The 68503-nt window shown below is 38.2% G+C and overlaps 3 protein-coding genes across 4 annotated transcripts in view; all 3 read right to left on the bottom strand.

Moving 5' to 3' along the window:
- The window catches only part of LOC311090887 (uncharacterized protein), a 17240-nt gene extending 14838 nt beyond the window's left edge, over nucleotides 1-2402 (bottom strand). For both annotated transcript variants that reach the window (XM_084126511.1, XM_084126510.1), the window contains exon 1: nucleotides 2298-2402. The gene's annotated coding sequence lies outside the window, so the exon portion shown is untranslated. The remainder of the gene's footprint in view (nucleotides 1-2297) is intronic.
- Nucleotides 2403-7832: 5430 nt separating this feature from the next.
- LOC311090385 (uncharacterized protein) lies at nucleotides 7833-20826 on the bottom strand (the record flags this gene model as incomplete). The annotated part of the gene is made up of 14 exons (XM_084125642.1): nucleotides 20364-20826; nucleotides 17763-18147; nucleotides 17393-17676; nucleotides 17154-17283; nucleotides 17008-17049; nucleotides 16853-16879; nucleotides 16705-16767; nucleotides 15566-15622; nucleotides 15407-15425; nucleotides 15237-15291; nucleotides 8534-8842; nucleotides 8338-8373; nucleotides 8097-8276; nucleotides 7833-7945 (listed from the first exon to the last, which is right to left on the bottom strand). Exons 1-14 carry the CDS (start codon nucleotides 20398-20400, stop codon nucleotides 7833-7835), a joined length of 1737 nt encoding a protein of 578 aa, XP_083981768.1. The 5' UTR covers nucleotides 20401-20826.
- A 138-nt stretch (nucleotides 20827-20964) lies between these two features.
- LOC311090989 (uncharacterized protein) lies at nucleotides 20965-40758 on the bottom strand. The gene is made up of 21 exons (XM_084126671.1): nucleotides 40585-40758; nucleotides 31759-31809; nucleotides 30886-31266; nucleotides 29444-29731; nucleotides 29073-29366; nucleotides 27282-27662; nucleotides 26607-26894; nucleotides 26215-26508; nucleotides 25082-25117; nucleotides 24624-24965; nucleotides 24230-24526; nucleotides 23954-24071; nucleotides 22990-23037; nucleotides 22863-22889; nucleotides 22717-22779; nucleotides 22602-22646; nucleotides 22455-22481; nucleotides 22315-22359; nucleotides 22020-22088; nucleotides 21532-21550; nucleotides 20965-21423 (listed from the first exon to the last, which is right to left on the bottom strand). The coding sequence occupies exons 2-21, from the start codon at nucleotides 31793-31795 to the stop codon at nucleotides 21409-21411; spliced, it is 3114 nt and encodes a 1037-aa protein (XP_083982797.1). The 5' UTR covers nucleotides 31796-31809; nucleotides 40585-40758; the 3' UTR covers nucleotides 20965-21408.
- Nucleotides 40759-68503: the final 27745 nt, after the last annotated feature.

Here is a 68503-nt window from a genome sequence, read left to right as displayed (position 1 = left end):
TGAGAGCTACTGCACATTTGCTGAGGGATATCAGTGTTGGATCCCACCCACCCATATAGGCTGCTGTCACTTTAAGACCTCATGCATGGATCCAATATCAACATTCATTTGATTTCTTTCTCAACTATTTACGTTCACTTACAGGAAGAGTAGGCACTTTAAGAGGATGGCAATAGCACATTAGCTTTGAAAATATAGATCCCACCCTCCCTTCAGAACGATTTCCAAAGCCATGCCTCCTACAAATCAGATGAACGCATCACATACAGCCAGAGTTTGCAAACCCTCACAAGAGATGGCGTCAATATACCCAATATTGGGTATTGCATTTCAAATCACATAATATTATAATAATGAACGTAATCAACTCAAAGAGCTCTGACTTACTACCTCACTGCTGCAGTTTATTTTTGGCATTGATAGTGTTGCTGAAACAGCTCCAGGTAGAACGTCATAGGTTTGCGATCTCTTAATTATGGCAATTTTCCATGTTTAGCTGCATAACTATGACACATTTGTGTGTTTTTTTCAAGGGCAATGTTTTCATTAGCTATGCTAATGTGTGCAGTTGCATTCAGCTGCACACAGCGTCAGAGCACGTCTTGTCTTTTCCATTTCAACAGCTTTTTCACTTATCAATAGAGTACAAGGATTATGTCAGTGATATATCACATGATGATTTAAAGATGCTGTACGTAACTTTTTTACTCTACTAAAGCATAAAAATGCCATAATACGTCTGCAGATATTTAGGAAACATGCTAAGTTCACATACTCGTGTCTCTGAAAAACACTTCTACAACCAGTTATTTTCTTATTATTTTACACTTTCTGTGTTGTCAGTCGGGTTTTGTTCTGTGTGACCTCGCCCACTGCCAGTTCACCCAATAGTATTTTGATACCCCGGGATGCCAGTTGGCAGGAAACACAGCGTATTGCATCCTTGGAAACAAGCACACAAACTGGGTCAGAGATTGCAGATTCCACACAAGTAAAAAGCCTCGATATCCATCAAAAAATCTCAATGAATAAGAGCATGTTCTTTCAAGGTCGCCTGGCAAGACCGGTCTCCACGAGAACACAAGTCCGTTCTTTGTGTTATTGGACTTGAGAAACAGCTAGAGTGTGGTTGGACTTGCACAGATGTCATGCCAACGCATGTCAAAAAAAAAAAAAAAAAAAAAAAAAACTCTCGAGTCAGCGAAGTGACTGTGCAGAATTGTGCAGTCAGGTGCTGTTGCTCTTCCCTGACTGCGCTGATCAAAAGCACAATAGGAAACAATGCTGACGACGACACAGCTTAATGCTTATTGGTTTAAACAACCGATGGTGTATGGTTCTCTTTTAAAATGTTTGATTTTAAAAACTCTGATATCATGTTTTTATGTGTATTAATGTGTGAATATTCCCAAACTCTCTGACAGTTCAATCTCTTTATAGGTTATGTGATTGTTGCCATTCTATAAATATATATATAAACATTAAAAAGATAAACACATCTTTTGAATGGAATTAAATAACAAGTACTTTGGGTGTCTTGTTCATCATATTTATTTTCACAAAAAAGCAACAGAACTTAAACCTCATGTTTATTTGCTGCACTTTTTTCACACCTCTTTTCACTGCAACCGCGAGGCAAGCCGCATCCGCAACTCTAACAAGCCTGAAATGTGTTGCAACACATATGATATAGGGACCGTCAACAAAGTGCGTGAAAGAGGGTAAACGGTCAATGGTTCCCCATCTGATTGTTTTTCAAAGTTAAAGGTACACTATAAAATAATATAAAATATAATAAAATATAAACACTATAGGCTTACAATAGTGAATCAGGGTAAGACAAAAACACGTTCTGGAAGAAAGATTGATGATATATTGACTGATTGATGATTATTTGTACTTTTGTAATGTACTTTTATAGTGTACCTTGAAACAAACAGACACACATAACGCTTATTCATGTAACAAATATTGTTAAAAATAGTAAAAGTAGTTGTTATTATATGGTTTTATTACTATTAATAAAATGTTTTAATAAATAAAACAATTAAAAAAAATCCTAAATTCAAAGTAGGCTATATAAAATTGGTCTATTTCAGGTCCTTATGTCCTGTTTCTGGTTCCAAGAAAAACATTTAGATGTCCGTTTTATTCACAGAATCATAACACAACACATGCTATTAAAAGATAGTTGGCAGATTCTGAGAAATGAACTGATTTAACGTTAATCACTTTGCCTTCTCAGGAAACTTCGAGACGTACAGTGATAAAAAAAAAGAAAGAAAGAGTGCGCTTACCAATCTTTGCTTATCTGCTTGGATAATGCTGTCCTCGTGTTTTTAATTTCCCTTTTTTCTTTTTTGGTTCTGCACACAATACTTTCCCTCCTACAGTATATCCATTTGGTCATGTGACTGTGTCTGTGACAGACTTCAGAGTGATGTCAGAGGATGAGCGGTTGATATCACTTGATATAATAAAATTCTTGTTTACTCATTTAAAAATGCTGAACAGAATTTTTTTTTTTTAAAGCTCATTCTAAAAAAAAGGCTTTTGATTATTCATAATTTTTTATTTTTTTTAAATGGCAAACAAGAGAGCAGACGCATTATTAAATATATAGCATTATTAAATATATAGCATTATTAAAAACCAGTATGTGTAGATGAGGATAGTCAATTAAAAATATGCAGAAATATGTGTGAAATTTTTAGGGGAAAAGCTGTATTCTGATGATCTTTTATGAAATGTGAACATTGATTATGGCCAAGCATGCGCCCTTAAAATAGCATATGAATACTAACATGCGCAACGCACCACTGACTTTAGACTAGGTTTTTCCTGGTCAGTGGCGGAATTGTTTTCTAAACCTGCAAAATAACACCAGGGAACGTTTGCGCCGGAACACGCCTCCTCTTTGCACTGAACCGCCCCCGGGAGAGCAAGTTCATTCCCTAATTTACCGACGTGCGTCTGTGGAGGGAAAAGTCCGCTGTGCGCGGGTGCAAAATAGGAATGATACATGCGTCGGTGTACAAAGTCAATTGCGCTGGGTGCAAGATAGGGCCCTCTATCTTGTAAATTCATTTTCCTAACATTAAGAAAGCAGTGTTGGTTTCTGTAGAGGACTTTTTCTGACTGAAAGTTAGCAGCTATGAAAAGATAATGACATCATCCATTATAACCTTCAGTCTCTTAATGCCTGGAACAAATGCAAATTAGTTATAAATGATATACATCAAGTGATGCGTATATATAATATAATATAATATAATATAATAATAAAATGTAACTCCCCCTGAAAATGTATACAAATAAATCATCAAGGTGCTGATTGTTTTAAATGCTATATTTATTTATGGTTATGTTCTCACACGTACATGCTGGAAAGCATTGATAAATGAGACAGAGAGTAGAGCAGAGACAACAACATTAACAAAATATAGCTAAAAATTTACAATCTGTTATATGCTTTTATTTTGAGCAGTTTAAAAATAAATAAAAAAAATAGAATAAACAGTGTTGAACAGTCTTTTGTCCAATACATGTTGACTTAATCCATATTGTTGTAAGCAGCCTCATTATCATCACCCTTAATGGAATGTTTGGAATGGAAAGGTCAGTTAATAAAATATTTCAGGGTAGCATTTGAAATCATTTAATCAAATCATTGAAATGTTTTCCACAGTTTAATAATGTAATGGTAGAAATTAATAGTATACTCACTGAGTATGGTTTTTGCTCACTGAGGTGCATGGTGAGAAAAAAAATAATTTAAAAAAATCACATAATGTTTGCATTGATCATTGCAACCATTAGCTAAAGTTCAGAATTCTTGAAGCGGTATTGCTAATTTTAACTCTCTGCTCATATACAGACTTTAGGCCTTGAGGGACTCAAATGTGGTTGAAAATCCTAATACATAATTGGTAATGCCATACAGGTTTGAATTAAGTCTTGATTCCTGACACTGTATGTATTGGTTCTGTGAAGAGATAAGTTTAATTTAATACATAGTTTACTTTATTACTGCAGAGAAAATATGTATAATGTTTTTATGATGTATGTGTGCATATGTTTTAATGTTAAAACACTAGTTTCAACAGTTCAATAAACAAAAAGCTAACCTGTAACCTGTGAATGAATCTGTGTTTCAAACGACTCAGTTGAAATAACGAATTACTGACTCGCTCATAAAAACAGTTACTTGTCGCCACCTACTGGTGTAACTATTTAATACCAACTCCAATAAAAGTTTTTATTTATTTTTTAAGTTCCCTATCACTGTCAGAACTGAACTGACGAATGGGGATTTCGCCTGAGAGCTCAATCACCTTCGCGTGGTAACAGAACAAGCCAATGGACATTGATCATGAACCACTCTAATGCCACAGGAATACAAGGACGCATGCAGCACTCACTAATTAAGATTCTGCTGTGCAGAATCTCTCTGTAAAGAGAACCAGGAAGAAGTTCAGCACAAGTGTTGGTGTGACGGTGCGTCCGCGGTGGTCGTCTTCCTCTGAGAACTTGGTCGCTGTGCAGTCTTCTAAACGAGTATTTTCTGTACAGTCGACCTTTACCATAGCACATCATCACTAGAAGAGCATCTTTCCCTAAAAGAGTAAACACAGGTGTGATGTTGCATCTTTTTAAAAATGTTATTCCACCCGTGTGTTTTTCTATGTGGTCGTTACCTGGCCCCGGCTGACAGTCGTATATTACATTACAGTCTTGCATGTCTGGGCTGTAAAGATGCTGAGACAGCATTCGTAGATGAGTCATGTACCCACTGCGGGAAGATGACCATTGAGGTGCTAAGATCAAGACTTGAGTACCTCGAAAGAGGTGTAGTCCCCTCTGCTATCCACCAATCTAGTACTTCTTCCCAGCAGAAAGCTACTTTGGTTGATACACGGGGTTATCTGAGGGTTACAGTGGGGGCTCTTCCACTGGATCAGCATCCATGATTGTGGCGATTTTCTTAGGTTCGTATAACTCATGTTATAACTCATGTAACATAGTAGAAGGAATGGGTGTATCATGCAAAGGCTGAAGCATGGCCTTGCCATGTAATTGTTGAGTCCTGGTTGAGAAACATTTGTTTTATGCTCAACTTTAAAGGGGTCATATAATGGTACATGCACTTTTACAAGTTGATTGTACTGAAATGTGTGTTGGCAGTGCCTGTACACAACCATCATAAAATGATAAAAATCCATCCAGTGTTTTTTTTTTAATCTTCTTATATGTTTTCCCCCATCTCAAATCATGCTGTTCGACCGTGTGACGTCACACGGTCGGACGCCCCTCCCACGATTGTCGATTGTCAATCATAGTCCGCGTGGACCAGCGCAGTCATTGTTGATACGCTGGAGCACTGTCTATGAGCAGAATGGTGTCTAAGCGATTGTTGTGTTCTGTTCTTGGGTGTAATAAGGAACACAGCAGTTATTTTGATGTTCCTAAATCCGAACCGCTGAAGACGCAGTGGCTGAGTTTGTTTTCGAAGTGAATATTCCCCACGATCAACATCAATGCTTTCATGTTTGCACGAATCATTTCACACACCAGACTGCTTTACAAACGAGGGTCAGTAACGTTATAAAGCTGGTTTTGCTAAGAAGCTGCTCCTGAAAAAAGGATCGGTACCAACTATTCATATTCCTGCTGCACCTCCAGAATAACTGAAGTGAGTGTAACGTTTTATTAACCTTTATATTAATATTTATTTTAATCTTTGCAAATCGCTTGCTGCACGCTTCACGATGAATGTGGCTATTTTTACACTCAGGTACATTACAGCATGTTTTCTATGTACAACGTTCTCAATATAATTCATAATCCCACGTTTATAATGAACAACGCGTTATGGTTATTGTGTTATTGTGTTACAAACGGTGTACGCACAGAACAGAGGGGCGGGGTGAGCAAAGCTCATTATCATTTAAAGACACATGCACTTAAACGGCGTGCTGAAAACAGAGCTGTTTTTGACCAGGTAAAATGAGTTTTCTTACAATACTAATGAGAATTTTTAATTAAAGTATATTACAGACTTTTAATTTAGACCTTAAAGAATCATATTAGCTTGTCCAAAAATGGCATTATATGACCCCCTTTAAAGTAAGTGAGGTTATGTATGTCTAACTTGTTTTTTTGTGTGTGTGTGTGTGTGTGTGTGTGTGTGTGTGTTTTGGAAGTGTTTAAACTATATTATTTGGACTGTTATGTCGGACTGTAGTATGGTTTGTTTTGATTGTTGTAGAAGAACTTGTTTTTTTTTCTGGAGGATTATGGTCCGTGAGAAGAAGAATATGTGAGGAAGTTTTATAAGTTCCTTGATACACGAAGCTCTTCAACTCATCATATGACAATCACCTTTATTGTCCATGGACTCTGCTATTGAGACAGCAAGCATTTGGATTAAGACTGATTGTTTTCTGGAGAATACTGGACATTATGGGACTTTGAGAAATTCAGATAAGACTTTATTTTCTCTATTATTCTTACTTACATCATCCATGGACATTGATTGGTCTTGAACTCTATATACATTTTTTGGTGTTGTGGTTTGGGGTGAATAACTGTGATGGAAGGTTGAACTGAATTGATTGGCGTGAATGTTTTTTTTTTTTGCTACTAAATATAAACTACTAAGATTTTGCATTCAATGAAAGTCTTTGGTTTGTATTTATGCTTTGTTAAATGGACTATGTTATTGCAGTAGGTTTCCTTTATAAAAAAAAGTTGTATTACTGGTTTTGGGTTTAGTTAAATCTAGAAAGGTTATAACGTGAATGACTGATAGGGAACGTCTAGGTTACTAATGTAACCAACCCCCGTACCCTGAAGGAGGGAACGGAGATGTTACATCCCATTGCCACAATCCCTGTGTCCACCGCTGAGGGAGTGGGCACTGGCTTGGCTCCTCAACAAAAAATTATTGAGTGCTGCACGCTTCCTTATACCCGTGGCACGGGAAATGATTCGCAATGCAAATCTCACCCGCCAATGTCCATTGGCTTGTTCTGTTACCACTCAAAGGTGATTGGGCTCTCAGGCGAGATTCCATATTGTCAGTTCAGTTCTGATGTAACGTCTCTGTTCCCTCCTTCAGGGAACGGGGGTTACATTAGTAACCTAGAAGTTCCTGAACTCATTTATCTTTCCCCTGTTAGTAGAATCTAGTCTTCTTTTTGACCTTAAGAATACCTAGTCTCTGAAGATATAAAGATAATTAAATAAAGAACATTTCAACCTTGAAATGTTGTACCAAACTGATCTACATACGAGCATAAGATTAATATTGCTATATTTGAGCTTTTAAGATTAATTTATCACTGATAGTTAATGCAAGAAGTGAATGTGCCATACATACCTCTGTTCAGATCGTTGCATATCAACAGGCTGTCTACAATCAACAATGACAATGTGGGAAACTAAAATGCTTACTAGGCCACGTACACACTCATTCAGTTTCAGTTCAGTAATTTAGGTGAGTGACAACCGCATTCTACAAACAAATTGGCAATTTCTCAAGAGACTGCTCTTGGAAAGCAGACTTAAACTGAGAGCACACTGCATGATTTACAATAGTCCTTTACGATTGTTGCTTGTCAGACTGTACGGACATGATCCCTACCATTAAGCCATCTCAGTAGGATCTCAGTTGCCTTTAATGTCGGACTGAAGGTGAATGATTCAATGAATTAAGGTCCACCCACCCCAAACACTATGAGGTGTAAGCAGATTGGTACGAATAGCCACCAATTCGACAAAACCTAAAATAGTATCAAATTGCCATGGGATTGTGTTGAACATGCACAGGGTTACCTGTGTCGTCTCTTGTATATGATGACTCCAGAAAGTATGCAAGCGAGGAGAAACACAAGAGAGGGCAGGAGGTAATAAAGCCCAATAGTCTTCAGTCCAATAATCGCATCTAGATTCATATAAAATAATTAGTCATTATTATTTCTGGACAACTGAAAACATCATAAACAAATGATCCAAAAGTCCCATGAGTGCAAAAATGTATTTAATAACACCTACAACAATAGCAAGCATTTCATATATATGCACAGAATACTCACTTTCTGCACTTTTGTCATTTGTAGCTGTCACTGTTATGCCACCATGATATATTACAGAACACTCAATATCTGAGCTTTCTGCCTTTATGACACTTTTGCGTGTCAGAGTGATTTTCCACAAGCCGTCTTCGATATGCTCATTGTCTAATTGATCAGTTCCTTCAGAATGATGTCTGTTTGCTGTATGGACACGTGTGGAAAGCCGAATGTATTACTGTGATGGTGTCACCCATCCTTTCACCTCCATAAATATTGATGCTGGGCTGTTGTGGACTTGCTACAAATAGCAGAAATGTCATAATTAGGCAACAGACTCATATCAGGAGTTAAGAAAATTTGAAGTACAAAGTATTTACATACCATCAACTAGAATTGTGGAGGTGACATCATAAAATGCAAAGGTGCGCCATCCAACATTTTTAGGTTCAATAGCCTACATGCATACAATTTCTCTCCATGGTGGGACTGTTCCAGGCTCTTGATCAGCAGACTGCAATCCCAAGTTGAGTTTCCATATAAATCAGTTTTTCCTCTAAACTTATCAATGACATCATCTTCATGCAAATGATTGTAAACTAAAGGATAACCTTTAGAGACCCACTGATACCACACAACTCTACGTGGGTCTTTGGGTGGATACGATGTGTAAGAGAAAGAACATGGTATAACCAGACAGGAACCTTGGAGGCCACGAATGTCTTTCGGCATTTTCACTTCCCATGCTAAAGTATCAAACAGCAGAACACCTGTGGGACAAAAGGTGGAGAATTTAATATCACTAACTATATTATTTTCTGTAGATTTGTCTCTTTAAATGAACAGATAAATAGTATGATACTTTTGGTGGTAATGCATTGCCTAATAGATAATTAATACTGCATACATACTTTACTTCTGGCATAGTTGTTGTGTTTTGCCTTTCTGGGGCAGACACAGACACTGCAATAAATTATACATCATGTACTGTAGCTATTAAATTGAGTACACAATTACATCTTATATGACACAAACAGATACAAATCTTAGCAGATTCATTGAATTTCAGATGCAGTCTTGCTATGTTGCCGCTAATAGTTAAAGCCCTATGTGGCCCCCGAGCAAAAAACTTGTGTCTTTCAAAATGTAGATGAAGTTGAGGATATTATAGTATCTGTTTATACATTTTCTCCCTAACATAAATGTGTTTGTGTGCAAAGGTTTCCCTATGTGTGTAAGAATTTGCAAATCTGGTATTTTATTATGGGCTTTATGTAAATGTAGCGTACATGTATATGTTCCTGTGTGTCCAATTTAAAAATTAACTGGAAAAGAAAAGTTGGTAACACTTTAGTTTAGGGTCCAATTCTCACTATTAACTACTTATTAGCATGCATATTACTTATTACATATTACATACTAGGATATTGGCTGTATTAGTACTTCTAAAGCACTTATTAATGCCTTATATTAATAAGCCATATAGCTAAAAATCATAGTTAATAGTTACTATATGGCTTATTAATAGTTAATAGTGAGAATTGGACACTAATCAAAAGTGTGACCGAAAAGTGTATTAAAGATACAGAATTGCACTTAAAAAAAAAAAAAAAAAAAAAAAAACATGCTTAAAAAAAAAAAGAAAGAAAAAAGGGAGGAAAACAGACACTGTACCTTGGAAAAGTAAATTAAGATACAGTGGTCCTTTCATGTTCCTGGATCATTACAAAAACAACAATTCAAATTAACTGTAATTGTTAAAAAAAAAAATAATAATTTATTGCATTTCAGGGGTTAAGTTCAGCATTGAATAACAATGGACATGTCCCTTTACACTCTTAATAATGAACCCTCAGTAACACTTTCTATGAGCTTATAATGAATTATAGCCCCATTTATTCTTATTTATAAGTAGCCTATAAATAAATATATTTATAAAGACTCATTAAGACCTATACTGGATTATAAGAGCAGTTATAGTTACATTTATATTATTTTTATAATTATAAGTCATGCATTTGCTTTTTCAATGCGCATCGTCATAATCCAAATACACTGATTTATAAATCTGCACTGGTCTAATGAAAAAGGCCACGGTTCATACAGATGTCTTTCGCTGTGTAGGCCTATTTGTCTCACTTTTTTTTTTCCTTTTCAGCAGACACCGTGAAAACTACAAGAAATAAAAATATATAATATTCAAAATATGCATTACTGAGTCCTTTACAAGTCTCTCGTGCCAATGCAATGTCCGCCAATTTGCAAGTGGACGTCGCAACCGAAATACTACAAATCCAATTAACATCATTAATAAAACATCACGTCGTGCACATGTGATATAAAACAATATTATAAACATTATGAAATATAAAGGCAAATTATCGTGTACGACTCTCAGATCATGCGCAGATAAAGTGAATCTTTTTCAGACTACACGTCGTTTCTCAGCATCCATGTTCGTTCTGACCCGCAATGACGCAGATTCGCTCCAAACTCAACTGGGTCATGGTTTTCTAAGTAAATCTTACTTAAAGAACCCCTAATTTTAAACATTTTCAAATGACATACATTATAAAAATCAGCTGCTGAAATTCACTTTTTTTATCGAATATGAACTCAAATTGACATGAATTTATAACAAAAAACATAAATAGGCCTACACATCTCAATAAAAAACATGTCCTTTGACAGTTACATAAATGATCAAATATAAAATAGTTCTAGAGACACTGCTGTACCAATTAGCTATCAATTATGTCTTTAATGGCTAATGTTTGCATTAGAGGTCATGAATAGTCATTTTGATTTGTTAAAATATATCTCCTCAGCCATATGCATATTATAGCAGTTTGGAATTACTTAAAAAAAAATATTGTTGCAGTGTTTTGCTATATGTAACATGAACTATTTGCATCAATGATTTAATGATTTCACTTTACTTAAAGCAATCAAAGATGCATTTATAGAGGTTAGTTACTGTATTATCACTCAGAATAAGAATTTATAAAAATTCAACATATTAATAACAATATATTCACTTATTTGACAGAAATAAACCTGAATTTACTAAAAAGTCATTGCAACTATTATATAATAACATTATAGCAATGCAGGTTGCATCTTTATAAATACATTCATGGAACCAATGGCTAATTAATACTTATAAATAAGTGTATAATGGATTATGAGTATGCGCATTGAAAAAGAAAATGCATTACTTATAACTATAAAAATAATATAAATGTAACTATAACTGTTCTTATAATGCAGTATAGGTCTTAATTAGTCTTTATAAATATATTTATAAAATGGCAATACTTACTTATAAATAAATGGAGCTATAATTCATAATGAGCCTTCATAGAAAGTGTTACTGAGGGTTCTTTATTGGTATATGGTTCCATTAAGAACCTTTAACATCCAAACTTTCCATTGCACAAAAGGTTCTTTATAGAGGAAAAAAGTTCTGTAGATTACTAAAATGTTCTTCCCACTGAAAAAAAATGGTTCTTTTAAGAACTGTTTATTGCTAAGTTCTTAACAAAACTTAAGAACTCAGAATGGTCCTTCTATTGCATTCACTTCAAAACCCACTCAATTATATTTAATTTCTATTTTTGTGTTTCTTGAGCCCTTTGACCACCAGAAGAAATAAAGTGTAAAACAATTTCTCCTAAAGCACTGCAACATACTATTTTTAATTCTTACCTTCTCAGTGGTCCTCTGTGCAAACAAGAGAAGTGGATTTTAACGTATAACTAACTAGAGCTAAATAAATATCTGTTTACACCTATATCAAATATGTGTTTCCTGATAAGGGGCGAGCAGGATTTCCTCTGAGTCTACACACAGAAAAATGACCAAGATGTGTACTCTTAAGCCTTGTTCATACTGTCAATCCAAATTAATTTTTTGTGCATATCTGGAGTGTGATAATATTTCGGAAGTGTGAATGCAAAAAAATAAAAATAAAAAAAATAATTATTATTATTTTTTACAAATCCGTTTCAAGCTAAATATTCAAGTCACATTTATGGAAATCCATTCTGTTCTCCTTTCTTTTCTTTTTTTTTTTATTTCTGCCTGTTACTTATTACACCACATAAACCTTAAACCTGTCAGACATTGTTGAAAGAAACATACTGAAAGTCATTGAACGAGGTTGTTTTGAACAAGAAGCAAGGTTGTGTTGTTGCCAAGTGCAGATCAAGCAGAAATTTACAATATACTTTTAGTCAGCCTGGTTCACCAACAGTTGACGCATGCTAACTTCTTACGTTTTTACCGCTGCCTTATAAGACGTAGTACTGGGGCTACACATTAGCCTTGTTCAGACTGTCAGTCCAAATCCAATTTTCGCACATAAAAAAAAAAAAAAAAGACATGAAATCTGATTTTTACAAATTCGCTTTAAACTACATTTACATGTGGTTTGAAATCCTATTCAAATCTCATTTCTTGAAATCCATTTCACTCGGAACGCTCTGATCAGATTTTGTGTAGCTTATGTTACTTTCTCACACCATGTAAAACGTAACACGTCATAGCAGAAAGTTACATGTCCTGATGGGTAAGAAAGGTCGTAGGGCAGGCTGTTACAAATCATCTTGAATGTGTTGACACGCATTCTGATGTTAGACAGCTTTTCTTCAAAATTGGGAACCAACTTTGCATACCACATCATTACTATAAAAACCAATGCAAATATTCAGGAAAATGAAAGAGTATCACAGTACACACAAATTGCATCTTAACAGTTGGCATACACAGTGTGGACGATCAGATTCCAATCGCATACACAAATAGTTAAATACACAAAAAGTTAGCACCTATAGGATGTTGAAGTCAATAACACTGACTAAGAGCTATGTACTTTTACCTATTAATATCTGGAACAAATGCTAATTAGTTATTCAAAGAACATATCAGACAACTTTGTTGATGATTTATTGGATGATACACAATGATGCTCATCTAGTCTAATCAAATGCTTATGTAGAATAAGACATTTTTTTTAAAAAAATAAAAAGATCAACATCATGCAGTAGAGGCAGATCTTGTGACTGCTAAACATTTATTGTAAAGATACATTGTATAGTTGTGATGTTGGAAGGTATATGTCGATTTGATCTTGTGATGGATTTTTTAATGAATAAAATAGTAAACTGTATATCAAACTAATCATAATTCTAACATCTAACCTTACTTCTCCTTTAGGCCTAACATTCTAACACTTGAACAAAATTTACTCTGAAGATTGTGTCGAAACCAGTGGAAAATTCTGAGATGCTGGCTAGACAATATCAAAAATATAACAGTCTAGAATAGTCTCATGACATATTGAGTAACCAAACTGAACTTCTAACCTTTTCCATTTTTCTAATGATTTGAGATCTAAGTTTGCTTCTACCTAGTAACAAAAGGGTTTGCATATGAAGAACCAATCAAATTGTAGGGAAATTATGTAATGTATCATGTCATTTTTGCCATGCTCTTATTAAAACTGCTGTATTTTGCTGGCAGGATTTTCTCTGAAATTGGTCTGAGATCCTCTGGCCGTGATTAAAGCATATTCGAAGGCATTTTCTGGAGTCTGTTTAGTTATTGCTGCGCAGCAGGTTAGTGGAGCACTAGAGATCTTACTTCTATTCTCAAGTGATAGTGTGAAGCAGGTAAGTGGAACACTAGAGACCTTATTACCAAGTGATAGTGTTCAAAAGGGACGAGACGTTGTCCAACTCAAAGCCAGTTGTCGACTGTAGACGCAGTGCTAGAGTATAAAGATTAAGTGTCGACTGTAGACGTTGGGGGTCGATTGGAGACGCCCCAGATAATTTTGAGTCAGTTGCGAAAGAAAATCTACCACAATCTATATTATATATGTTGTTGTAGTAGGCCTTTCTATATAGACCCTATCTATTTATAATCTATATATAAGAAACTGTCAGGAACAGAAAGACTGAGAGAGTTGTCAGAAGCTTAGTGATGGTGACATTGAAGAGATGCGACCGCTGTATAACTCGCTTAAAGCCTACGTTTAGGTTTTTACTTCTGCTGATTGTATAAAGGCTTCAAAATTCTTAACAGTGGTGTTCTTATGTGAAGATTATCATGATATCATTTTTGTGAGAACCAGGGTGATGCTAAGTTTTGGGTTGGCCTGCAAAAATACTGTCATCATTGCAGTGCTCTAAAGCAGAGGTCTTCAACCCTGCTCCTGGAGACCACTGTCCTGCAAAGTTTCATTTTCAACCTGCTTCAGCATGCCTGCCTGTGACTTTCAAGCCATCCTGAAGAGCTTGATTAGTTGGTTCAGGTGTGTTTGATGGGTCCCCAGGAGCAGGGTTGAAGACCTCTGTAGTATACATGTCTTGAGCATTAGTGGCATTTTCTGTCTGGGTATTGTAGTTTTTGCTGGGAATGCATTTTAGTTTGGAGTCCTTTGACACCACCACTACCTTGAACCCATATCTCTTAACTCTAACTACTGTATATTCAACATTGGTATCCTCGAAAGGTCCAGCAAGGTTTTGAACGTGGTAACAATATGAACTGCACAAATTGTGGTCGATGTGCCAGCTCGTTCGATAAACTCAAGAACACCACTTTAAAAATCAGTTATAGATCTATCGCCTACTCCTTAGTTACTTTATTTCCACTTTTCGATAATTTTCTTCTTTATTTATAATAAACACCTCTCTGAGTTGTTTTGGGGTAGGAATAGTTGGCCTACAAATTCTACCAATAGCCAGACCCCCTGACAGTCCTTGACGTTGAAAACCCCCTTGTGTAGTCAATTAAAAGTATGCAGAAATATGTTGGGGGGAAATTTTTTGGGGAAAAATTGTATTACGATGATCTTTTGAGACATGTGATAAAAGGACTTAGGCTATTATATGATAGAGTTGGTGTTTGTTCTCTATCTTGCAAATTCTTCTAGCAACCAGAGTTGGTTTCTGTAGAGGACTGTCTCTGACTGACTTGCTGATGATTTATTTCGGATGATATATAACAAGTGATCTAGTTTCTAATGCTATATTTATTTATGGATATATTCTCAATAATACATGAACAGAGTGTGACTATATTTCAAAAAGTATACTATCTGCTGTATTTTTTGTTGTTGTTGCTGTGTGTATGAACAAAAACTTGTTCGTTATCATCAGATGTTTCCATACATGCTGAGTTCATCCATGTTAGTGTATTCAGCATCATAATCCTTCATGTATTTAAGGGGGGGAAAAACAGGGATAAAAAGGTCAGCAAATAATATGTTTCAAGAGAGCATTTGTTTTCCACAGTTTAATAATGGTAGAAATAAATGATATACTCACTGAGTAGGATTTTGGCTCACTGAGGTGCATGGTGAAAAAGAATGAAAAAAGAAACACATAAATATCTGCATTCATCCTGGCACCTGTTAAGTTAAAGGAATCTTGATGTAGCATGGTAACACTCAGACTGAATACAAAGGTGGTTCAAATGCACTTTACCTCTTTGGTGATGGCATACGAGGTTTGGAGAAAAGCTTGTTTCCACATGTGTTGGTTCTGTAAAGTGAAAAGTTTTCTTTAAGTAATGCCACTTCAAGAGGCCTTATCATAAGACTCCAGCAATGTGTTAATAATTTTCGGGATTGCAGTATTACTGCTTTGATACAACACTTATAGGCCTACACAATATTGTTTAAACAACAATAAACCAAAAGTAAATATTGAGTAACTTACTTTTAAGACACAGTTTTTAATTTCACTATTTTTGCCCCTCTAAGAAGTGCCTGTTGCACATAAACTGGCGTTATGAATAAATCACTGTTTTTAACGAATCGGTTGGACTATGACTCACAAAAAATGTTGTTTTTGAATGAATAAATAATTGAATAAATGATTCACTCATAAAGACAATTGCTCAATTTGGAACCACAAAGCACACTACTCTTACTACTTTTACAGTGGCTGCATCCGAAATCACATGCTTTCCTATGCTATATAGTAGGCAAAAAACAACAAAAGAAGTATGTCCGAATTCACAGTACAGTGAAAGAGTTGGCAAAAAGTATCCGGATGACATATTACTCCCGGCGAGATTCTGAAGTGTGCATACAATGACAATTTACTATCCCATAAGGCCAAGGATTTGTGAATGGCAGTGAAGCGACACAACTGATGCTGGTAGGCCACATGATAATGACATAGGGTGAATGTATACATCCAGATTACATTTATTCTACACACATCCATACTATGTAGAACATACTTTTTTTACTCAAGAGAGTATGCGATTTTTCTATGAAAGAAATAGTAAAAGTAGTATGCTAGTATGCATTTCCGAATTCAGTGAATCACTTGTTTGGTTCTCGAATTAATGGATTCTTTGAGCAAATCACCCAATTGAATGATTTAGTGAATCACCCATAGAGACAGTTACTTGTCGCCACCTACTAGTGTAACAGTGTCATCTGCAGAAAGATTTACTAAAAAATCAAAACTACTAAAACATAAACTGCCAGTCTGTCCAGTACCTACTGTAGATGGCACTAGTTAGTGCATTAGAGATATTTGAACAAGTAACATACAGTAAACCAGCGTTCAGTAAATCAAACTTATGTTTTACCCATTTATGTTGTACTTGCCTGATATCACTCCTGTGTTCACTGTTAGTCTGAACTGCACTTCTTTCAGACATACTCGGTTGTCTGGGGGAGACATTTTAAATTTAGTCTCAGGACCAAATACAAAGATACTTAAAAATGAATTCAATTCAGTTAAGAAAATTCTAACCTTGAAAATCTGTTCCAACGTGATCTCCTACATTAGAGAATAAGATAATGTAAGAGATAATGAATAAGATAAATGTAAAGATTGTCACCTATAGCATGAATAAATAGGTTTTCAAGAAAATGGATGAATAAAATAATTGAATATGTAATACTTACCTCTGTTCAAATTGTGTTATTGATCCTTGTGTACGAGGCTGTCTACAATCAATGGTGACACTATGAGAACCTAAACATGTTCCCTGAAGAGAAATACATATATACACTGGTCTAAAACTTTTAGAAACACACACACACTAAAATACCTGTTTCGTCTCTTGTATATGATGACTCCAGCAAGTATGCATGCGAGGAGAAGCACAAGTGAGGGCACTAGGTATTGAAGCCAAATAGTCTTCAGTTCAACAGTTTTGTCTGCCTCATAATGGAAAGTGGCTAAAATGATTAAATTAATCCTTAATTAATGCACATCATCATAAAGTATCATAACTATGATTCAAAACGCCCATTAGTGCAAACATGCATTTAAACATAGATCACTTACACTGTCCACTTTTACTTTTTGTAGCTGTCACTGTTATGCCACCATGATGTATTACAGAACACTCAATAGTGGAGCTTTCTGCCTTTACGACACCTGTGCGTGTCAGAGTGATTTTCCACAGGCCGTCTTTAAGATGATCGTTGTCTAATTGATCAGTTCCTTCAGTACCGTTCAGAATGATGTCTGGTTTGCTGTATGGACACGTGTGGAAAGTTGAACATGTTATTGTAATAGTCTCACCCATCCTTTCACCTCCATAAATATTGATGCTGGGCGGCTCTGGACTTGCTACAAATAGCAGAAATATAACAATTAGGCGACATACTCTCATATCCAGATCAGGAGTGAAAATATAAAGACATTATAGTACTTGCCATCAACTACAATTGTGGAGGTGACATCATAAAATGCAAATGTGCGCCATCCAACATTTTCAGGGTCAATCCATGCATACAATTTCTCTCCATGGTGGGACTGTTCCAGGCTCTTGATCAGCAGACTGCAATCCCAACTCGATTTTCCATATAAATCAGTTTTTCCTCTAAACTTCCCAATGACATCATCTGCATGCAACGGATCATAAACTAAAGGATATCCTTTAGAGACCCACTGATACCACACAACTCTACGTGGGTCTTTGGGTGGATACGATGTGTAAGAGAAAGAACATGGTATAACCAGACAGGAACCTTGGAGGCCACGAATGTCTTTCGGCATTTTCACTTCCCATGCTAAAGTATCAAACAGCAGAACAGCTGTGGGACAAAAGTTGGAGTCATTAATGAGTGTTTAAGTAGTCATTGTTTTTATTCTCAACAGGCATATTATTATTATTACTACTACTACTACTACTACTACTACTATTACTACTACTACCATTAGGGTGACCAGACGTCCCGAAAAATTCGGGACAGTCCCGAAATCTAAGCTGTTGTCCCGAATCCCGAATCCGGCCCTAATTGTCCCGAAAATTATACTAAAGCAAATTCTTGAGTAGTTATTGTCTGATAAAACATTAAAAACTGTCCGTGGAGGTTGAGTCGTCCTGCAGCCAGCCCCCGCCGTCTGCTCATTGGCTGCAGCATCTTTTTTTTTTGTTTGTCTTTTTTTGAAGTTCTACAAAGATACCGTAGGCGCGAATTATAATGCATTGATAAGCGAGCGCGAGTTGTCGCAGCCGCGAGTACAGTGAATGTGCAGGCAGCCAGTAAAGGAGTGATTGATTGGTCGCGGCACTGTGTGCAAAAAAAAAAACTTCGGCCTAATGTCTGATGTTGGGTTACACAAAGCAAATCATATAGCCTACACAATTATTTAGTTTTCTTATTTAATGACCGACAGTTTCGCCATAATAATAATTTTGGCATAAGGCTTATTAGACTATAGCCTGAAATGTCTGATTTACGCACTGTTACAACAGTCTTTTTTTTTTTTTTTGGTCATAATGACATTTGAGTTCATGATTTTAATGTTGTTTTTTTGTGGCAGACTAAATATTAATGACAGACTGTTGATCTTTGAATAAAAATATGTTTGGTTCAGGTGTGAAAATTCATTTTATTATAGGCTATGTAGTCTAATATCATAGTAAGACTACCCCAAAACCTCCCCAAACAACACTCCCCCCCCCCCCCCCCCGTCCGTCCGTCCGTCCAAAACCTCCCCAAACAACACTCCCCCCCCCCCGTCCGTCCGTCCGTCCAAAACCTCCCCAAACAACACCCCCCCCCCCCCGTCCGTCCGTCCAAAACCTCCCCAAACAACCCCGTCCGTCCGTCCGTCCCGAATTTCAGCCAATCTCATCTGGTCACCCTAACTACCATATACTACAATATAAGAAAACTAGATTAAAAAGTTCGTTGAGACAAACTTTAAGTTGGCTTGGGAAAGTTTGGACCAGAAAGTTTGAAGAAGTTTAAAGTAGTTTGAAGTATTACATTATTACTTGATTTTGTCTTTCTTGATCATTTTATAACAATAAAATATTGTGTTGCCGTCACATGCAAAACGATCAGTTCAATTATCAATTAATTGTTCTGGGTGGTTGCCATTGTGTTCTGGGTGGTTTTCATGAGATGGATAGATGGATAGATGGACAGACAGACAGACAGACAGACAGACAGAAAGAAAGAAAGAAAGAAAGAAAGAAAGAAAGAAAGAAAGAAAGAAAGAAAGAAAGAAAGAAAGAAAGAAAGAAAAAGAATGAAAGTAAGTTTGTTAGTATCAAAGTTTGAATTAGTTTTAAAAGCTTGAAGTTTGAAGGTGTTCAGTTTGGAATAGTTTAAGTTTTAGTTTAGTAGTTTTAAAAGTTTGAAGGGTTTCAGTTTAGAAATATTAGATAGAATGGAAAATGAGTCTCGATGGAGTCTAATGGGCCTCTCCAACTGAATTTGAATTTAGTTTGGAGTTAGAAAGAAAGAAAGAAAGAAAGAAAGAAAGAAAGAAAGAAAGAAAGAAAGAAAGAAAGAAAGAAAGAGAAAGGGAAGAAAGAAAGAAAGAATTAGATAGATAGATAGATAGATAGATAGATAGATAGATAGATAGATAGATAGATAGATAGATAGATAGATAGATAGATAGATAGATAGATAGATAGATTAGAAGCTTAAATGAGTCTTGATTGATTAGAAATAGTAATTGTAATTGTAGTAATGATTCCGTAATATAAGAAAATTAGCCTAATGTAAAAATTTGGGTCAGTAATCAGTAGACTTGCCAGCATTGGTATTTGTGACTGAAGGGTGCAATTATTATACCTAATTCCTAATTCTGTTTAACAGTCATTTAAACAGCATATTGTTTTTTGAACTGTTATTTTCTTTCTTGCTCAGTTGTTTTTGGCAATTTTTTAACTTTTGCAATACTTTTATGCGTGTAGCATTTATCATTCTTAAGTCACTTAATGATTATTTAATTTGATGGATAAATGTACAGTAGCAGAAATTTAAATGTTAAAGAAAACACACTGTACCTTGGACAAGTAAATGAAGTAACAAAGGTCCTGTCATACTCCCACGTCAAAACGATTGTTGTTTTATACAAAATAGATGAAATGTTTATAGCAGGAAATACAGTGTTCTGTCGAGCACGTCTTAATTACAGAAATGCCTCTTTTTGGGACTTTCACTGGTGTGCAAGTTAAATAGCAGGGGTTTTGTTTTCAGCTGTGACCTGTAACCACAAACTGAGAAGTGAAAGTGGCTTCAAAATAGATGATTACTCATCTGTTTTTTGCTTAAATGTAACAAATCATTTCCTTTTTATAATGGTTTTAGTCCCCCGCTCAAACAAGTGGATTGGGTAAGAATCTATAGTATCAAAAAAAGCTAAATATAATATTCATGAAGTAAATGAAGGCTTAAGGTTGGGGTCAGAAAGAGGAGGGGAGCTACGTTGTAATTGCTTGGATGTCTACACTTGAAAACCTTGAAATGACAAAAAATACTTAAAAAGCAAAAATACTTTAAATATATATATATATATATATATATATATATATATATATATATATATATTTAGTTATCAAAGCAAGCAACTTTATGCAAACAAACAAAACACTGTGAACACTGAAGCCAAACGTATATTTCTTTATTTTAAAGACAGGTAATACAAGCATAAGTTTCACGCAAAAAAACAAAAACAAAAAAATGGTTGTGATAAAAAATATATTTTGTGTTCCAGAATTTTTTTTTTTTTCGTAATAAAAACTACATTACGACTACAGACTCAAAAAAAGACTTTGTATTTATGTACTTGCGTTTCTAAAGTTGAACACTCTGAAGCATAAGATCATAATATATATATATATATATATATATATATATATATATATATATATATATATATATATATATATATATTTTTTTTTTTTAATCCAGTTTGCGTTGTCATTTATAATACAATGTTGAACAGAGGGACAGGACAGGGAAATGATGTGATCAGGACTCGAACTCCAAACAGCCCTGATAATGTTTTATTTTCATCAGACATTTCCATATAGGTTGGTGCAAGCAGCATTATAAATCATAACCCTTAAAGGAAAATTTAAAGAGACAGAGAGGTCTTTTATTTGAAATCACATCAAATGGAATGTTTTCAATGCTTTAAGAGAGGAAATGAAGTGATAAATGTATACTCACACGGTAGGATTTTGGCTCACTGAGATGCATGAAAAAAAAAAAAAGATTTAAAAAACAAATCACAGAAATGTTTGCATTCATCATAACAACTGTTAACCTAATGATAAAAACTAACTATAATTGACTGTTTGTTTGTTTGTTTGTTCATTATTTATTTAAATCATCTGTCATATGACAAAGGAGAGGGACACATACAGTGCTTCTGAAATATAATACGTTGCTATTGAAAGAAATATTCACAATAAAACAGCAGCTATCACAAATTCTACAATTCGTTTTTTCATTATAACAAACAATGTTAAAGAACCAAACTCAGGAATCTTGAAGTGGCATGGGGACTTTTGACACTTTTATTATAACTTTAATAATGACATTTCATAGTATTCAATCATGCTCAATCATGCATTCAACAGTATTATTTTATGTGTATGGTGAATATAATGAATTTAGACCTTGAGGGACTGATATGTGGTTCAAGTGCACTGTACCTCTTTGGTGATGGAATATGAGGTTTGGAGAAAGGCTTGTTTCCTGACACAGTACATGTGTTGTTTGCCCTGTGAAGAGAGAAGGTTCATCAGTGATGCTGCTTTGGTTATTTGTATAGAGAGTGAATTGTATTAAAATAATTCAAATTTTTGTTAAAATATTTTTTCATATAAATACATTTTAATATGAATTGCTCTTTTTAATATACAAATACATGTTTGGGGTTTTTATTTAAATGTATACTTTAAAATCTAAAATGTATAGAAACTTTTTTTTTAAGAATAAAAAACTAACTTATATTCTGCTCTCAGATTTGCATTGTTTCTGGGTGATTGGTGTCTAAAACAGAAAACAAAGTTATCAAATTGGAAGGTTTTATTATTTAAAAATGAAAGCATGATACAAAATGAACAGAAAATGTAAATATTGATTACCTAGAAAATCGGCTCCAGATGCTCCGTCTGTTGAGAGATGTGACATTTAAATAGTCAAGTGATGTTTAAATAGTATGATTACAAACATAATTTGTGCATAGTTTATGCTTAATTACTTGTAATATTATAATTATATTTTCAACCTGCCTTTGTTCAGGCTTCGGTGGTCTTTCAGGAGCATTTCCAGTGTGCCTGTAGATTGCACAAGTTTAGTGCATTGGACACAAATAACTTTTTTTTAACCTTTTTATGTTGTACTTGCCTGATATCACCCCTGTTTCCCCTGTTAGTCCAAGCTGCTCTACCATCATGCATATTGAAACGACTGAAAAAAAATAATTAGTCTCAGGAACAAATACAAAAACACAAATGTAAAATATCACAACCATCAATAAAGAAAACTCCAACCTTGAGAATCTGTTCCAAACTGATCTCCTGCATCAGAGAATATGGTTAGAATAATCACTTTAATTATCCAATTAAAGGTTTTAACATGAGTCAGTGAAATTTGATGAAATAAACATGTCACACATACCTATGTTCAGACTGCGTTTGTAACCCTTGCATATCTTGACAAGGTTGTCTACAATCAATAATGACAATGTAAAATGAGACATTGACAACGCTGACTGATAAAAACAGATTTATTATTTAAATTTACTAAGCATGTCCTAATGAATCCAAAGACACATTTTTTTGTTATTAAAGAGTTTTATGATTTTAGGCCCAGTTTTCAAACGTTTTAAGTGAAAAAAGCAATTCTTAAAGTCCCCCCGTAGTCAATAATTGTAGCCTATCCCTTAAAAAAAAAAAAAAAATCTTTGATCACCAAAATTACATATTTAAACTTTTTCATATTTACATATTAAAAAAAATTATTCATACCTTAAAATAGCTTGAATGTAACTCTACACCCTTGCCTCATTTAGTATATCGCGATCTATGAATATGCAAATTAGCCCCACCTCCACTCACTCACACAAGCTCAGAGATCCACGTTGACGATCACACATTGACATTATTGGTTACAAAGTAGTTTGTGACGTCAGAAACAACAGCGATTTCAAAGTGCGACTGTCTTTGGTTCACTGGAGTTTTAAGGAGAAAATACTCAGCAATGTTGTTGACTTATGAATTTACACATGGTTTGTCTTAAAGCATATAAAAAAAAAAAAAACACTGCGTAGACACATAAACAACATTACAAGCTTGATTTTCACCACAGGAAGACTTTAAGGTTTATTGACCAGTAGGCGGTGCTGTGTCCATACTGCTTAAAGTAGCTTCAAGGATGGTGATGACATACCAAGTGCACTTAGGACGTGTCCGAATCCATTTTTGCTAGTTTAACGACTGTAAAAATGTTTTTTTATTTATTTTATTTTATTATTTTTTTTAAAGATTTTTAAGATACAGCCTCACTTTCTGTTTGGCATCTAGTTTGAGTTAGAGACATCAAATGTAAATACAGAAATTCTGAAGGATGAGAAAACAGTTACCTGTGCCGTCTCTTGTAAATGCACACTCCAGCAAGTACACAAATGAGGAGGAACACCAGTGATGGAGCAATGGCATAAAGCCCGAAAGTCTCCCATTTATTCTCTTTAACTTCAATTTCTAAAAGGAAAGTCACATCTCTCACACATCATGAAGTAGTTTCTTTTTGAAAAGTGATATTCAAATATTGACCAATGCATAAGCCGATCTCATTAACATGTATACAATCAGAGATCCTCCAAAATATCTTGGATGTAACTGTATCAGTCGATACTCACTCTTAACACTCAGGATGGCAGTATGACTCTGTGTTTTACCACCCCAAAAGCTGGCACTGCAGACAATTTCATCTTTCTCTTCATATCCAGTTGGAATGAAGGTCACATCGGACACTGTTTCCCAGACGCCTCCACCCATGTGATTGTGGCTGATAGTTTCTCGGGCTGTTGGGACGCTCCAGCTGATTTTGGGAGGGTGAGAGGGGCATGTGTGGTTGACTGAGCATTTGACGGTGACGCGTGTCCCGGGATCGATGTCTTCAGGGAGGGATGACATCACAGGTTTGTCAGGAGAAGCTTTTTAACAAGAAACACAAATATGTTATATTATTAGATGTGATGCATCTTTAAAAGCATTTTTATAACCAGTAAATGAGTGGTTATATTTCCTCACCCCGCATTATAATGAACACACAGCTGTTGTTGAAACCATATTTCTCATTTTCTTTTTCTGCTCTGAAGCAGAATGGCCCATTGTCATGAGTTTGTACTTTATCCATCTCCACAGTACAGTTCTGTTCATCCGGATTTCCCAGGAGCCTTGTGCGGCCTTTGAAGTTGTCTAAGACGTCATGTGAGTCAGTGTGGAACATATAGCCCCCTTTTTTGGTGACCCAAAGACCGCGAAGTCGAGTGACATATTCTTCTTCCATCTTGAAACTGCACGGTATTACCACACAGGAACGAGTCAACGCTGTGATCTTGGGCATCACATCTGCCTCATATTGGAAATGAGCTTAAATGACATATGATACCATATAATAGATTAATCAGTATTATTAGAAAACCAAAATATGATGCAGTGCAATACTATAAATAGGAGAGTAGCTACATAAGGGGAAAAACACATACTTTCATTCAGGATTGGATCCACTGGTTTCTGATACTCTGTAAGAGAATCAAGGGTAAACAATTATGTTTGGTTTTAGCGTTAGTGAAGTTTCACATTTGAGCCTTAGGATTGAAATCTAATTTACGCAATTATGTGAATTGCAGTAACAAGGCTCAATATTAACGTTGTTGGGTAATTTAAATAGTTTGACAAGTGTCTTTAAGAGAAGACCATTTGCAGTTCATTAGAATGAAATGCATACTTGCATTGCATTTTGATTTGCAGTCATACACATTTCAAAATGAAATGCACCACAAATGTGATTTTACACATTTTTCCATGTTCACATTACCAATTACCAGTTAAGTTAACAATTCAGTAAACCAATAAATGCAAGAAAGAAGATTAACCAAAATTTAATATGCAGACATCAGATTTTGAATGGTGAATGCTTTCATTCAGTTAGGCAGTGGAGTTTGAGGAGATTGAGGAGATCGAGGAGAAGTTTATGTGGGAGGAGACTGGCCAGCAAGGAGTTTCAGGTGCGGGTGGCTAGCTATATGACCAAGAAAGCATAAATAGTTGTTGCAGCAACAGATAGTGAGATGGCATGTTTCTGAAGTTGTGCTTGACGCTCAGCCTCTTTACCCTTGTCCTTTCATACAGGTATGTGGAGTTATTAGCTGTGTGGTTTGTTTTAGAAGGTTGGCACTGTAATGGTGATTAAAGGTTACTTCTTGTTTGCAGTGTATTCTGTGTTTGCAGTGTATTCTGTGGGGTTTTTCTTTTGCTTTCTTCTTCTGTCTCTTACAGGTGGTACATAAGATCAGGCCCGACCCTTCTTTCAGTCTTGAGGAGAGCTATTACCTACTTCTGTGGATTTTATTACTGACACATGTTTTAATGAGTGTTTTAATCTTTGATGTATGTGAACATTGTGATATTTGACAAACTAAGTTTACTGCTTAGAATCAAGTATTGTGATTTGTAGAGGGCTCCTCCTGCCTGAAATAAGGAGGTGGTGTAGTCAGCTCATATTTCTTAACACTACATTTTCAAACAAAAATAGAAATTTATTGAAAAATTCTAACCAAAATAGATGGGATTCCACTAAAATAAGGAGACACATAGAGGAGACTAACATATTACTCACGTTGTACACGTAAAACAACATAGGCTTCAGTGTTTCCTCCAGAAAATTTTGCAGTGCAAATCAGTTTCTTCCCATGGTCTTCTTTTGCACCCAGAAAGGTTATGTTGGAATAGGTGACCCGATCTAAACCAGAGAGTGTTTTGCTCCCCGTTAAAACTGGCATGTTCTCATAGTTCCATGTGATGGTTGGAGTCTCTTCCTGGCAGGAGTGATAGACCAAACAATTGAAGTTCTTTGCGACGCCCTCTGTGACATCTGCCAGTTCAGGCTCAATCGTTATTTTATCATGAACACCTGGAATTTAAGTAAAATCGTGAAATGGGTCCAAATGTGAAATTTAAAATGAAATTATTGCTAATAGCACAAAATATATTTATATTTTTTTCGCTTACATTGTGCACTTTTGACCTCTGTAGCTGTCACTGTTTTAACACCATGATGTGTTACAGAACATTTAATAGTCAAGCGTTCTGCTTTTACGACACCTGTGCGTGTCAGGATGATTTTCCACAGGCCGTCTTTAATCTCCTCCTCCTTTATTTGGTCAGTTCCTTCAGTACCGCTCAGAATGATGTCTGGTTTGCTGTATGGACACGTGTGGAAAGTCGAACATGTTACTGTGATGGTGCCACCCGTCCTTTCACCTCCATAAATACTGATGCTGGGCTGTTGCGGACTTGCTATAATTGACAGAAACATTATAAATAATACATCATACACTTGAAAATGTCTGAATTTCTTTGCATTAGAAACAACAAAACATTTGCAAATGATGCTAGAACTTTTCTCAAAAATAACTTCCATTTTCTGAGCCACATTTTAAACTATTTTATGCCACTTGTTTTAGTATTTTGAAATATAATGCAAAGACAAAAAAGAAGAAGCTTTGGTGGCTAACTGTCTTGCCTTTAGTTTGAAATGTTAAATAAATAAATGGGTTAGAATAAAGTCATTTTGGGTATAGAATTTTATTGTGTCTATAGTTATTGACCACACAATATTTTACTACAGTTGGACAATCACAGATATTACAGTGAAATCATATTATTCCCAAAATATTTACATACCATCAACAAGGATTGTGGAGGTGACATCATAAAATTTATAGGTGTCCCATTTAACATTTTCAGGGTCAATCCTTGTGTATAGTGTATCTCCATGGTGGGACGGTTCCAGGATTTTGATCAGCAGACTGCAATTCCCACTTGTGTTTCCATATAAATCAGTTTTTCCTCTAAACTTCTCAATGACATCATCTGCATGCAAAGGATCGTAAACTAAAGGATGACCTTTAGAGACCCACTGAAACCACACAACTCTACGTGGGTCTTTGGGTGGATTTGATGTGTAAGAGAAAGAACATGGTATAACCAGACAGGAACCCTGGAGGCCGTGAATGTCTTTCGGCATTTTCACTTCCCATCCCAAATCTTTATACTGCATAATACCTGTGGGACAAAATTTGAAATATTAATGGCTGAGTAGTAGATTAAGCAACTTTTCAAACTTTTTCCACAAAAGTTCCCTTTACGATTTCCCATTTACAGGTTTATTTCAACCTGTAATTCAGAAGTAAGCTATTTTCTTTGAATGTGTGAGACTTCAAATTGATTAGCCGCTACATGCTAACCGACTGCCTTAAAAAAAAAAAAAAAAATCAAGTAAAGTGAAATAGGAATAGTATGTTGTACTGACACATGCTTAGTTCACTTACACAAGTGAGTTTGAATAACTAAAAAATAACTATAGAGAGTACCTGATCATTTATTTTAGATTTACTCTTGATTTAGTATAGCTACACAGAATTACTGACTCCCAGAGTGCATTGCGGCATGAATAATTTAAGCAATTGCTTTGTTTGACTATTTTTTGGCTTTATGTGCCTTTTTTTTTTTTTTGGTTGTTGTCTTGTGTCCGTAGTAGCACAACAAAGACAGCAAATACAATTGTTTTTGTTACAATTAATAAATGATAAAATTTAATTGTTACCATTGCTCTGTTTTGCATACTGAATGTTGATGTCTGCATGTGATTCAAGCAACGTTAATTGCAAGATATTGTTATAAGTACAGGGTGGATTATATTAACCCAAAGTTTGAGGTTTCTCAAGATGTTTTACAAGGTGTTTATGACATAAGAGTTGGGTAATCTTTTAAAAGCAACTTATTACTTATTTTCCTTTGAAGCCACAAATAACTGTGATGTCTAATATTACTGCGTCAATTGAAAGGGAATTATAGTAATATAAATGAATTTGCAAGGGTCCAACCAAAAGGAACACTAACCACCATTTTTTTTTATCAATTTATGAAGTCAACTAATGTGATGTTCCCTTTTCAGTTGTATTGACAATTCAACATTCAAGATGACTTTGGAAAATGAGAGAATGCAATTAAGAAGAAAGATAACTACAGAAGTGGATGAAATTAGGGAAAATTTTTAAGAATTGCCCCACCTCAAAAACTCTTTTTTACTTGGCAAAATGGTACTGAAACCAAATTAATCTCAACTTGGGGTTTCTGAGTAACAAAGGCATAGTATGTGAATAGTACACATTACTAGAATTTTACAATTAAGTTAAGTTAACCAAAAAATGTTTTGATTTTAGGTAAATAACTAGAATAATAACAAATGGCAGTAAACTGCTGTTTGTGCTTTAACCATTGTTTTTATTATATATATATATATATATATATATATATATATATATATATATATTAAATAATCTAACAACAGTTGTTATAATAAAATAATGTGTTCTGATTAACCACAGTTTAGTATACACACATTATAACAAGGCAGATTTCGAATGCTAAATATTCTATGGAAGTCATAAACTATGCTAACAAATTACTTACGCTGTACACGTAAAACAACAGAGGTTTCAGCGTTTCCTCCAGAAAATTTTGCAGTGCATATCAATTTCTTCCCATGATCGTCTTTTGAACCCAGAAAGGTTATGGTGGAATAGGTGACCCGATTTAAACCAGAGAGTGTGTTGCTCCCCGTTGAGATCTGCATGTTCTTATAGTTCCATGTGATGGTTGGAGTCTCTCTCTGGCAGGAGTGATAGACGGAACAAGTGAAGTTCTCTGCGACGCCCTCTGTGACATCTGCCAGTTCAGGCTCAATCTTTATTTTATCATGAACACCTGCAATTGAAGTAAAATTTTGTAATAGCTCCAACTGTGGCATTTCAAAAACACAGTTCATATTTGTGTTCACTCACATTTGGCTCTTTTGTCTGTTGTAGCTGTCACTGTTATGCCACCATAATATGTTACAGAACACCTAATAGTCAAGCGTTCTGCTTTTACGACACTTGTGCGTGTCAGAGTGATTTTCCACAGGCCGTCTTCAAAATGCTGATGGTCTCTTTTGTCAGATCCTTCTATACCGTTCAGAATGATGTCTGGTTTGCTGTATGGGCACGTGTGGAAAGTCGAACATATTACTGTGATGGTGTCACCCGTCCTGTCACCTCCATAAATATTGATGCTCGGCTGCTGTGGACTTTCTATAATTCACAGGAACATTAGAATTAGTACTGTCCTGACATTTCATCCTACCCTTAAGATTGTCCAGGGCTTACTGCACATGTGCACATCAATATTTAATATTTATTTTAAAAAATATCTGCATTGTTTAAGGGTAGGTTTAGGGAAGGGGTAGATATGGATGTTAATAAAGCCTCAAACCACATGAATATAAGATGCTGGTAGCACAATCTGATAAGTAGCATTTTTCACTGTCAAATTGCACTACCTTCTGTTTTAATGGGAGGTAGCAAAATCTGACAAGATAGGACAAATCAACAGAACAAGTACTTCACGTCACTTTCTTAACCATAAAGTGGCTCCATAGTATTTGGACACTTAAAAATATCTGAATTTAATTGCATTAAATCTGCAATCTGTAAATGAATGATTCCAGGGCTTAGTGAACTACCTTCACTTTTCACTCTTTAAATTATTGTTAACCAACTGATCTCAAGTCAGTTTCTCTCTGGTCGTATCAGCAGAATAAACTCAGTGTGGTTCATCATATCAGCATATGAACATATTTCACAATGCTTGACAATATTTGACAATGTTTTGACAATATTTTTAAAATGACAATACCATTTGAAGCAGTTTATTGTGTCTATAGTTATTGACCACATAATATTTCACTTTTTTAGACAATCACAGATATTACAGTGTATGCTGATGCTTATGTCTAGCTGTGTTTCTTTTCTGCCTCCCACTGGACATTCGATTCCCATTGTACATACACTTGATTTGCGTTATTGGTAACATGCCATGTTTTAGCGTATTAACATGCTAATTTCTCTTTTGTTTGTACATAATCTCATTTGAATATAATTTATTGATGTGTATTACTTAAAATAATGTTAAAAAGGAACTATGTACAAAATCAAACTGTAATATTAAACTGGAAATGTGTATGTAATTGTGAACATAACGTTCATACATCTTTTTTCTTCTTGTTTGTAGATTTACAAAAAAGAATTGAGAAGAAAATCACCAGTAAAGTCACTAAAGTTATGAAGACTGCTTTCTGGAGTTCTTTTCTGAAAATGTGTGCTATCTGTTAAGCCTTTGTTCAAGCTATGCAATTGGTCAGAACAGAATACAGTAAAAGAATATTATTCCAAGAATATTTACATACCGTCGACAAAGATAGTAGAGGTGACATCATAAAATGCATAGGTGCGCCATCCAACATTTTCAGGGTCAATCCATGCATATATTGTTTCTCCATGGTGGGAATAATCCAGGTTTGTGATCAGCAGACTGCAATCCCAACTTGATGTTCTATATAATTTGGTTTTCCATCTGAATTCCTCAATTACATCATATGGATACCATGGATCATAAACTAAAGGATAACCTTTAGAGGCCCACTGATACCACACAACTCTACTTGGGTTGTTGGGTGGATACGATGTGTAATAGAAAGAACATGGTATAACCAGACAGGAACCTTCGAGGCCATGAATTTCTTTTGGCATTTTTACTTCCCATGCTAAAGTATCAAACAGCAGAACACCTGTGGGACAACAGGTGACATTTGGAGAAAATTAATGGCTGAAACTTTTTAAAAATATATATCTTTTTGTTTTTATAAACATACAGTGTTTATGGCTTTCAATCACATAAGTAATAGAAAATATATATTAAATGTCAAAATGTCATTGTAGATCTATAATCATTTTAAATTTAAATTAAGTAATAGAAAATATATATTGAATGTCAAAAAGTCATTGTAGTTCTATAATCATTTTAATTTTAGGCTAAATTAATTTAAGAATTGTTAAGAATTCTAAAGCTCTACAAATGCATGGCATGACTTAATGATGTGCAACCTTTAGATCTAGTGAAATGACCAAGAAGCAGCATTAGAAATGGCTACAGAAATCTTCAGAAATTAATACAGAGAAGTCAGATAATTAAAAAATATATATGCGGTGACAGATTTTTATGATGTATATCAGTTGCACCTACTTTAGGAAGAAGAGAAACAAAACAATATATACTATACCTTGTAAAAGCAAATGAACAATCAGAGGTTTCATCATGGTCCAGGGTTTGCCTTTAGGTAAAATCAAAAACAGTTGTTGTGTTGTGTATACATTTTGGGTTAAGTTGTGATTCAGGGAGAAAAAGGTTATTTTCCTTATGTTAATTTTAATAGAGAAGTGATGTGATAATTTGGTATAAGTCATGCTGAAAACTGTCAGACTGTTGATCATTGTCTGTTGCTGTGAGATCGGGATGTTTATTTTGAAAATGAACCGAGGACTCGTATATAGTAGCAATATTACGCTGGTGTAGTGAAGAGATGAGTCCCACCTTAGGACCCCAGTAGTATGCCTGATATAAAGCTGTTTTTGCGATAACTTGTATAGCTAATGTGAGCCGTTTTAGCTTTATTGTAGCTTTATGCTTTGTAGCTATGTAGGCCTTCAGATAAATCAGCTGCTATTTACAAGATAAGATAAAAGCAGTTTCTAAAACATTTCCATAATGTTAGTCAATGTGTATATTTTTTTGGAAGTCCATCAAAGCGCATCCAGCCGTGATAAAAGTGCTCAAAACAGCTCTGGGGGGTTAATAAAGGCCTTCTGCAGTGAAGCGATGCGTTAGTGTAAGAAAAATATCCATATTTAAAACTTTATCTCTGTCCAGAAATTTTACTTAAAATGGCAACCCTTTGTGACATATTTTGAGAATCTCAAAGTATTGCCTGAAGTATGAGACTCCTTTATATTTTACAATTTACTTCTTCTCTGTTTCCTTTTTTATTTTTTCTATATATGTTTATTCAAATCAATGGGCAATCACCTTAATGTGGTGGGAAATGAATAGCCTGACTGACAGGGTTGGACAAATGTGTTGGGGGGTGTTACTAAACAGTGTTTTTTTTTGTGGGGGGGGGGGGGGGGGGGGTTGTATAAGGTTTTAGTTGTTTAAGATAAAATGAAACTGGAGAACTGTTTCACTTCCTGTAAAATGTAACTTCTTGATTCCCCAATAAAAAGATAAAAAAAATAATAAAAAAAAATAAAAAAAAATTATCGACTAAAATAACTAGCTTCCGGCAGACGGCCGTACGCAAGTCAACAATATACAATTTGCAAAGATGTAGAAAAGAGGAGGTGATGTTTACTAGATTACAATTTGGACACACAGGACTATACAAAATAGGTAAACATAGTACGGGCAAGTGTGCCTTTTGTGGGGTAATAGAAACCGTTGAACATGTAATATTAAAATGTAGGAAATACAATATAGAGAGAATTAAAATGATAAAGAACTTAAAAGGTAATACTAGGAAAAAAAAAAGAAGATACAATGGATATTAGGGAGAGGATTAAAAAAGGATATTAATCAAAGAATAGTAATGGAATATATAATAGAAACAGGGTTAAACAAACTAATTTGATAGGAAACACTGAACGTGACTGTGACAATAGTCCAGCAGTTTTCTGCCATCAAGAAATATATTTATTTGTATAGCGCTTTTCACAGTACACACAGCTTAACAGAAAGCTAGTACTTGAATTGTATTGGTAAGCAAACAAAAAATCATTAGAACAAGACATTTAATTTCACAATCTATAGCTTCTAGTACATAAAAACATACAAGTTAAAAGACATGAATGGTCTTTATAACGTAGATCAAACGTCTTATATAATAAAGTGATTTTGTCTGATTTGCAACCAGGCACTAAAGCGATTACCCATAAAACGTTCCCATAAAATCGGATTGCTTGGGTCCGAAGGTGGGACTCATCTCTTCACCACACCTGCGCCCTCACAGTTACTGGGGATTATGTGCGACGCTGACACGTTTGCTCCTGTCTCCTCATTTTTTCCTGTTTTTACAGTATGACTTTCACAACAACTAAACAATATATACACACAAGTCATGTGATTGTTATGTGTATGTTCATGATCAAGATATTTTATTTTGTGTATAAATGATCTGGTTTGTGAAGATATTGAATATGTGTAGATCATCCGCCATTTTGTGGACGCTGTGATGAGCTTGTTAAATGCATTTAATTTGCTCCAGTGAAACCAGTTACCAGGTTCTCTTACGAGAGTCCTCTCGTACTGCGTTTTTGTAAAAACGCTACGGGAAAAACTCTTTTTTCACGAAATACTGAAGCAAAAAATTATCCTTAATTTTCCATATATGTAAAGCGCGTTGCAGCAGTACACAGCTATGGCGAGACAGCTTGCTCGCTCATTGGCTGTTCTGCGGCAACTGCATAAGCCTATCGAGCGAGGCCTGAAGTGACGTCAGGCCAATGAGCTTCGCGCCCTCCTTGCTACTTCCCGCCGAGACGGGTGTGGCTAACCTCTATAAAAGGAGCTCGAAAAGGCTGATTCACTTGATTTTCATCTCTTCAGCGAAGCTCACGCATCGCTGGATCACGAGGAAGCACGCGTCGTCTGATGCAAGCACTTCAGCGGGACGAGCCCTCGAAGCCGCTGGCCAACGCCGCCTTCTACCGCCGTACCTGCTGCGCTTTCCGACGCCATATCCTTTCCATTCTATTGTTCTTGTGTGTGTGTGTGTGTGTGTTCGCTTTGCAACACTCACCCCTAAAAGAGCTGCGTCTTTTTCAAGATGCCTTCTCATGCAGCGTTCGCGCTCGCTGACGGCGAAACACCTTCACTCCGAGCCAATTGCCTACGGTGACTCTGAGGACTCGCCGGGCATCCTTTCCGAGGCTGCCATTCCTGGAAGCGGATGGCGGGATTAGTTTTTCTTTACGTTACAAGAAAAGCTACCCTGCCTCTGCACGCGTCATTCACCGGCGAAGGAGAAAAGAGTGTTCTTAGTCCCGCCGTTGGTCGGTCTGACCTCTTTTCTCTCACATTTCTCAGTTCCCTGTTCGGCGACTGGAAATATTATTGCCAGCAAACGCCGAAGAATACATGTTGACGCCGCTTTCAAAAGCCTGTATCCCCCTGTGGCTCAGTGGTGGAATTATAGGTTTTCCGCATGGGAGACCGGAGTTCGAATCCCGGTCTAGCGGCATATATATTTATGCCGCCAATGCTTCGCTCTGTCAGTCCCCTGAAGGCGACTGCAGAGATGCATTTTGCAGCCAGCGAGCGCGTAGTACCCGCTTGCCTGCAACCGAACACCGTTTCTACGGTTCCCGTGCGTCACTGGCGAAAGGAGAATGGAGTGTTTTCAGCCCCGCTGAAACTGGGCGATATCCACTCTTCTCACATTCTGGCATTTTTCAGGCGTCTGAAAATGTTAGTATTGCATGTTAGTATTGCACGCACACAACATAGTGAACGTGCCCACTGCCTAGTGCCCACAAACACTATGTTCTGCATGCCTTGTGGTTTCTGTAAAGATGAAACCTGTGTGCATTCACTCTGCTCAGGCAGACAGTGCACTCATTGCAGTAACTGTGCCCGCTCTCCCGCGCCCACACTTACTCACGGCCATTATATGTCCTACGGGACTCGCCCAGCCCTCCTTTGCTCGGTTAAACACCGCAGCGGGGTCGAGCGCAGGCATTCTGTCCGCTGTGATCAGCGCGCTTCCCCCTCGGTAGAACGCGCTTCATAAAAGAATTTAAATAAATAAAAATCCGGGCCGCGGCCAATGGTGCTTCAGGTGTAGAGCAGATGCCCACTGCCCAGTGCCCATCCCTACACACAAGCACAGCCCTACACTCAGGCCTCGCGCACATAAAATCGACTCAGGTCGATTGCGCTTCCAACATAGTAAAAGTGCCCACTTCCCAGTGCCCACGAACACTATGTCACACAGATCACAGGTTTTCTGTTGTCCCGGCCACGGCCGATGGTGCTATAAATGTAGCGTTGATGCCCACTGCCCAGTGCCCATCCCTACACACAAGCACAGCCCTACACTCAGGGCTCGCGCACATAAAATCGACTCAGGTCGATTGCGCTTCCAACATAGTAAAAGTGCCCACTTCCCAGTGCCCACGAACACTATGTCTCACAGATCACAGGCTCTCTGTAAAAACGGGACCTGTGCGCGCTCGCTCTGCTCAGGCAGGCAGCGCGTCCAAAGCAGTGAATGTGCCCGTTTCCCGCCCACATTTACTTGCAGACAGCATGAGTCCCACGAGACTTTCTCAGCCCTCCCTCACTCAGTTAAGCACTGTAGTAGGGTCGAGGACGAGCGTTCTGCCCGCTGTAATAAGCGCGCTCCCCGCCTCGAATGTCACAGGCGTAACGCCTATGTTATTGCGCCCCGAAGCACCTCTGTTGCATGGCGAACAGAGCGCGCTTCGCATCCAACCCTTAGCCAGCCATGCAGAGGCATGGGCAGCGCTTCCAGGGGTTTCGGACTGGGTGCTAGACATTATAAACAGAGGCTTCTCGCTACAGTTTTGTCGACGCCCTCCCCGCTTTACAGCGCGCGTCGAAACTACGGTGACTTTAGAAGTAGCACACCTACTTTGCGCTGAAATATCAAAACTGATGAGCAAAGGGGCGATAGAGCATGTATCCCAAGCTCAAAGCGAAGGGGGGCTATACAGCAGATACTTTCTGGTCCCCAAAAAGGACGGTGGTATCAGACCCATACTGGATCTAAGACGGCTGAACAGAGCATTAGTGAAACGCAGTTTCAAAATGCTCACGACCAGGAAAATCCTCGCGCATATTCGCCGAGGAGACTGGTTTATGTCGATAGATCTGAAGGACGCGTATTTTCAAATACAGATAGCGTCACATCACAGGCGATACTTGAGATTCGCCTTCGAGGGTCAGACATACCAGTATACAGTCCTGCCGTTCGGCTTGTCCCTGGCACCTCGTACATTTACGAAGTGCATGGACGCAGCGCTCGCCCCTCTCAGACTCAGAGGCATGCGAGTGCTGAACTATTTGGACGACTGGCTGATCCTAGCTCAATCACGATCACAGCTCGTGGAGCACAGAACCATTTTACTCGATCACCTCGAGAATCTTGGTATCACGGTCAATTGGACAAAGAGTTCGCTGAACCCCAGTCAAGCGATTTCGTTTCTGGGTACCATTCTGGACTCACAGTCTATGACAGCGCGGCTGTCGCCACAGCGCGTGCTGCACATTCAGCGCGCGGCGAGATCCTTCCGCTGCGGCGCGACTACCCCGCTCAGGAAGTTTCAAAGGATGCTGGGTCTCATGGCCTCAACATCGCCAGTTCTTCAGCTGGGCTTGCTCCGCATGCGCCCTCTGCAGTTCTGCGTGGAGCGTGGGTGTCCGGCCGGTTACGTCTCAAGGTCAATCAGAGCTGTGTGGCAGCCCTGATACCTTGGATGGCGGACGACTGGTACCGATCAGGTGTAAGCCTGGGGACTTCCTCGGGAGTGAGGATGGTGTCGACAGACGCATCCACCTCGGGATGGGGAGCGCTGCTCGAGGGCAGACCGTTCTTCGGCCTGTGGTCAGAACGAGAAAAGCTCCAACATATCAACTGCCTGGAAATGCTGGCAGTGCACAACGCGCTGACGCGTTTTTGTCCCCAAATCAAGGACCAACACGTCGTAGTCCGTTCGGACAACACGGCCGTGGTGTCCTACATAAATCGCCAGGGCGGTCTCAGATCCAGATCCCTGTACAGGCTGGCGAAACGCCTCCTAACATGGGCTCAGCACAATTTGCGCTCGCTGAGAGCAGTGCATGTGCCTGGGCTCCAGAATTTGGGCCCAGACAGACTGTCCAGGAACAACATTCCCCTGGGCGAATGGTCTCTACACCCACAAACAGTCCGGCTGTTGTGGGAGAGATTCGGCAGAGCGGAGGTGGACCTATTCGCGTCCCGCGAAAACGCTCATTGCCCCGTGTTCTTTTCCAAGAACGACAGCGCGCTGTCCGGGATGTGGCCGCACTGCCCGCTATACGCTTTTCCCCCCGTCTCCCTCCTGCCTCAGGTGTTAGAGCGGGTCAGGGAAACAAAATGCTCAGTACTGCTTGTAGCACCGTTCTGGAAGAACCAAGCATGGTTTCCAGTCCTGATGCAGTTAGCAGCCATCGCTCCATGGCCAGTGCCATTGAGGAAAGATCTCCTCTCGCAGGCCGGGGGCTCGATTTGGCACCCACACCCGGAGTTGTGGTCCCTTCATGTGTGGGCGCTCAACGGATATCCGTTGATCTCGCAGAGGGAGTGATGAATACCATCACTCAGGCTAGAGCACCGTCGACTAGGCGGCTTTATGCCTCGAAGTGGTCGGTTTTCTCCGGCTGGTGTACAGCTCGGGGCCTATCACCCCTCGATTGTGAGGTGACGGAGGTTCTCTCCTTCCTACAGGAGCTGTTGGATAAGGGCAGATCCCCTTCCACGCTCAAAGTTTATGTGGCGGCTATTGCAGCGTTCTCTGGAACAACGCTAGGTCAGTCACTAGGAAGGAACGATTTAGTCATCCGCTTCCTCAGGGGAGCTAGGAGGCTGAATCCTCCCAGACCTCCTTCAGTCCCTATGTGGGACCTTTCTACGGTTTTGGCGGCCATGAAAGGTGCCCCTTTCGAGCCTATCCAATCTAATAGCCTCAAACATTTGTCTTTTAAAACAGTGTTTTTGATGGCTCTCGCTTCGGTGAAGCGCATAGGCGACCTGCACGCGCTCTCCGTGAGCCCAGCGTGCTTAGAGTTTGGACCTAATGACTCTAAAGTCATACTCAAACCTAGGCATGGTTATGTGCCAAAATCCCTCAACACGCCGTTTCGGGCTCAGGTTATCTCCCTGTCTGCCCTGCCGGGATCAAGTGAGGAAGGGGACTCAAGTTTTCTTTGCCCCATTAGGGCTTTAAGAGCTTACGTGTCCCGCTCTGCTGTCTTCAGACAGACTGAGCAGCTCTTTGTCTCGTTCAGTGGACGTTCCAAGGGAATGGCTGTTTCGAAACAGAGCCTATCCAGATGGATAGTTGACGCCATAGCGCTGGCTTACACTGTCAAGGGCCTCCAGTGCCCGTTGGGCGTTAGAGCGCACTCCACGAGAGGCGTCGCCTCTTCGTGGGCTTGGTCTAACGGGATTTCCTTACAGGACATATGTATGGCGGCAGGCTGGGCCTCGCCGTCTACATTTATTAGGTTTTACAACCTAGAGGTTCCCGCCTTGCAGGCTAAGCTACTATCGGTGTAGTCGAATCAGCTGTCTAACTAGAACACTGAAATCGCATGCGCAGCGCGCTACCGACTGTTTTATGGGCAGAATTGTGTAAGACCCACATTTCCCACATTAGTTCAGGTTCCCCACCCTGTCTATGTGATGTCATATTCGCGTCTGCGGACGCGGCCATATAAGGACGGAGGGATTCCCCTTTTGTCTCTAGACTCTCTCTGTGAGGTCATGTTTTGCGTCTGCGGACGCTACAATATAGGGAATTAAGGTCCCCCCCCCTTTATTCCCAGACTCTCTGTGAGTCTATCTGGTGATTATGCACTGTATACCTGGGTTAGCTTCCAGTGATCGGTGTTTTATCCCAGCACGCACGGCGTTTTACAAGGGGTTCCCGTAGCGTTTTTACAAAAACGCAGTACGAGAGGACTCTCGTAAGAGAACGTACTCGGTTACTAACGTAACCTCGGTTCTCTCTAGAAGAGGGAACGAGTACTGCGTTCTCTGCCGTGCGTACGGTTCACTCTGGTTCGCTTCGGCGATGAAAATGAAGTGAATCAGCCTTTTCGAGCTCCTTTTATAGAGGTTAGCCACCCGTCTCGGCGGGAAGTGGCAAGGAGGGCGCGAAGCGCCCTCATTGGCCTGACGTCACTTCAGGCCTCGCTCGATAGGCTTATGCAGTTGCCGCAGAACAGCCAATGAGCGAGCAAGCTGTCTCGCCATAGCTGTGTACTGCTGCAACGCGCTTTACATATATGGAAAATGAAGGATAATTTTTTGCTTCAGTATTTCGTGAAAAAAGAGTTTTTCCCGTAGCGTTTTTACAAAAACGCAGTACTCGTTCCCTCTTCTAGAGAGAACCGAGGTTACGTTAGTAACCGAGTACGTTATATCGCTCATTTTTAGTTTACTTTTATTAAATTTGTATTTGGTTCATTAGGGTTCATGAATGTATAAATATCAATGCATTTCTCCAGCCAAATGTTTCAAACAGGCATTCTAGTGCAAACAAATGTAATGCTGTTCCAGGCCTATAGCTATTTCCTGCCAATGCAGAGGGAAAAATTAAAGTTAACGTGATGGCAGTAATGATTTTAATCCCAGACTCAGTAACTAGAATGTTAAAAATGTATGGTTTACATACATTTCTCAGGTTCATAGGCCTTACATGTTCAGTCATTTGTGATGATTTTATTTGCATAACATACATTTTGACTCGTCTGAGAAGATTTAAAGGAGCGTTGTGAAAAGCTTGAATGTATAAGTTTCTGTGAAAAAAAGAGGAAAAACGTTGTTTTGATAATAGAGAAAACGTGTGCAATAATTTGAAAACAATGTGAAAAAAACTTGAATAAACAGTTGCTGGGGATTATGTGCAACACTGACACGTTTGCTCCTGTCTCCTCAATTTTTCCTGTTTTTAAAGAGACATTTTAATTTGTCAACAACATGGCCTTCTGTACTGACCCTGCAACATTTTACATGTAAAAAAAAAAAAAAACATTTCAAAATAAAAGTGAAGACAATTTTCAATAATGGAAATGTCACAAGGCACTAAACATTATTATTATTATTATTTTGTTATTTTTGAATCCTATATCAATGTAGTTTTGACAATAAAATCAAGAAAAGAGTGGACAAAAATGTATGCAAACTGAAACCTAAAATCTTTTGTTAAATAGAATGCATACTAAAATCACTTTGTAATGTTAAATCAGATGTAATAGGCTATAACCTTTTCTTTTTTTTCATTCTTACCTTCTTAATGCAGTCTCATTTGCAAATAAGTCGATTGAATAAAAAAATAAAAATGCCTTCTCCAAAATGTGAAAAACGAATGAGCAAAAGACAAAACTGTTTGGTTATGTAAGAAAGACTCTATGAGAGGAAGTGTGAAACATACCCTCAACTCTTATTAAAGCAAGTCTGTTTTGCTTAACTGGGTCAAGGAGTTTGCAGCATCTTGTCTTGAAATAATTTGATTATGCGCCCGATAAGCATGAAGAACCCTACACTGAAAAAAAAAAGTCAAATTTACTTAATTTTTCTTTGGCAAGTTTTTGCATGAATATTTAATCTAAGTAAATTTCACACGCATATTTTTTAAGTAAATTTCAGATATGGAATTAAGTAAACTCTACTTAACTAAGTTAAGTTAAAGTAACAAAGAAAATAAGTAATATTAATGAGTAATATCTATTTAGTTGAAGTTTCCTTTGCAATATATTTCACTCAAACAATATACTATTGAATAAAACCACACTGTTAAAGTACATGCTTTACTTAGAAATATCTAAGTAATTAATACAATAGATATTGTGTGAGGCACCATATCTACATATCAGAAGTTATGTCATGTGAACGCAGAGACCTCAATACTTGGTAGACAATACACAGTGACGGTAACATTTGATGGATCGTTTTTGTGTTTGAATGTGTCATTTTGAGTAGAAAATGAACTCCAAATGTCACAAAAATGGCAAGTTACTAATCCTAACAACAAAAGCAATGATAATACCAGATTTTTTTTAATTAATCAACTTTAATTAATCAACTAACATTTGTTTTTCTTGCAGGAACAACATTCATATGCTTTTAAATGTTTCCAAACTCTTTGGGGGAAAACTTGTGACTTTGAGTGAGTGAGTGAGTGAGTGAGTGAGTGTGAGTGTGAGTGTGTGTGTGTGTGTGTGTGTGTGTGTGTGTGTGTATACATAACAACTTCATTAGGGGGAAATGAAACTAAACAGATGACTAGTTCTCAAACCTTGTGATAAGTAATCACAAAAACAGAGTTTGTTTGTGCCAGTGACAGACGGAAAAGTTTGAGGCTTTTGAACCATTTGAACCAAACATATTGAAGGTGACATGTTAGTCACGATAATCTTATTTGTTGTCTCGATTCTATAAAAACTGTTGTATCCGTGTTTTCTGGTGGGATTCTCAACGGAATTTGTCTGAGATCCTCTGGCCTTGCTTCTTCTTGGGAGAGATTCCCTGAGACTGCTCGGGAACTCTTCCGGCCGTGATTAAAGCATTTAAAGGACATTTGCTAAAGTCTGTTTGTCGATCATTGCTGCGCAGCAAGAAAACTAGTAGGGAGACAAGTTAGTTAGGTGACTATTATTGAACGGGGACGTCGATTTGTAGACGAGACCAGATAGTTAGGTTTATGGAAAAATCTACCACAAAATACAGCTGGAAAACAGTGAAAAATCCACGTCATTAATTATTCAAGGCCCAGTGCATGATGGGAACACCAGTATCAGAAAAGTTGAGTAATTTTACTTAATTTTATAACGTTGATATTTACGCTTTCATTTCTACATGCTTGAATTGAGTATAAAGAATTGACTTGAAACGATTTTTTTCATGTAAATTACATTGTTTTTTTTGTTTTTTTTCTGTAGTATTTACTTGACCACAAAATGGTCGGTTAACCACAAAAAGTGTATAAGTAACAAAATCAGCTGCCACTCTGTTAAATTAGGGAATGTACTTTTTAATATATAAACTTTGTTGTTTAATTGATTTGCTGAGGCATTACATTTATCTAAAAGCCTCTAGAATGCTAAAAGCCACTAAAATGCATTCTGATACCTTTTAGTTGTGTTCAGAAAGTTGTAATACCTGCCAGTGACATGTTTCAGGGGTTTTAGATAAAAATCAACTTGTCGTGTCCCAAAGGCATTAGGCCTAAGTAGATCCTAGCAGAGCATGTGAGCAGAGTGGAGCGGTGAGAATCTCCGCTCATCGCTCACGGAACTGTTCACCCCTCCGCTCCCCCGCTCAAAGCTACATCAGGCCGCTCCGCTCATTATCGCTCAGCGCATAACGAGGTTTGCTTCACGCTCTACTCAAATCGCCCCCGCTCGCTCCAAAAAAGGAAAAAAATCTACATGTATATCACTTTTAGCTTAGACCACAGCCTTAGGCCTACCTCCTAAAGAACTAATGAGTAACAACAACATTTTTCAAATAGAAATGTTTTATTTCAAATTACAGGCCTATGTAAGAAGGAATATAGCCTACTCAAAAAGTCCTGTAAAATTAAACGAATAAATGGGCCTAATAATCTAAATAAAAATTATATAAACAAAAATATGATAAATTTTTTAAAAGTAAATTAACTATAAGGCCAGAATTTTGATAAGTGAACTTCTGCGCAACGCGCACGATTAAAATTTAAATTGGTGTCCAAACTGCTGTAAAATTAAACGAATAAATGGGCCTAATAATATAAATATTATTACGGACGACACAAATTCGGCTAAATAAAATGAACCATTAGGTCTACTTGAATGAAAAAACGAATTTGTTTGAATATTACTCTATATTTAATTTACACTTTGTTACAGATACCGTATTCAATTTGCTAACCTTTTGTTTTCTTCCCAGCGTTTTCTTCCCCCATGTGTCTTTTGAGATTCCAAAATGAATCTTTGCTGACTGAAACGATGTCTCCACATTCGTTTTCTTGTACCACATTATCATTGTTAGTTAGTTATATTAATAGTACACCTGACCTGTATGACTTCTCATTTTCCTTTTTGAAGTAGCCTACTTTTTGAACTCCATTATTGAGCCGAGTTTTGACTGAAAATAGTCTACTGTTGATGACTGTGCAAGACAGATGGATCCTGGTTTAGGTTTGACTGAGCATGCTTCAGACTCGTGGTGTGAGCGGAGCGAAATTGGAGCGGGAAATAAGGCGACGCTCCGTCCTTTTAAAAATGCCGCTCTGCGCTCTGTCCAAGATCCGCCCGCTCCCGCTCCCCGCTCGCTCCCGCTCCACTCCGCTCACATGCTCTGGATCCTAGTAACAAAATATCATCTAAAGCCCAATTCAGAGGGGACATTTCTAAACAACATTCAAGTTACAGTTACAGGACTCGACGACTTAACTGCCCGAGAGGCCAGAAAGGAGGTCGGGACAATTGTCTATCCAGTGCTGCGTCATCATGAAAGTTTAGCATTTTTACTTTTTAAATGATTTTTAAACAATTCAGGCATAAAAACACATGAAATTACTCACGTGCTACCTAAAACTGTTTTCTGTAAGTTGTTTATGTAGAGGATGATTTTGCAATTATACTGCCTTGATTAATGCTTGATTTGCTTTGAATTGATGTATCCTAAATAATAATAATGCTTTTGCTTAAATAGATGTATGTAACCCTGTTATTGATGCTGAACAAGATATGTATTGTGTGATTTTACTGTTATTAAGAAAATTACTTACTTGCATGAAATGTAGGCTATGTATTGACTAATTTAGAGTAGGAAGTACATATGTATTAGAAATTGTTTTTATGATAAATGGAAAATGTACTAGTTAAAGTATGTGTTGCAGACAATTAGGAGAAGAAAGCAGAGAAAGAGAAGACGGAGGCACCGTGAAGGGATACGCCGTAAACAACTAAGGGCCGTGTCGAAGGAGTTGGCAGAACTCCATTTGATGACGTCAGAGGAGAGTCTGGAACCTGCATTTCGAGGCCTGCGTATAAAAGGCTGAGAGAGAGACTGAACCGGTGGAGACTGAATAGCGCAGTGTCCCTCGACGCCTGTAACCAGCTGATTGTTGAAACTTATTATTGTAACCTAACTGTAACTTTGATATAACTTTTGTTAACTTTAATAAAACTTATATTATATTATTGGCAAGAGATTGTCTACCTGAGTTATAATTTAAAGGTGCACTAAGTAACTTTTTTACCTTAACCGAACAGCTTCGGAGTCATTGGAATAGTTATATGACTTGTTTCGGGTTGAATGGTGGTCGTCGCGCATCCCCCGAGCGCCTGTGAGCGGAAAAACCACCCTTGCAACTTTGGGCCAGCGGGTCGCGTCAGGAAGTATCGCGTGATATCAGGTCTCGCGATGTAACAAATTGCTTTACGGCACTGCACACAAAGCTAGGAAAGCTTTGTCGGAGGACGAAAGAAAGGAAACGGCAGACTGACCGAGCAAGGAGTCAGACTCGAGTAAATATCGTTCTTGTTGATGGACTAGTAGACATCTTCAGAGGTTATCTGTGCCTGTTCGATGTCTGACGCTTTGTAACGCGTTCTGTCAGGAGGAGAAATAGGGATAGCTCACAGATGAAGTTATTACCGAGAGCCAGACAGACTCACGGAGGCGATTGGCATCTCACAACTTGCACTTTAGTCCCCAGTCGAACTCGTGTAACTGTCTGTCACCCGTTCTAACGTCCACATCTTTACTTGATAAACAAAAGTAGGATAAGAATGAGCATCAAACTGAAATAACCCGCATACGGGTGTTCGAGGTGCACATGATACAACACAGACTGCCGACGACAGTTCAACAGGGCGCGCGCAGCTCTTAAAGGGGCCACACCTTATTTCCACTCGTTACAGCTTCCATCCTACTGAACACGTACCGGTATAGAGGGCGGAAGGGATCAGGCCGTGAGTGCAGAGACAGCTGTGCGCGAGTGCTATTTACGACAGTAACGTTAAATACAAGTACTCCACAGCGACTCTAGGGGTCGCTGTTTGACAAAAACGGAAAGCTGCCTAGTGTGCCTTTAAGAGCCTTAAGCAAGAACTGACCACAGGGAAGTCTGCTGAACTAATTGTAAGTATTTTTGGATGCTTATAGTTTTGTCCAGATTCGACTTTCCTTACCTACCTGAGAATAATAAATAAATAGGTAAAAGGTGTAAAGGTTAAAGGACGCACCATAAAACAAATTACGTGCACAAGGTGCTGCCTCTCAGTGCGTGAACGAAGGAAAGTAGCTAAAACCTGCTCAAAAAGTCACTAAATGTTACTAGATGGCAGCATGGACGGTCTAATCAGCAAATTCATTATGTCATTACATGGTATTTTCATTCTGCCTATTAGCCCTTAACATTTGTTATAGGGTTAGGTTATGGTTATTTCTCTGTTTCTGTTGTCACATGAACACATATGAAATATTGACTGAAATGATGACTTTGTTCTAGCGACGTCTTGGACAAACCTTATCTAGTTTCTGAGACTCAACAGTACTGCACAATGAGTGCCAGGTCTTGCATTCCCACCGCAGGCACACTTTCCTCTATGTCTGCTCTATAGGGATGTTCGATTCCAGGTTTGAGTTTTTTTTGTTATTTTTTGTAAGGAAAAAATATGCTATTTTAGTGCATGTATCTTGCAAATGAGCAGCTGTTCCCCACCTTGCTTTCCAGTAGAGGGCGGAGCCTGCTAATGCCTCCAATCTGCCAAACAAACTAAAACATCTGTTTGGTTTTGAAAATCATCTCTATCTCATTCACTCATGTGACATTGCAGTTCTTCATCATCATGAAAGTTTATTATCTGGGATGGGAACAGAGTTTCTTAGTTATTTTTATTTTTTCTGACACAAAGTCTTTAAAGGATTAGTTCACCTCGAAATGAAAATTCCTGACAATTTATTCACCCCAATGCCATCCAAGATGTTCATGTCTTTCTTTCTACAGTGGAAAATAAATTTTTGAGGAAAACTTTTCAGGATTTTTCTCCACACAATGGACTTCAATGGCAAGGAAGGAATAGGAAGCTGAGGAAGAGAACTAGCGAAACGATAGGTCATTTTCTAAAAAATAAATAAATAATTATATCCTTTTTAACCACAATTGTTCGTCTTGTGCTGGTCTGCGACGCGCCAGTCATTATACACGTTTTTATCCGCCTGGAAAAAACATGAGTTTTCACAGATTTCCTATACACAATCCTGAGCGATTGAAGCTGTGGTTGCTCGCGCTGCACCTGGATATCAACACACCCGAACATTCTCTGAAACATATTAGAGTGTGCAGTGAATTTCAATCACCAGCAAGTAAATCGTCGTTTCCTGAAATCTTCTGCTGTGCCCGTGACGTTTTTAACGTTATGGGTTTTTTTTATATTATTAGATTCATTAATTGTATTTTTTTGTCACTGCATTTCATAATGTGTGAATGTTTATTACAAATGTCTTCCTATTATTAAATACGTGTTAAACTGTAATGTTTCTTTTTTAACTAAAAGTATCCATCTCCTGAAAATCAAGAGTTCCTAGCAACATACTATGACGCAGAGCTATAGAGGTCCAGGGAGCAGGAGTGTTTTTGCCTAATGTTCCAGTCAACACCAGTAAAACAACACTCTGGTCCAGGAACTACCACTCAACAGGTTACAGATGCTCAGTCTAAACTTTGTTTAGTGCTCAAAAGTCCAGAAACTCTGATAAAGCGGAAAAATTCCTCAACATCTGGGACATATTATGCCCTCCCTCCATTACGCTCCCACCAGTCTGTACCAATATTTGTGACCAGTTAAACCAATAGAATTATTGCAAGTTATGCTTTTTGTGTTATCCAGCAGAAATGTAATACATAAATGTTCTGTATATAAAAAAAAAAAGTACGTTATATCCATACAAATGCGCAGATATGCACAGAAGTGATTTTATTACTAATTTATAGGGGTGTAACGATACCCTAATTTCACTATTCGATACATATCACGATACTGAACTCACGATACAATATTATTGCGATACTCCAAGACATATAATAAAAGGTTAAGAAAAAATGTACTGTTGATTAATGCTAAATTTGATATAACATTGTGGGTGTAAATGAATAGGCTTGGATAATGGTGACACCAGAATAAATATATTCATGATTCTGAACCTGAAAATACAGAATTATTTTAGACGAATATGCACTCTGTCACTGGCTAGATATATTTAAAATAATGTAGGCCACTTTTTACTGGTAACATAAGACTTATTAACATAAGTATTATCAGGACCCACTAATATTCCCCCATTATTATACATTATATTCAACATAATATATTGTAGTTTAATGACTCTGAAAACGTACATTTTTTCTCACAGGGTAATTTTTATTTTGGGTGAACTATCCACGATACATATTGTCACTATCCACAATACATATTGTTGCATTTTTGTATTGCGATATATTGTGACGCGGTATATTGTTACACCCCTACTAATTTATATTCAGTTATATTATAAACCAACTTTAATCCATGTCATTTCACAGCCTACCATCCATAATCAACCAGAACAGACTGAAGAGCAAAATGAAGAAAATTTGGAGCTTGATGTTACTATGCTTTCCATAGATCCTCCGTCGGACAAAAAAGATCTTAGTTTTCAGCCACTAAGTTCAACATCAACTTCAGCCCCAAGTACAGAAGATGAGGAATGTGAAATGCATCGGAAACAAAACAAATGGATTGTCAACGAGCCCAATGTCATGGAGCTATCATGTCATGAAATCAAGACAAAACTTTTGTATTAGTCTTCACACGTTTCGCTTCATAAACAATGGGGCAGTACTTCAGCCTATGTCCAGCGTGACCTTTCCAACGTGATTACATAATGACTGGTGCGCGTCGAATCGAGTGAATCTACTTTCACTTTTAAAAATTCATCATAACCGCGCGCGCGACCTGCTTGCAGTCGTCGAGATGGATGCTGAGGAGTTGAAGAAAAGAATAGCTAGTGGAGATTGTAAAGTTGTCGACAATACGTCATCAAAAATCAAGCCCAGTGTGTGGGAGAAATTTGGAGTTATCTGAAGAAAATACGGCTTATTTGCTGCATGCATTTTCGTGTTGGATAGCCGCAAATGTGGAACTTCATCGCCGTGGAAGCACGCAGATAACTGGTAACAAAGCAATCAGTTCTATCGAACAGTATTTTTTTCAAATTTAACACTGTTAAGTATGTGTGGTGTGCAGGGCGTGTTTGAACCCAAAATTGTCAAATGTAGGCTAGACGAAATTGCGTGGCATATAGTGTTGTAGCCGCGTCTGTTCGATTGGTAAAATGTTACAAGTGTATAAATGTGTCTATAATGTGATTGGCTAAACTGATTTTATTTCGGGTGCGGGTCGGGTGTCGGTTCTATTTTAAGCGGGTCGGGTCGGGTGCGGATTTTAATAAGTGCTGCTGTCGGAAAACGGATCGGATGCGGTTTTAAGCACTGCGGGTACGGGCGGGTGCGGATTTACAAAATCGGACCCGTGCAGGACTCTGAAGGAAGTAACTAATTTATTATGAATAGAATAGTTCAATATAAAATATTCAGATATTATAAACAGATTGATGAAGTAAAGCAATAACATGAGATTGAAAAATTATTCAGCAACACTTTATTTAAAGTTTAATTGCACCTATGAGTTGTATTTAATATCAGTTGGGGGCAGTGACAGACTGAACAGACTGAAGAGGCAATAATGTGGAACTGTGGATACCATTAAAATCTAACGCTTATAGACTTACTAAATCAAAGAGGAACAGAAAAATTTTAATAATGCAGTTTTATATTTATTCCAATCATATCTTAATTTCTATATCAATGTTTGACAGCCACCACCCACAACTACACTAATAAGAATTCATTTATAACCACAAGCTGGTGAAACAGGAGTAAAACATTTCCATCTCTAATAAAAAAAAAAAAATGAACACTGTGTTAGTGGCTTATGAACATGTTTGATTCCCTTATCCCTTCATGTGATCTTGTCATGTGCTTCCCAAGTCTCATGTGCTATGTTGTCATGGTTCATTGTATTAATTGTTCACATATGTGTGTAGCACCCTCTTCCCTCTCAGAAATGACGTACATCTTAGGGCGGGTACTCCGGTTCAAACTTTGCAGTCTCTGGACTAATTATAAGGGAACTCTCTTAACACCCTTTAGCACAATACACTATTTCCTCTGTTTAGCAATAATCATGACTTTTTTGTGACTTTAAATGTACTTTTCAAAATTGTATGACAACCCACAGATGAATATGAATATAGCAGTTTTTCAACCAATAATAAATCAAAGGCCTTTCAATATGGTTTTAACACTTTTGTAAATGCACCATAAAATCTACTTACATGCACTGCCCTTTACAGAAAAGTAATAACAATAACCCCTCTTAGGAAAATTTTACAGCAGTTTTAAATTAACCGATAAACACATTAAATCATGTGGGCCCACACACACAATCACGCCCCTTGTCGTTGCAGGCCTGTACAGTTGCTCGCGTGCATTGTGGCCACAATAAAAAGATAATTGGCCGCTTCACTCCGAAGAGCCAAATAAACATTAAATGGGATACCTTAACTCCTTAGTGAAGAGTTCTCCCGAGTTAGGAAACTTGAATCACTCAGTTTGTCCCTGATATGCGGCAGGGGTCTCAAGTGTCACGCATTTCGTTCTTTTGTCACGCACTCCCGCCACACATTGTATTTCTCACGCGGAAAAACTATTTATATTTAATATGCCGCAGCGCCCAAAATTTCTCTGGCCGCCGCTCTCACTGTGGAACTGGCAGGAATCAAGCGCTTCTCCCCTGGAATTCTTAGTCGAGCCTGCCACTTATCAGCCAATCAAAAAAAGAAAGGGGCTACACAATAGCCAATCAGAAAATAGCACTATTGTATCTGGGTTAAATTTAACGCAACAACTAATGAAAAAAAAAAAAAAAGCATATCCTGGAATTGACCCTTCGCTAAGCCCCGCCCTCCTTAGTTACTGTTGTTACGCCTGTCAAGCTTTTGCGCCTGGCACGTCTATTACAGTATGTATGCACGGGTTTCAGACATTCCTAAGGAGATAATTAGTCATTTTTGGCAAACAGGTGAAAATATGAGAGTGCAATACTGCAGTATGCATTCGAGGGCTATATCCACGACATAATATGCAAACGATTAGAGAATAATTTCATCAAAATTTAAGTTAAAGCATAACGTTAGGTCCCAGCGCAAGCAGCAACCGCCTCATATGCTGACCATTCAAATGGGAAACACACAAATTTGAGGAACAGCTTTGTGCATGCCCAGCAGGGTAAGTGAAATTTGAAAATATTCTAATATTTATAAAACAAACAGCTTATCCATATGTATTGTGGAATAAACACAAGACATTAGCCTGACCACTTTGCAATGATACCATTCTCCCGCTTATATTTTTAGCGCGCCAGGCTAACGTTACTGCTCACACGTCGGACTAACTTACTGTTATGAACTGATTAAGTTTGCATACCAACCTTTTCCTTGGAGATCTCCGGCAAGCCCTGTGATGTTCCCTCCTTTTACTAACTACCTTTTACTTTTACTAGAACTAACGGGAGAGTCGCGATCGGATTGGGGTAACGGTTTGGCCGTCGATTAACAAAATGTTGAAATATATTTTTAAGTAACGTTATGTCAGTGAGCCTCCGTCTTGCCTTTAATCACACTGCTTGATCCACGAGCTGGACAATAACTTTATTCTAGAGCTGCTATAAAGCCAAAACACTTTACTTTTAATTTCCTATTATCAATGTAAAGCTGCTTTGGAACAATCTACATTGTTAAAAGCGCTATAAATGAAGATGACGCCCGGCATTTCTCCCCTTGGGTTTTAGGTTTCGAGAAGGGAACAAAATCCACCACCCCGTCCAAACTTTTAGGATACCGGGTATCACATTTGCACAATCCATACGCACGACGCTTCGGCATGTTTCCCTCGCTCGAAAGCTTGCCAGACCTCCCGCGCCTAGTTACGGTTGCTAAGCCACGATTGGCCTGTGGCGGTTTTCGGGCGTGGCTTAGCGAAGGGTCAATTGTTCACTTGATAGACCTTTCTCACAATAACCGGAAATACGTAATCGTTGTTGAAGCGGAGTTCCTGTCAAGCGTCAACATATCAGAAAAACATACCCGGGCAAGAGAAAATGGATCAGTGAGTCTTTACAACTTCGAAAAAAAATTAACTTGTCATGGTCCAGTTGTTGATGACTTTGTAAAATGCTGTGGTGATGCTTAATTGTCTGCAGCTGAATGTATCGACCAAAGATATGACTATTGATTTCAGAACTGAAGCTCATTCTTCACAGTATACGTTCATTAAAGGTGAGAAGGTGGAAAGTTATAAATATTTAGGACTATTATTGACAATAAACTGCGTTTTGGTGTGAATACCAAAAAGAAGTCTGTCAGTTTTATTCAACCGTTATGTCCTTAATCATGCTCTTAGGTAAGTTAGTGACGTTTTTTTGCACTCAAAGTTCTCTATTCTGCTCTCGCTAGACTACAAAAGATGAAAAGCAATTGATACAAATATTAATTTGTCCCTGGTGCAATCAGATTGTTAAATACTCAGAATGGTAAATATTAGTATTTTAAATGAATAATGTGTAGCCTACTGTTGTGTGTTCTTATTTATTCTGTTTTATATTGTTGTCTATGTTATATTTCTACTACGCTGCATACAAACTGCCCGCAAGGGATCTTGATAAAGTTGAACTTGAACTGGCGCGTTAGTGAATTTATTTATTTTTAGAAAAAAAAAAAGCAACATATAAAACTCTCGTAGGGGGAAGAAAATATGTATGCGTATACAAATGTTGTCAATATACAAAAAAAGTATTAACCAAGCAGAAAACAACAACAAAGAGGGGGAGCTACATTATAATACATAAATCAAAGGCAAAAAGGCTAAAGAAAATAAAATTAACATTTGGACTGGAGTGTCACACACACACACACACAATGGCGCGTTAGTGAATGACATGAGAAGGAGAAAAGATCGTCACAGGATCAATAACATCCCGCCGGATAGCCTGAATCCATTTCCGTCGAACTTCATCATCAACAGGGAACTGAGGGAAGGAATGAAACCGCAACCGATAGATGTGGCTGCTTTTGGGAATAACAAAAACAGCCCGGTACGCTACAATAACTCTTGCTTCGTTGCTTGCGCCATTTGTTTTGCCCGCTGTGGAAGAAGATTACCACGACGATTGCGTATTTCCGGTCGCAAATACGGAAGTTGTGAGAAAGGTCTATTCTGCTACAGAAGCGTCGTCTTCCGAAGTTTCGTTCACAGAGGAAACCACTCCGAGTTCCGAGCATCACTTTGAGCACAGAGTAAGTCATGATGATCTCCTGTTTTAATGTTACAACAAATTCACAACTTGTTTGACACAAACAGTGACAACTTGACTGCTGTTAGAGAATGTTTCCCAGATAGCATCAGTTTTTCATGTGTCTGTAACTTAGCCAACAGTTTTACAGCCTGTTCACTGACAACACCTGCTCAGAACAAGTAGTCTAGGCCTAGTCATATTTTCATTATCACACGATGACTGACATATTGTCACAAACATCTCTCTCTCCAAATAGACAATAATTTTATTAGCACTAAATAAATGAAGTGTATTGCATAGCCGATGTTATAGGTCACTTTTAAAATCATGTCATATTTTATAATTATATCCTGGCCATGGATGCATTAATCATTGCATCTGTCTTTCAAAGATGACAGGTAAAAAGCAATTAAGCATCCTCTCATTCGCCCTGAGAGGAAAGTCAACTAAAAAGGCCAGGTTAGAGGATGCTGCCCCAGAGAAGGGGGGCGAAAAGGGTAGGTCCATTAGAGGAAGAGACAGAGGAAGAGAAAGTGCAGGTGGAAGGCAACAAACACTTACAATAAACAACATAGTCATTAATCTCTCTCTCTCTCTCTCTCTCTCTCTCTCTCTCTCTCTCTCTCTCTCTCTCTCTCTCTCTCTCTCTCACACACACACACGCGGAAATTTAATAAATACTTTGTATTTGAGCAATTATTAATAACAACAACAAAAAACACTAATAATAATATTATTAATGAAACACCCTCACTCCCGCGACCCGTCCAAAAAATACGCCCTGTGTAAAAATATGTCACTCTTGCCTGTCTTCAAAACTTGAGAGCCCTGTATGCGCGTCCTGGCCTCCTCGTGATCCCTCAGTGCCAGGGGAACCCTGAAGGGTTGCCAGATTGGGCAGTATCCCGCTCAATTGGACGGTTTCGGAATCTATTTTGCAGGCTAAAATGGGTTTGGGTGGTTGTATAAAAATTGAGCTGGTTTCGGATCAGTTCGGCGGGTTTTTGTAGCCGAAACACCAGCACTTCAGATCCTTCTTCCTGTGACCCTCTGTTCAGCAGGCAGCAGTCTCACTCACTCACTCACTCACTCACTCACTCACACATGATTATTTTATTTGGAATGACCAATACTGATTAAAACAACACAACATCCAAATATTCACAAAGAGCCTGTTATGTTTCACCTGACAATACAAACAATGCTAATAGACACAACCACATGAATAAATGAATAAATAGGCTATGCATGTTAAGGATGGAGGTGGCATCGCCTTCTCCAAACATGCAGACTGCCTATGATTGCTGACACAGAACAGTATTTGGCTATTTGCTTAGAGATCTTTTTACTCAGTCCAGCAATTTGCAAGCCTCTGACACATAGTCTGTGCACATATCCTAAACTGCCAAAAATGAGGATGATCAGTTTTGTGCTGTAACCACACACTGCTAAAGCATTTGTTAATGACTGGTTAACACACACACACACACACACACACACACACACACACACACACACACACACACACACACTACAGCTCTGGCTGACGTCCCCCCTAAACTCACAACAGACAATAGGCTTGTTTGAGATGCGCCTAGCCGTGCCTGAAATGTTTGCGAGAGTAGGCGGCTGCAGTGAGGGGAGGAGTGAAAAAAGCGCAGGCAAGCCGGACAGATCTCTCTTCTCGCAGTGGATCTGACACCTGCAAGATCAAAGATGGATATCACGGGATTCACGCTCGTGCACAGTGTTGCTAATAAACTGGATGAAATTTAAGCTGTTGCTTTTATATGAAAATAATTATAATGAACAAGACACCCATTTAATTACATACCAAAGATGTGTTTATCAAGGCAAGGCAAGGCAAGGCAAGTTTATTTATATAGCACATTTCATACACAATGGCAATTCAAAGTGCTTTACATAAAAGAAATTAAAATAATAAAAAGAAATAAGAATAATTAAAACAGTTAAGAAAAATAAAAAAATAAAATACAGTACAGTACAAACAGTCGGACGAACATTGGCACAGTGCTCATTCAGTAAATGCATAGCTAAAAAGATTTTTTTTCACCATACCTAGAGAGTGGCATGGTTTTATTTCAGTTAGCCTAATAGCTGGTTTGATCTGCATTGAGAGATGATCTTATGGAAAGTACTCCATGCCAATCTCTAGGTATGGTGAAGGCTATGTGATGATGTGGGGCTATTTTAATTCCAAAGGCCAAGGGAACTTTATCAGGATGCATAGTATCCTGGATCCATGAAGTAACTGGCCTTTAAAAATAAAAATCTGCCTGCCTCTATGGGAATTTAACACAGGGGTGTCCAAACTTATGCACCCTGTATTTTAAGGAAGAACATTTATTTATTTACGATACATTATTCATTCACAAAGAAAATTGGTGTCCTTAAAGGTTGGATTTTTCCTAATTTTTTTTAATTAAGGCATTCAGTTCAATTTCCAAAAGATGATTTTTTATTCCTCTTTTTAGTCAACTTTAGCATTGGTGTCTAAACTTATGCATAGCACTGTATATGAAGAGTTCAGATGCAAAAGCCTCTAAGTGCCATCTGAAATTTTCTTCTAGAATGATCATTTTTATAAAGCTTGTATACAGTGGGTATGGAAAGTATTCAGACCCCCTTACATTTTTCACTCTTTGTTATATTACAGCCATTTGCTAAAATCATTTAAGTTCATTTTTTTCCTCATTATTGTACACACAGCACCCCATATTGACAGAAAAACACAGAATTGTTGACATTTTTGCACATTTATTAAAAAAGAAAAACTGAAATATCACATGGTCCTAAGTATTCAGACCCTTTGCTGTGACACTCATATATTTAACTCAGGTGCTGTCCATTTCTTCTGATCATCCTTGAGATGGTTCTACACCTTCATTTGAGTCCAGCTGTGTTTGAATTACTATGATTAGACTTGATTAGGAAAGCCACACACCTGTCTATATAAGACCTTACAGCTCACAGTGCATGTCAGAAAGAATAAGTAGTGTAAGCTTAATAGTGTTTGTGTGGGTTCCTGCTCATGTGGGACTGGAGGCCAATGAAGTGGTAGAAAGACTAGCAAAGCAAGCAGTAAAACATAATGAGATAAATGTGCAAGTGACGTTGAGCAAAAAATGAAGTTAAAAGTAAAATAAAAGAATTCATAAACAATAAATGGCAAGAACTATGGAATAATGAGGTCAAGGGAAGACAGTTGTATAGTATTCAGAAGCAAGAAGGAAATGGAAGAAGTGTTTTTAGGAATAGGAAAGAGGATACGATTGTTTCTCGTATTAGAATAGGGCACACACGATTAAATCATTCCTTGTTTAAGATAGGAAAACATGATATGGGAAAATGTAATTATTGTGATCAGGCAGAAACAATAGAACATGTTTTAATAAAATGTTTAAAATATGGAAAAGAAAGGTTAGTACTTAAGAGGATAGTAAGAAAATTGGGTGTGGTAGTATTCAGTATGGAAAGTCTATTGGGAAAGCAAGTAGAACAAGTAAAAATATATAGTGCGATAATGAAGTATCTCAAAGCAATAGGAGTAGATTGGAGAATTTGAAGTATAGGGGATAAAGTTTTTTTTATTTATTTTTTATTTATTTAGTTGCTTATTGTTTTTTAGTGCTTCACACTCCAGTCCAGTTGGTGGCGGTAATGCACCGAAAGTTGGTTTGCCAACCGCCATAAAACACCAAACGAAGAAGAAGAAGAAGAAGTGCATGTCAGAGCAAATGAGAATCATGAGGTCAAAGGAACTGCCTGAAGAGCTCAGAGACAGAATTGTGGCAAGGCACAGATCTGGCCAAGGTTACAAAAAAGATTCTGCTGCACTTAAGGTTCCTAAGAGCACAGTGGCCTCCATAATCCTTAAATGGAAGACGTTTGTGACAACCAGAACCCTTCCTAGAGCTGGCCGTCTGGCCAAACTGAGCTATCGGGGGAGAAGAGCCTTGGTGAGAGAGGTAAAGAAGAACCCAAAGATCACTGTGGCTGAGCTCCAGAGATGCAGTCGGGAGATGGGAGAAAGTTGTAGTAGGTCAACCATCACTGCAGCCATCCACCAGGGGCTTTATGGCAGAGTGGCCCGATGGAAGCCTCTCCTCAGTGCAAGACATATGAAAGCCCGCATGGAGTTTGCTAAAAAACACCTGAAGGACTCCAAGATGGTGATAAATAAGATTCTCTGGTCTGATGAGACCAAGATAGAACTTTTTGGCCTTAATTCTAAGCGGTATGTGTGGAGAAAACCAGGCACTGCTCATCACCTGTCCAATACAGTCTCAACAGTGAAGCATGGTGGTGGCAGCATCATGCTGTGGGGGTGTTTTTCAGCTGCAGGGACAGGACGACTGGTTGCAATCGAGGGAAAGATGAATGCGGCCAAGTACAGGGATATCCTGGACGAAAACCTTCTCCAGAGTGCTCTGGACCTCAGACTGGGCCGAAGGTTCACCTTCCAACAAGACAATGACCCTAAGCACACAGCTAAAATAACGAAGGAGTGGCTTCACAACAACTCCGTGACTGTTCTTGAATGGCCCAGCCAGAGCCCTGACTTAAACCCAATTGAGCATCTCTGGAGAGACCTGAAAATGTCCACCAACGTTTACCATCCAACCTGACAGAACTGGAGAGGATCTGCAAGGAGGAATGGCAGAGGATACCCAAATCCAGGTGAGAAAAACTTGTTGCATCTTTCAATAAATTCCACTAGAAACAAACCTTGTTGTATTATTTTATTTTAATTTAATACTGTGAAGCTGCTTTGATACAATCTGTATTGTGAAAAGCGCTATACAAATATACTTGATTTGATTTGATTTGATTTCCCAAAAAGACTCATGGCTGTATTAGATCAAAAGGGTGCTTCTACTAAATACTGAGCAAAGGGTCTGAATACTTAGGACCATGTGATATTTCAGTTTTTCTTTTTTAATAAATGTGCAAAAATGTCAACAATTGTGTTTTTCTGTCAATATAGGGTGCTGTGTGTACAATAATGAGGAAAAAAAATGAACTTAAATGATTTTAGCAAATGGCTGCAATATAACAGAGTGAAAAATTTAAGGGCGTCTGAATACTTTCCGTACCCACTGTATTTAAGTTCAGTAATTTCACTTAAATGACAATTAATAGGTAATTTGCATTGCCATTTAAGTGAAATTATTGAAATTAAATATACGAGTTAAATAAAAATGATCATTTTAGAAGAAAATTTCAGATGGCACTTAGAGGCTTTTGCATCTGAACTCTTCATATATATATATTGTTACGACCCGGCTCAAAGTCATAACATAAAGAGGACAACTGACAAGATCCATCCATCCATCTTCTACCGCTTATCCAGGACCGGGTCGCGGGGGCAGCAGTCTAAGCAGGGATGCCCAGACTTCCCTCTCCCTAGACACTTCCTCCAGCTCTTCCGGGGGGACACCGAGGCGTTCCCAGGCCAGCCGGGAGACATAGTCCCTCCAGCGTGTCCTAGGTCTTCCCCGGGGTCTCCTCCCGGTGGGACATGCCCGGAACACCTTCCCGGGAAGGCGTCCAGGAGGCATCCGGAAAAGATGCCCGAGCCACCTCAGCTGACCCCTCTCGATGTGGAGGAGCAGCGGCTCTACTCTGAGCTCCTCCCGAGTGACCGAGCTTCTCACCCTATCTCTAAGGGATCGCCCAGCCACCCTGCGGAGAAAGCTCATTTCGGCCGCTTGTATCCGGGATCTTGTCCTTTCGGTCATGACCCACAGCTCATGACCATAGGTGAGGGTAGGAACGTAGATTGACCAGTAAATCGAGAGCTTCGCCTTGCGGCTCAGCTCCTTCTTCACCACGACAGACCAGTACAGCGACCGCATTACTGCAGAAGCTGCACCGATCCGTCAATCTCCCGTTCCATCCTTCCCTCACTCGTGAACAAGACCCCAAGATACTTGAACTCCTCCACTTGAGGCAGGAGCTCTCCACCAACCTGAAGCGGGCAAACCACCCTTTTCCTACTGAGAACCATGGCCTCGGATTTGGAGGTGCTGATTCTCATCCCAGCCGCTTCACACTCGGCTGCAAACCGTCCCAGTGAATGCTGGAGGTCCTGGTTTGATGAGGTCAGCACGACAACATCATCTGCAAAGAACAGAGATGAAATCGTGTGGTCCCCAAACCTGACACCCTCCGGCCCCTGGCTGCGCCTAGAAATTCTGTCCATAAAAATTATGAACAGAACCGGCGACAAAGGGCAGCCCTGCCGGAGTCCAACATGCACCGGGAACAAGTCTGACTTACTGCCGGCAATGCGAACCAAGCTCCTGCTCCGGTCGTACAGGGACCGGATAGCCCGTAGTAAAGGGCCCCGAACCCCATACTCCCAGAGCACCCTCCACAAGATGCCGCGAGGGACACAGTCGAATGCCTTCCAAAGCACATGTGGATTGGTTGGGCAAACTCCCATGAACCCTCCAGCACCCTGTAGAGGGTATAGAGCTGGTCCAGTGTTCCACGACCGGGACGAAAACCACACTGTTCCTCCTGAATCCGAGGTTCTACTATCGGCCGGATTCTCCTCTCCAGTACCCTGGCATAGACTTTCCCGGGGAGGCTGAGAAGTGTGATCCCCCTATAGTTGGAGCACACCCCCCGGTCCCCCTTCTTAAAAAGAGGGACCACCACCCCGGTCTGCCAGTCCAAAGGCACTGTCCCCGACCGCCACGCGATGCTGCAATATTCAATTGACAGTTTATATACAAAAAAATACTTTCATTTAGTATCATTTGGAATAGATTTTTATGCAATTTGGGATATTTTCTTCATATATTTCAAGTTTGTTTACTCTTTGTACAATATGAGAAAAATGCAACAACAAAAAATTAGAGCATGTAATTTCAGTTTAGTAATTATGCATTTATTAGTAGTGTATTTATTATTGCCTATTTATTTATTTAAAACTATTTGAATCTATTTTACCAGATGCCACTGCCAAGCGAAAAAATTCTGTTTTCTATGTGAACATATAGTAAACTGTAATTTATTCCTGTGATCAAAGCTAAATTTAATCTTCAGCATCTTTAATCCAGTCTTCAGTGTCACATGATCCTTCAGAAATCATTCTAATATGTAACCCTGGACCACAAAACCAGTCACATGGGTCAATTTTTTTTTTTATTGAGATTTATACATCATATGAAAGCAGAAAAAATAAGCTTTCCATTGATGTATGGTTTGTTAAGATAGAACAATATTTGGCCGATACAACTGAAAATCTGGAATCTGAGGGTGCAAAAAAAAATCGAAACATTGAGAAAATCGCCTTTAAAGTTGTCCATTTATGTTTGCGATATTGCTATATTCACTCATCAAAAATAAATATTTTATATATTTATGGTAGGACATTTACAAAATATGAAACATGATCTTTATTTAATATCCTAATGATTTTTGGAATAAAAGAAAAATCGATAATTTTGACCCATACAATGTATTGTTGGCTATTGCCACAAATATATCCTGTGCGACTTGTGACTGTTTTTGTGATCCAGGGTCACTAATGATTTGCTGCTCAAGAAACACTTCTGATTATTATCAATGTTCATATTTTTGTGGAAACTGTGATACATTTTATATGTCAGGATTATTTGATGAATAGAAAGTTCAAAAGAACAGCATTTATTTGAAATAGAATCTTTCGTAACATTATAGCCTAAATATATTTACTGTCACTTTTTATCAACTGAATGTGTCCTTGATTAATAAAAGTATTAATTACTTAAAAAACTATTGACCCCAAATGTTACCTGTATACAATAATTTTATGAAATAATTTATATCTATAACATTATTATTTGTTAGAAAGAAATTCTAAGTCAAGTTAAAAGAAATGGTGCACTTGTGTTTGTGATGTGATTTTTATAAAAAAAAAAAAAGTTTATGTTCAGGAAAATTCTGTGAAATTTGTATGAAATCTGGTTTAAATCAATTTTTTTTGTATAAAATGTATTGTTCATTGATCTCTTTAAATAGATTTTTAACTATATAAGGTCTTTGTGTCATTTGGAGCGACCACTTATCATGTGGTGCGACCAATAAAAGCAATCACTGTATTAAATGTAAAATAAAATATCTTATTTCTGTGGCTGAAATATGAATCACTGATACAGTATGCTTTAGTAAATGATATTTTTTAAACATTTATATCAGTTTTATGTGATTTACAGGAAAAGTAAGTCTGTTAACTAGATTTAAGAAGGCAACTCAGAAATTATAGAACAAAAAACAAGATCATTATTTACAAAAACTCAAAAGAAATGCAAAACTTGGTTTCTAAACACTTCAATTACTAAGAACTTATAAAAAAAAATGTTTAAGCATGTTAAGGAAATTAATTAATTTTAAGATAAATCACGGTCGCACCACATGACATTTTTTAAGGCTACGGACAATTCATCTAGATGAAAAAACACTAAAATCACTTAAATTAAATTTTTTAAATGAATTTAGGTGTACACAACATCCTTAATGTTTGAACAATTGCAACAGGTATTATTTTTTTTAGTATTTTAAAATTGACCTGTCGAAAATCCTTATACGTCATTGACCCATATATATATATATATATATATATATATATATATATATATATATATATATATATATATATATATATATATATATATATATATATATATATATAACAATCAAATAACCCATAGATCACACTGTCATAGAGTTTGGGAATACTAAAACATAATTTATACACATAAAAACATGAGATCAGAGTTTTAAAAGCAAACAGTTTAAAAGAGTACAATACATCACGGTTGTTAAAACCAATGAGCATTAAGCTGTATCGTCAGCAAGTCGTTTCCCATCATGCTTTTGATCAGTGCAGTTGGTGGAGCAACTGCGCTCGACTGCAGGATTTGACACGTCTGCCTTGCACTCACAAAAGTTTTTTGACATATGTCAGAATGACATCAGAGCAAGGCGGACTGCACTAGGACACATTTCTAACCGGCATGCATCTTGCGCTGATCACCGGTGATCGGTTCTGCGCAGATTTTGCTCATCTCAAACCAGGGGGGTAATCCAGCACCTGGAAAGCGTACCATCCCCGGGGGCCGCCATTGGCTAAGCCATCACCTGCTGTTAGCATTCCATTGACTCCCATTCATTTTGGCGTCACTTTAACATCGAATAACTTTACATCTGAGGCGTTTAAAGACTCTATTTGAGGAGCTCTTTTCCAAAACGGGATAAATCCATTTCAGTAGTTTTCAGGAAAATTAAATTTTTTACCTAGACCCACACATTTTGTGAATATTCAATTTATCCTGTTAAAATGTTTTTTTGGCTCAGTCTGAACATGTTGAACAATGATTATTAAATCAAACAACAATATTGTTGATGATAAATTCAAAGTTAATTTATTTATTTTTTCAAAACGCTATAAATCCATCAATTTTTGGAAAAAAATTATGGTTTGTCTTTTAAAAAACAAACAAACAAGAGAACATGCAACATGCAACATATAATCAGGTACTCATAGTATAAATTAATATAAATTAAATAAGTGCAAATGCATGAAAGTTATTAAGTAATACATTTAGAGTCATTTTTAGTAAAGTGTCAAACCTGTAACAAGTAGGACCAATATGTCCACTACATATGCATGAAAAAAACAAATTATTAAAAATATTCAATAATGATAACGATATTCAATAGGCAAGTCAGTAATAAATTAAAATAAATACAAACATTGGCAATTCAGTAAAGTGTCGAACCCCATTGTCTGCTTTACATAAAACAAATCACATAGTGTGTGTGTATGTCCTTTGAGTATGTGAGAGGAGAGAGCCAGACACTGTGTGTGTGTGTGTGACACACACAAGAGAGAGAGAGTGAGTGAGTGAGTGTGAGGGTGTGTGTGTGTGTGTGAGAGAGAGAGAGAGAGAGAGAGAGAGAGTCTTTTTTTTTTGGGTGTAATGTGTCAAGCCTATAACAAGTAGGACCAATTTGTCCAACAAATATGCATGAAAAACATTCAATATTCAATAATGCATTCAATAGTGCAATACATTCAGTAAGGCATACAGTAAAGTGTCGAACCTGTAAAACAGTTGTCTGCTATACATCTAAAAAAAAATCACAGTGTCTGTGTGTGAGATGTGCTTTGAGTGTGTGAGGACAGAGAGAGAGAGAGAGAGAGAGAGAGTGTGTGTGTGTGTGTGTGTGTGTGTGTGTGTGTGTGTGTGTGTGTGTGTGTGTGTGTGTGGATCACTCGTCATCACTCAGGCCTGCATTGTCATTCACCTGATACAGTGCATCATCATAAAAAGCCCTCACAGCATCAGACACACCTATTGCTCCTATTAGTGCCAGCACATCTCTCTTTTTTGCGGCCTTAACAGAGCTTTGCTTTGGAAGTACTTCAGGTTTCAGGTCAGCCCACCGCTTGCCCCGCTTTAACACACTATGGAAACAATACTCCCCATTGTAAGTCGTCTTTACACCCACCTTGTTGGTACTCAAGTCAAGCATTCGTGCTTCACTGATTTTAAAGCTCCTCTGAGCCTTAACACAGTCTTTTGAGGCTGATCTGTAATCAAACGCCTCCCAGTCTGTGCCATAAACATGAACGTTGCCAAATTGCTGCAGGATGGCATGGTATTCCTGTGGTAGCAGAATTGTGTCCATTTTCCTGATCTTCTGCTCAATTCTGCCAAAGACTCGGTCTGCAGGGAGATAACTATGGCCCCGTACTGGAAAGGTGTGCTCTATGCCAAGGTTGGGGAAAAGTTGCCAAAGTTCCATCAGCATGGACACCATGCTCATGTTCTTGTTCTGCCCAAAACAAGAGTCGCTGAACAGCCAAAGCCCCCTGGATCTGCTGACTTTGTCCTGAAGTTGAACCTTGAGGCAGTCATTCAGCGCAGAAGCAATCATATTGCTGTCTTTGCTACCCTCATTCTCCTGCCACACATACAGATGGACATCATCTTTTTCCTGGTAACTGTTCTCCCCATGGTGCATAACCACACCAAACAGGTACAGATACATCTGGCGTGAGTAATAGGCCTGTCCTATCGCGGTTTTTGGAAGCACCAGGTTTTGCATCCTTTCAAAACAGAGGGTCACATGACCTTCAGCAACCCTGCCTAACATGTCATAAAAAACGCGTGCTCTGCGACGATCCAAGATGAATGATGCCGATTCCATCCTCTTCTCTGTGTCAGTAAGGTTTGGGTCTGTAATCCTGATCTTGTACTTGGCACAATCAGCGCATGCATCTGTAGCTGGGTGACCGAAGCCAAGATTGAATTCCTTGGAAAACACAGAGTAATAGAGGGAATAGCTGGTTTGAGCATGGCTCTGAGCCTCAAAGAGCTCATGCATCTTGTGCACATTCAGGTCACTGGGGAGATACTTGCGGCCTGGTGCTCCTCTCCGGCCATAATGGCTGGCCCTGCAGGTGAAAGACTGTATGTGCTCAACAATGAGTTGCCTTCTCCTTGCATGCTCCTCACTGTGTCGTGCACCACCTCTTCTCTCTGGGCGAGCCTCAGCAGTCTCAGCGTAATACTGAGCCACCCGGGACACACAGCCTTTGCCGATGCCTGTGAAAGTAAATTATTTAGATTGTCATATACATTGGAGCCAGTATGAAATAAACAGAATTACACACAACTAACTTGCTATTATTCCCTCCCCCTTTCAGTTTTCTCCTTAGCAGGGGTTAGGAACTGCTTTTGCTTAACATATCACCTTTCACACACACATCTCTCTCTCTCTCTCTCTCTCTCTCTAAATTCAATAAGCTTTATTGGCATAAAAAAACAATAATAAAAAAAAAAAACATTTTGTATTGCCAAAGCATCAAAACCTCATAGAAAATGTGTGTGTGAGCCCTGCTCTATAGCAATGACATACCATGTAACAACAACATAATGTCCAGTCATATGTAACAACAATCACATCTTTGCACATATCCCTGCACTGTTTACTGGCCACATTTTGTACTTTTGCACTATCATCACTACACACAATCTACCATAGCACCTTATCATGGTCAGTGTATCAAAGGCCAGTCTATCTATCAGTAGGCTAGTAGAACTATTCAGTACTTTTAATGTCATGTTAGCAGGCTTCTTTACAGGAAAATATCTTTATCGTGAGAGGGAAACCTACAAAACGGTATTATACTAGTCAATTCTGAAACGAAAGTTGTACTCACCAAACACTTTTATGAAGGTAGCCTTGCAAACGGGCACTTTCTCCGGATGTCTGTTGCACAAAAGACTGTACTTAACAGATACGTTCCGGTCTTTTTGTTTGTTAATGTCCTGGGGCTTCATTTATAAACGTTGCGTACGCACAAAAGAAGGCGTACGCCGCTCTCTACGCAATAATTGGTATTTATAAAAAGCAAACTTGACGGGAAAATGTGCGGTCCTTCACGCAAACTCTGACCCAGGCGTACGCACAAAAACGGTTGAAATGAGAAATGGCGACACCGTCGGCAGATGGAAGAAACACGTTAAAGTGTGTGAAACTGTAGACCGTTGTGTAAAAGAAATGGCAATACTGCCTCTCATAAATAACATGAAGACTTCACAAAGCAAGTCTTACAATTAACAGCCTACACGAATACCCGTTTGATCAATCTGCAGTGTAAAACAAACAAAATCAAATGAAGATTACAACAGAAATGCAAATTAACACATATTTGCAAAAAGAAAAGTGAAATATGTTCTGCAATAATATTGGCATGTTATGCAATTCATCCTCATAACACATCTGCAGCTTGTCAGATGCAATCAAATGGATGGTAATAAAATGCCATGATGCCATCACAATGCGTAATGACGCACAATGCCTGATCTTGCGCTTCACGCTTGCGCGTGAGTGAAGTTACGTTTCTTGGTTTTCCTCTCTGTGTTTGCCATGATTTCGCAATCGATGAATATTAACTTGTGGGCGTTTCACAGACTATTTATGGGCAACTATGGGTGTGACATGAAGCCGCAAAAGCTGCGCTACATTTAGAATTGATTGTGATTTATTTATATATTTCCCTTATATTTATAAGGGAAAACTGCGTAGGATGTGCGTACGCACGGTTTTATAAATCCGAATATTTCTGTGCGTACGCACGTCCTATGTTTCAATCGTACGCCACTTCTGACGCAAATCCTACGCAAGTTTTATAAATGAGGCCCCTGGACTTTCGTCCAGGAGATGAAGTATGGCCTGGTCCTGGTCAACCTTGTTTTTTTTTTCATAAAAATAGTTGAAATTTACCATCAGATCGTCCGGCGACAGCCTCTCGGCCTGACAGAAACCTTTGGCGGCAGCTTTGTGCTGACATCCCACTGTTGGTATTAACGTGCCACCCGAGTGACGAACCTTTTTTTTTGTTGTTTTTTGTGATTTTCTTTGTCCAGTCTGCGTTTTCTACCCCCAGGTGTAGGTCTCACTGGCTCATCGAGGCCATCAAAAGTGTTACTACAGTTTAAAGCACTCATTTTGAGGAATGAATGAACATAAACAAAGTAACAAACCTCTGTTCAGATCACCGCCTATTTGGATTACGTAGAACACTCACCGAATTCTGGTTGGTTGAGAGGATATATCCCTAAAAATAGGTTTGGCGCTTATCTCGTTTTGGAAAGAAACTGCATCTTGCAGTACATTTTAAACAAGTAAATATAGCGGTTTGTCATTAAACGTTGATGGAGCAGTGAATAGGTTCACTACACAGCAAAATGACATGACAAACTAATTTTTTTTTAAATGGCGTTTATCCCGTTTTGGAAAAGAGCTCTTCATTTGTCCATTGTTTATTTCTAAAGAAACATGAAAATGTATAAAAGGCTCCATTACCTTGTATCTTACGTTATGGCCCCGTAGAAGCAGTTTTTGTAAAAATAGGCTAACGATTGCATCATAACCACGCGACTCTCTGGAAATTACCATATAAACAGGAGGAGAAGCTCGCAGTCAATCAGGGGGACGTGGAGGCATAAAGTCCGATAAAGTCAAGGGAGAAGCCCATAGAGAGTCATAAAGTTGCTCCTGCTCCTAGCTCATGGAGAAATCCTACTCACGCTCTCCATTTCTGCAAGATTCGGAAGGGAATGATTCAGATTTCTCTTGGCACAGGTACTAGAAGACTTACAACTGTCAGACAGGTCACATCTACGTCATCAAGCTCAGTCTGAGTCTGTGCAGTACGCTCAGCCATCAGGAAGTGAGTGCTTCTAATTTGCTTCACTTTTCTCCATTGAATCCAATGGGGTCGCTGTGTCCATTTCTTTTACTGTCTATGTCTCAAACAAGCCTACTCCCTTCCACTACCTTCAGCTCACGTCACGTCATGCACGCCGGCACCACCCGCCCCTCAAACACACTAGATCATGGGGTTTTCAAACTTAGCTAGCTGACTAACACTGCCAATATGCCAAAGTGGGCAAAATATAAAAAAAAGTTACAGGAAAGAGATTAAGACTTAAAGTCATGGATTGCACCGGGTGCAGAAGAAGGAAAGGCACACTGCAAATACTTCAACGCTGATATCCGTGCTTCACAATACATATCAGGCGGGCTTAGTAAATTATACACCAATGAATAAAGGACAAACACTAACTTGTTTGTAAAACCCACGTTTTGCACATGTAAATTACAACCAAACTCTACCACAGAACGATGCTCTTAAAGGTGTAGATACCCATATACATATTGTAAAGAAATATGAACTCAGTTCCCAAGAAACATTATTAGAAAGGGTCTTAAATACTCCTGTTTAACTTTGAGGGGACAATCCCAGGGTTACATGTGTCTTGTTTAGTCATCAGTCTTTGTGTATATATACCCTCATGTTGTTACCACCATTGTCTTTTGTCTAGCTTATTCCTGTAACCTCTGTTGGTCATGGTCAGTTTATGTTCCTGGTTATGTTAATTGTTTAGTTTAAGTTTTTAATTTGTTTTGTTTAAATAAAAACTGCACTTGGGTTCTTCAAGCTTGTCTCCAGACTGTTATGATACAGAAGATTCTGCACAGCAGCGATAATAGATGTCTTAAAAACAGTAGCCTACTGTGAGGACTTTTTCATTAATGAAGATAAGTAATACACAACATTCTCTGACTGCTTGAATGTGACATTTAATGATAAAACAATTATTGATGCCTTAGAGGCTTTTCCCCTGAAATAAGACACACAATTTGTACTGTTCATAATACAAGTGAAACGCACTAAAAATATTCAATTGATTCTTTAGACATGAAACAAAACATTAAACTTTACCTGCTATTCATTTTGAAAATAACATGTCAAAAGTGAAATTAATTAAAGGTACAGAAAGCAATTTCTGAGAAACACTGTTGATATTTGAAATCAACCCAAACAAACACACCAATCCCTTCATTGCTCCGCCCCCAAAATTCATGAACATGCAATGCAAGAGTGGATGTCTCTTTATCATAGCTGAAGCAAAGCAAAATAAAGCTTGAAAATTATAAAATGGTAGTTCCAGTCCTTGATTCTGATTGGTCAATAGCTGTTTTTTTCGCGATCAAGCACGACTATGACTGATTCACCCAACGGTTCTGTGTATCACTGCAACAGCCTTCGCAACCATCCTTAGCAACATAAACAATCAATATAGTTCTATGTATTAGGTATTTCAGCAAAAGTAACTGTTACTATTATTTATGTAATGCATTATCAATGACCCCTGCTGGCACTTTGTTGC

This window comes from Abramis brama (assembly GCF_963993115.1).
Source record: "Abramis brama genome assembly, chromosome: 10".
NCBI classification, from domain to species: domain Eukaryota; kingdom Metazoa; phylum Chordata; class Actinopteri; order Cypriniformes; family Leuciscidae; genus Abramis; species Abramis brama.
Note: the sequence above shows the minus strand (reverse complement) of the source record. Positions and strands in the feature narration are given on the sequence as shown.

Excerpts from the sequence above, each read along its gene's own strand:
- LOC311090989 (XM_084126671.1), bottom strand. The coding sequence starts at position 31,795 with ATGATGAAACCTCTGATTGTTCATTTGCTTTTACAAG. Across the intron at positions 31,267-31,758 it reads TGTTCATTTGCTTTTACAAG|GTGTTCTGCTGTTTGATACT; the intron begins GTATAGTATATA and ends GTTGTCCCACAG. Across the intron at positions 22,890-22,989 it reads CAAACGCAGTCTGAACATAG|GAGATCAGTTTGGAACAGAT; the intron begins GTATGTGTGACA and ends TCTCTGATGCAG.